The 72089-nt window shown below is 31.2% G+C and overlaps 10 protein-coding genes across 10 annotated transcripts; 4 read left to right on the top strand and 6 right to left on the bottom strand.

Moving 5' to 3' along the window:
- Positions 1 to 254: 254 nt before the first annotated feature.
- HELRODRAFT_126538 (hypothetical protein) lies at positions 255 to 533 on the top strand (the record flags this gene model as incomplete). Its single annotated transcript, XM_009026606.1, has 1 exon — positions 255 to 533. A coding segment is annotated over one exon (279 nt), but the record flags the coding sequence as incomplete, so codon positions are not given.
- Positions 534 to 17153: 16620 nt separating this feature from the next.
- Positions 17154 to 21213, bottom strand: HELRODRAFT_178519 (hypothetical protein; the record flags this gene model as incomplete). Its single annotated transcript, XM_009026605.1, has 5 exons — positions 17154 to 17392; positions 18313 to 18343; positions 19382 to 19554; positions 21009 to 21058; positions 21194 to 21213. 5 exons carry the CDS (start codon positions 21211 to 21213, stop codon positions 17154 to 17156), a joined length of 513 nt encoding a protein of 170 aa, XP_009024853.1.
- A 4340-nt stretch (positions 21214 to 25553) lies between these two features.
- Positions 25554 to 25706, bottom strand: HELRODRAFT_85837 (hypothetical protein; the record flags this gene model as incomplete). The annotated part of the gene is made up of 1 exon (XM_009026522.1): positions 25554 to 25706. A coding segment is annotated over one exon (153 nt), but the record flags the coding sequence as incomplete, so codon positions are not given.
- Positions 25707 to 32374: 6668 nt separating this feature from the next.
- HELRODRAFT_178517 (hypothetical protein) lies at positions 32375 to 34058 on the bottom strand (the record flags this gene model as incomplete). The annotated part of the gene is made up of 4 exons (XM_009026604.1): positions 32375 to 32643; positions 33454 to 33539; positions 33711 to 33879; positions 33959 to 34058. 4 exons carry the CDS (start codon positions 34056 to 34058, stop codon positions 32375 to 32377), a joined length of 624 nt encoding a protein of 207 aa, XP_009024852.1.
- Positions 34059 to 41417: 7359 nt separating this feature from the next.
- HELRODRAFT_178516 (hypothetical protein) lies at positions 41418 to 43306 on the top strand (the record flags this gene model as incomplete). Its single annotated transcript, XM_009026603.1, has 5 exons — positions 41418 to 41651; positions 41896 to 42031; positions 42102 to 42278; positions 42433 to 42510; positions 43263 to 43306. The coding sequence occupies 5 exons, from the start codon at positions 41418 to 41420 to the stop codon at positions 43304 to 43306; spliced, it is 669 nt and encodes a 222-aa protein (XP_009024851.1).
- Positions 43307 to 47185: 3879 nt separating this feature from the next.
- Positions 47186 to 48714, top strand: HELRODRAFT_178515 (hypothetical protein; the record flags this gene model as incomplete). The annotated part of the gene is made up of 3 exons (XM_009026602.1): positions 47186 to 47217; positions 48145 to 48227; positions 48488 to 48714. The coding sequence occupies 3 exons, from the start codon at positions 47186 to 47188 to the stop codon at positions 48712 to 48714; spliced, it is 342 nt and encodes a 113-aa protein (XP_009024850.1).
- A 3462-nt stretch (positions 48715 to 52176) lies between these two features.
- HELRODRAFT_193356 (hypothetical protein) lies at positions 52177 to 54889 on the bottom strand (the record flags this gene model as incomplete). Its single annotated transcript, XM_009026601.1, has 7 exons — positions 52177 to 52318; positions 52533 to 52658; positions 52796 to 52921; positions 53056 to 53193; positions 53459 to 53558; positions 54542 to 54663; positions 54772 to 54889. The coding sequence occupies 7 exons, from the start codon at positions 54887 to 54889 to the stop codon at positions 52263 to 52265; spliced, it is 786 nt and encodes a 261-aa protein (XP_009024849.1). The 3' UTR covers positions 52177 to 52262.
- Positions 54890 to 61564: 6675 nt separating this feature from the next.
- HELRODRAFT_193355 (hypothetical protein) lies at positions 61565 to 64646 on the bottom strand (the record flags this gene model as incomplete). Its single annotated transcript, XM_009026600.1, has 7 exons — positions 63824 to 64646; positions 63593 to 63723; positions 63174 to 63297; positions 62612 to 62751; positions 62268 to 62388; positions 61920 to 62051; positions 61565 to 61693 (listed from the first exon to the last, which is right to left on the bottom strand). Coding segments are annotated over exons 1-7 (858 nt in total), but the record flags the coding sequence as incomplete, so codon positions are not given.
- Positions 64647 to 64918: 272 nt separating this feature from the next.
- Positions 64919 to 65098, top strand: HELRODRAFT_128555 (hypothetical protein; the record flags this gene model as incomplete). Its single annotated transcript, XM_009026599.1, has 1 exon — positions 64919 to 65098. A coding segment is annotated over one exon (180 nt), but the record flags the coding sequence as incomplete, so codon positions are not given.
- A 2481-nt stretch (positions 65099 to 67579) lies between these two features.
- HELRODRAFT_143641 (hypothetical protein) lies at positions 67580 to 68302 on the bottom strand (the record flags this gene model as incomplete). Its single annotated transcript, XM_009026598.1, has 1 exon — positions 67580 to 68302. A coding segment is annotated over one exon (723 nt), but the record flags the coding sequence as incomplete, so codon positions are not given.
- Positions 68303 to 72089: the final 3787 nt, after the last annotated feature.

The following is a 72089-nucleotide window of genomic DNA, read 5'->3' as shown; positions in this document are numbered from 1 at the left end:
ATATTGTACAAAAAAATAAAATTTTAATTACCATTCTAATCCCAATTTTTACTATTTTGCTCGTTGCGATATTAATTTACATTCTGATAAAAAAATTCAAAGTCGAGTTGAACACGCATTTGAACATTCACATTCTCGATAGAGATGAGTGCGTAGGCGAGAACATGTTGTACGATGTTTTCATCAGCTGTGCCAATGCAGACCCCGACCGGTCAAAAGGACTTGCACTCTTGAGTTTACTGGAACTTGAAGGTTACAAAGTTTGCCATCCCGACAAAGACTTCATTGTTGGTCGTTTGGTTGAGGAGAACATTGTCGACGCAATCTGTTTCAGTAAGCGTGTTGTTTGTTTCTTAACGCAAAACTTTCTAAATAGTCCCTTCTGCATGTTTGAATTTGAAAAATCTCTGCAAAGAAATATGGAAAAAAACAAAGAAAGATTAATCGTTTTGTTAAACAAATCGTTTGAAGTGGACAAGAAAAAACTGCCGAGACACATGTTTAACTTCCTGAAGACGCATACGTACATCGAACTATCAAACAAAAACTGGGTCAATCAATTGTACTACAGTCTGCCTATCAACAAGTTTTGTGAAGGACAACAACCAATTTTTAGACAACTATCACAACAACAACACCAGCAACGCCAGCATCAACTACTACTTCAACTACAACAACCACCACCCCCACCACAAATGGCATCACCAAGAACAACTGCAACATCACAACCAGCAACCACAAATTCATCAACAACTCCTACTATATCACCACAAACAACCACAGCAACTAAATATCAACAAACAACAACATTACCACCAACCCCAACTACTACAACCACAACTACACCACCACCGGCAGCAACTACAGTAGCAGCATCAACGACAACAACATCAACCGCAACTGCATACCGGACTGACGTTGAAACTTCAAACGTATAATAATTTATATCAATGCATACCAGGTGCGATTGTTTCACCTTCGTCGTACATAAAATAATGTATAAATAACTAAACAATGCATTTAATAAATGCACATTTTTTTCTTATTTTGATTAAAACAGTTTATTCAATTAATTCAATCAGTTAATTTCTAAACGTGATATCATGTTACATGTTATCTGTCAGATCCTGATTTTTAAAGAATAACAAAATAAAAAAAAAAATCTGTGATGTTTCAGTTTCGTTTCAGTAAGATAAATGATAATATAAGACTTCATGAGGTTGTATTTGCTCTAAGAGGTGGAAATATTTAAAAAACACAACACAAACATACGAACTTCAATCAATAGTTCAATCGTTAAATCTATCAATATGTATTTTGATTTGGAAAAAATTTCTGTTTTCACTATCTGCTTTAATTCTACTAGACCAAAAATGCTCATGCGCAATTTAATATCCCGATCCTATGGTTAAAATTTTATTTACATTTATTTACTTTCAAACATTTTTTCTTAATCCATTTCAATATTTACATTTAAAACCAACACTTTTGTTTTTAATTCTGTCTGTTTGCTTAAGTTAACTTCCTCGTTCAACCAGTGATTAATCAAAGGTTTTTACGTATGCATTTATATAAATATATAGTATATCTATGCAATGAATACGTATTTTACACATGTGTAATACTGTTCCATTTTTAGCATGTAATTGCAGGGTACAAACAAACGTTATAACATGTTTATTCCTATTCAGAAAACTACCTCAAGTTCATTCACAGTGAAACTATCTGAGATTCATTTTATACTTATTAGAAAATATATCCTTCACCAACCTCCATCAAATTCAAACTTATTCAGATAAAGTGAATCATTAAACGCATGTGCCATCGCTGCAACTCAACACAAATAAACAAACACGTCTTTTCAAACTGCGGCTCAGCCTCAGCGTTAACCGATGGCAACAAAATTCTTTCGCTGATTGTTCGCCACATCAGAGCATGTGCGACCATGTGTTCACAACTACGCAGAGTTGATTTGCCCAGCATCCTGTCTGTTCAGATCGTGGAGACCTGGCTTTGCTATCATTAACAAAAGTTAACTAATTAACGTTCTCAAAATCTCCTTCTGCCACGAAGCAAACTCTATGAAATTTAGACGGTACAAAACGAAAAAATAACTAAAAAATTTGAAAAATAATCTTGTAGATGATGTGAAATATTTAATTGCTTCAAATCATTTTTTGGTAATAGACCATAATTTTTACAATACTCTATAAATTCTACCGAATGTTTGGCGTTAATATGTTTGTTAATAATTTGAAAAAACGAACTACAAATATATTAACGCCTAACATTTGGTAGAATTTATAGAAAAATGTAAAAAATAATTTTTTCTAAATATTTCATATAGGCTTTTATAATCCTTTTAATTTATTCCTAATCAATTTAAAGATGAAGCAACCGACGTTTCTGAACTTTTTTTATCAATGGCGTAGCGAGGTGGTTTAAGGTATTACATTAGCAACTGGGCGCCGCTCATTAAGGGTGCATTAAAACTGCCTTCTAGATTATCTTTTTTTTTTGAAAATTTTGATTGCCAACAAAATACTGCTGAAAATAAACTCATTGGTTACTCCGCAATAAAAAAAAATGGAACTTATAATGCAAAAACAACGTTTTGCTATGATAATGTTGACTTATAAAGCGCTCTGGCAAGAGACTGAGGCGCTCTCGAAACAAAAAACATTCTTTGTTAGACGTTTGAAAACGCTCAATCAAAATAAAAAGTTTTTAATGACGACTTAAATGACTGTGTAGAGCTGCAGTTCCTAATCTTTGGCGGAAACGAATTTCAAACGTTAGGAGCAGCATGTCGGAATGCACGACCAACAATATTGTTTGCTGTTTTATGCTGATGAAAACGTAAAACGATGGCAGAGCGCAGTTAACTATTGTTTGTATTTCTATGTAGAAGATCACTGAGATACGACGATGAATGCCATATTGAATGTTTGAAGACAGCTATTTTAAATAAAACATCAAAATTAAATGGAAACCACTGGATTGGAGGTTCATTAGATTTGATGAGGTCGTTGATGACAGACGATGTAACGGTGTACTGAATTGAGTTCTACTCTAGCGTCTCTATTCATTATTCTTTGGAGACGAAATTCTTGACTTTTAGATAATCCATTTAACACAGAATTGCAGTAGTCCAATTTGGACAGTATCAAACACTGTGCCAGATAACTAGCCAATGCTGTAAAAAGAAACTGTCTAATATGTCGTATTAAATGATTATACTCTTAAATGATTATTACAGGATTTAGCTATAGACGTAATGTGAATCAGGTGAGTCAACGTTTGGGAATGCTCCAATAAACCGTCGACCTTCGGATAGAACCATTTTTGAATATTGATATTGATGAAGTTATTTGGTGTAGAAAATTGTTAAGTCTATTTTTTGTTGGAGTTGAAAATGTTTTGTAGTCGGTTGGTTGAAACGTTATAGGATGAAAATTAGCCGGGTCATTGAGATTCCTTTTTTGTAGATTAAAATTGTTAAAGCTTTTCTCCAACAATTTGGTATCATAGATGAGGCCCAGCATTTTAACAATAACTTATAGAATAAGGTTCTATGAATTGGACATTTTTTGAAAACTAATATCGATATCTGATCCAATGGACACGGAGAGGCGCGAGATTTACTTCCACGAACTGTTGTAGGACTGGCATCACCGCTGAATGGGGGCAACGGGCAATGTTGTAATTAAATTTGTCATCGGCTTTAATTGCGCTGTAGAAGAAATTGCTCCCTTTTTCAAAATCGAATGATGGAGGTGTTATTGTGGTGGGCGAGAAAATTTTTTGCATGCTTTCCAAAAGTTCTTTGATAGTTGAATTGAAACGTCGGATTGATCGGCCAATTTTCCTGGACGCCTCAAGTGATGAAGCTTGGACCTAATCATTTTACTGACGGCAATTATGTAATTGTTAAATGAATTGATGTTCCGTCGGTGGATTTTCAAATTTCTCAATTCCTTCATGAGTTGTTTAATAATTAAATTTTGATTTGTTGTTTTTTGGTTTAACTTTTCCAAAAGTATTGAAAAAGTAGCTGTAGATTGTGTTTTAGAAAATTGAGGTGAAATTGTTAAATTTCCTAACATCACATAATTAGAATATAATTGTTAACAAAATTGCACTGAGTTCAAATGTCATAAAGTGCAAAAAATTTTTAAATGAATTTTTTAAATGATAAAATTTTAATGACTAAATTAAATATTTTCTTATGGTGAATTTTTTCCCGCAAAAGTCAAACGTCATTTATTATTTTATTATGACAAATTTTTGAAATTCAGGATTCTGTTCAAAAAAATATTTTGAAAGCACATATCAAAATAAATGTTTGCACATGACATGTATTGTTGTTTGTGTGTGTGGTGTGGTTAGCTATGTGGTAGTTATACAGTATCAATCTATGTGAGATTCTGCATATTGCTCTTGTTCAAATTATTAAACTGTTTACGACGTTGGTGCATGTTAGAAATAGTGATGCTTCAAACATATTCAATTTTCAAATCTTAATTTTAATTAGCTTTAGCAATGTCACACATCCATAACGTGGAGCACGCATAAACGTACATGATATGAAAATCCCCATGATATGTAAAATGCCCAGCACACACACAACGCATTCGTTTCTACACACATACACCACACACACACGTATCAACATATGCTTCAAACCATAATGTCAACAAGTACACATGTCAACAAAAAAATTATTTATGCATTATTTAGTATTTTATTTGCGTTTAAATTTAGCTAGAACTTCTTTAAAAATACAATTTATAAACTATTTAATAATTCACGTAGTTTAAACTTTCAAAAGCAACTTTTTCCTAGCATATTTGTGCACGTTCGATGTTCAGACTCACCTTGAAATCACGTAGAATTCTCCATTTAATTACATGCATCAGATAAAACTAATTTTGCTTCTAGACAAGCAAACAAACATACACACACTACACACACAAACATCAAAAATACACACATACACAAACAACACACACACAAACAAGCACACACAGAAACACTCACACACGCGCGCACACATACAAAACGACGTACATCTTTATTTGTATTAAACACTAACACCACACATACACATTTGTAGGTAACAGCCACACCAAACGATGATTTTGTGAACAGTACCTGTTGTAATGTACCAATGGCAAGAATAATAAAGTTCTCTACTTTTTAATTTACCCTTGTCTGAAATTCGGAACTGAACAAAAACTAAATAAAATTAATTCATTTGACTTGACATATTTATCAACAAAAATTAAAGAAAAAAAATGAAGCCACGTCTTAAATAATTTTTTAAAAATCTTTAATAATCTTAAACCGAATAAGTTACATCATAGAATTGTTCTCATTGCGATATTTGCACGCGTTGTCTTTGGGCTTGACGCGTTGGATCCGAACAAAATAAACGTTTTTTTAATGTATGTGGGTTATTGTCTCGTGATAGTGTATGCATTAAGATTAGTTTGAAATAGTTGTAGCATGATTGATATTATAATATGTTTGTTTGTATCCTCTCGTACCGTTTTGTATTGTATTAATAATTAGTAATATTAAAAACCCTTTGGTAGCGTACTTATTAATAAGTAATGTTAAGAACCTTTTTGTAGTAAATTGCTGACCTATTAATATCGAACTGAACCGTGAATATTGAAGATTTATCCTAATTTGAATATCAAACTCTTGATTTGATTTCTTTAATGCTTTTCGGTTATTGAAAGGAAATATCTAAACGAGCTAGAGTTGACTTATGTTAGAACAATAATTATTTTCAAAAGTTAGTTATATATATGTGTTTTTAATCAAAATATTGATGAAAATCACAGCATGTTTGGCTTTAGATAACTTCCAATGTAACTTTTCGATTTTTCTAATGGTTGATCGTAAATCATTTTCAAGTTTCTTTAGTTCAAAACCAAAATTTTTGTTTATTTTATGCATGGTTGTTGTGTTTTAACTTAAATTTATCTTAAAACTCTTTATTTCTGAAATTAGCTTTTAGAATTGTAATCAACAACAAATTTGTATTAATCTTTATTTCTATTACGAAATAAAACTTCTTCAATTTATGTTTTATTATTAAAAGAAAATATTTTAACTAAAGTTATGTCTAACAGTCATTCAAATTTCAATTGTTGCCACACGTTCCAATTTTCACATTCGGTTTTTCCATTCTCTCCATGTCCTTGCATACACACAAGTGTTAATTCATTACCAGTATATGCATACACAGTTGTACTTCATTCTCACCTGAGCGCATGCATACACATGTGTTAATTCGTTCACAGTTATACTTTATCATTCAATACACTACACCCCTTCCTCTTTAATTCTCAACTCTTCTACCATCCATACCACTGCGGTGGAACTCCTTTGGTAGTTCGGGTTGAACATCGCAAAGCTGGTTCTTCAACTTGGTCTTTGATCACAGCTGGTTGCTGCTCAAAAATCTCTGACCGTCGTGGATCCACTACCCTTGGTTGTTGAACTGTCTCACTCGGCATCATAGGATCAACAGTACCGTTGGTAAAACAATTATTTCTCTTTTCTGTTGAGATCTGCAGTCTTTGTCGCGACTCAATAGATGATCTACGTGTCGTTTCCATGGTTTTTCATACTCATCAACTTGAACCATGTAGGTTAAATTTGCTAACTTATGTAGAACGATTCCCAGGTACCCATGCTGTTTTATTCAACCGAAATTTTCTAACCCAGACACTGTCTCCGGGGTAAAAATTTCGATTACAGCATTACCGTGTTGTGTCGTTGAATCGTCAAAAAGGTATAATCATGAAAACATCAACTCTAGTGTACAAGTCAATAAATTGTGTTGCACTATTTTATTTGTAATTGAAATTTGCAAAAAAGTTTCCAGCTTTTATGGAACGCATCTGAGGTTCCACGATCTAAACGTTGATGTTAGTTCCAGTGACGTGCCTTCATACGGGTTCTAGTAACATCGCAGTGTCAGAACCATCTGTTTGGAACCATTTGCCTGCCATTTTGAGAGATCCGGAGTTAGACCAGCCTGATTTAAAAAAACTGAAAACTTTTTTGTTTTAATTCATTGATTTTTTCTTGTTCATAGTACCGCGTTTAATTATGTAAAAATTGAAAAATCATTTATTCTAGTTGTAATGGATTGAGTTCTCTTTTCATGTTCTTTGTGCCATGTTTAATTCAATCAATTAGCTTGTAAAGCGCTATTTCCGCGATGTTCAACAGCGCTCCTCAATGAATTTTGAAAACAGATGGGTTTTGAGATCCGCTCTGAACTTTGTAAGTGATGGAGAAGTAGTCAGAGAAGTAGGTAGAGAGTTCCAAAAAAAGGGCCAGAAAAAGCAAAAGCAGATTTGGCAAAAGAGTGTTTAACACGAGTTAAGAACAAGCGAGAAGAAGAAGACGATCTTAAATGTTTAGGTTTACATAATATATCAGATAAGTACTTAGGAAATAATTTAGATTGAAAATTATACATAAACGTGCAAATTTTAAAATTTATTCTATATTTTATAGGTAGCCAGTGCAAGAGAACGAGATATGGAGATATATGAGAAAAGAAAGGGGCACGAGCAACTAGACGTGCAGCCGATTTAAAAGCTTTACTTAAAGGATAGAGTATAAAATCAGGAAAACCATAGTAGTGCGAGTTACAATAATCAATCCTAGATAAGACTAACGAAGTAACAAGAAGGAGAAAAGTAGGATCGTCAAGAAAAGGCAAAAGTTTTTTTATTCTACGTAGATGAAAGTAAGAGCTTCTAGCAACACTATTAATCTGAGAAGAGAGAGACATAGTAGAATCAAAGATAAAACCTAAACTTATGAGAGACATCAAGAGTTTTAGAATCAGGTAAGATAATAGGAGAAATAGTAATAGAGTGTTTAGATTTATTAAAACAAATTAATTCAAATTTAGATGGATTAAGTTTAAAGTACATAGAGTCAGACCAAGCGATAACTGAAGAAAGATATAGAGATAGTTTATGAAGAACACTATTGAGATTAGATGGAGGAAAAGAAGTATAAATGTAAGAATCATCAGCATATAGTTGATTAGAGAAAGAAAAGTTATTAATAATACGAGGTAGTTCAAAGGTATAGAGTATAAATAGAAGAGGGCTAAGGATAAAACCCTGAAGTACCCAGAAAGTAAGAGTAGATGAGTTAGAAGTAGAATTATTAAGAACATCAGAAGAAAAACGATTACGGAGATAAGAAGAAAACAAAGATAGACAAGAATCAGTAATATTAAAAACAGATGTAGCAGCCTCAAGAGAATGGTATGATCAACAGTAATAATGAAAAAAATAAAATCTTTTTCCAATTTTTTTTCGTTGTCTTGCACTGATTTTCTCTTTTATTCTTGCTGATTATGCCCTGTTCAGTTGATATCATTTGGATAGCGCTTTTGAGATCATTTGAAATGGCGCTATATAAATTTTTCATTAATAATAATAATGATAACAGAATGATTTCACATAACTGTGCTTCGGCTAATGTGGAATGAACTTGATTTAAAGCTGAGCAACTATTTTGAAAATAATTAAAAACAGAAATTTTCGATCATAATTTGTTTGTAAGAAAGTTATCTTTATATAATTCTTCTTCTTCTTCTTCTTCTTCTTCTTCTTCTGCAGTTTTACGGCGTTTTAGCTCTGATAGGCTATCTTTACGCCCTTGGTCTTTGTTGATTCTATTTTCTTTTGTGGATCTTCATTGACCCGTGAGGCAATTAAATGTTGTTGAACATGTTTATTTCTTTAATGAATGATAACAGGTTTTGTAATTTTTCATCTTTGAAAATTGATCGGATATCATTTGGTATTTGATGTTTTTTCCTGATTTCATTGTAATTTTGACATTCTATCAATATATGTTGGATTGTTAATTTTGTATCACAGTTCTCGCAAATTGGAGGGTTTGTTTTGTTGAGAATCCATGAATGAGTTATTTTAGAATGACCGAGTTTTAATCTATTTATGATGTTTAAATTGTTTCTACTAAGTTCGTTGATTTTGGTGTTTTGTGAACTATTTAGTTCTGGCATAACTATTTTGAGGAAGTTAGTTATTTTATCCCATTCTTTTTGCCATTTGGAACATATGAGGTCGTTTGTCATCACTCTTATGTCGTAATATGGAATTGGAATGTTTGATGGGGGATCGAAGTGCGCTTGTGCTGCCAATTGATCTACCCTTTCATTTCCTTCAATACCAATGTGGCTAGGAATCCAGATTAATGAAATATGATTTTTATTGCTTATTATATCATGTATTTTGTTTTGGATCTGAAGAATTAATTGATGGCGGGGATAGTACTGTTTCAATGCTAGGAGAGTTGACAACGAATCTGTGAATATCTGATAGTTTTTTCCTGTTGAATTGTATATGGAGGATAATGCCATGTCTATCGCTGTTATTTCCGCTGTGTATATTGAGGTGTAGTTTGGAAGATGCTGAGTACGACTGTTGGTAAAAATTGATATTGCTGCTGGAAGATGATTGCTGCTGTTGTTGAATTTTCTTTCTTCGAGCCATCTGTATATATTTTAATATTATTTTCATTATTGCTTAGTTTTTCTTTATACATAGTTTTTGCCAGCTCTTGGTCTTTGTTTGCACTTGTTATGGATGTGTCAATTTCGGGGTAAGACATTAGCCATGGAGGGGTTTTGTGGGTTATCTCCTCTAAAATCTTTGTTTTATCTATTTCTTTGATATATTCTTTTAATCTTGTTGCAATTGTGGGAATGGATTTAATTTTTGTTGGTCGATTTTTACTCATTATGTATTTATAAGCAGGATTATCTATTTGAGTTCTTATTTTGATGTAGTAATTTATTGATAGTTTTTGGTGTCTAAGACATAGTGGCATCTCTCCTGCTAATATATGAAGGCTACTTGATGGAGATGTTTTGAATGCACCCAAACATCTTCTTAAAGCTTCGTTTACTATTGGCTCAAGGCTTTTCATATAGGATTTCCTGGTGCCACCATATACTGGGCCGCCATAATCTAATATTGGTCTTACTGTTGATCTGTAGATTGTTGTCAAATGCTTTTGATGTGCGCCCCATGTGTATTGAGATAATGCTTTAATTAAATTGAGAGCCTTCAGGCATTTCTTCTTTATCTGTTGTATATGGGGTATGAAATTTAACTTTGAATCAAATATTATTCCTAAGTATTTATATTGAGGAGTGAATTCTATGAGATTGTTTTGAAAAATCAGTTTGGGATACGTTTTATTGCGTTTTCTTGAAAATAATATTGCTTTTGATTTAGATTTTGAGAATTGTATTCCATTTTCATTCGACCATTTCTCTATATCCTTCAAGGTTTTATTTATTTCTGTCTGCATTTTATTGGTGTCTTTGTCTTGGAAAGAAATGGTTATGTCGTCCATATAGAGAGCTATCATTGTGTTTCTAGGGATTATTTTTGTTATATTATTGATGCTTAGACAGAACAAGTTTGGAGACAAAATACTTCCTTGCGGAATGCCTAATTCTGGAGACATTATTTCTGATAGGGAGTTGTTGACCTTTACAACGAATGTACGGTTTGTTAAAAAGGCTTGAATGAATTCTGGCAGACGTCCTCTTACTCCTGCTTCATATAGATTCTTTAGAATTCCATAATTCCAAGCAGTGTCGTATGCTTTTTCTATGTCAAGAAATATTGTTACTACTTGCTTTCCCTGATTCAAAGCTTGTCTTATGGAAGTTTCTAGTGACACCAAGTGGTCCAATGTTGATCTTCCTTTGATGCCTCCACATTGTACGTCAGATATGATTTTATTTTTTAAGGTACCAAATTAATCTATTGTTGATTATCTTCTCCATTATTTTGCATGTGCAACAGGTCAGAGATATTGGTCTGTAGCTGTCTGGTTGTGATTTTGATTTGTTTGGCTTACTTATAGGGATTACTATTGCCTGGAGCCATAATTTTGGTAGTCTTCCATTCGACCATATATAGTTGTAAATTTTGAGTAGTATTGTTTGTGACTTTTGAGAAAGGTTTTTAAGCATTTTATATGATATTTGATCTGGACCAGGCGATGAATCTCTGCTATTGTCAATTTCATGTAACATTTCTCTGATGGTTATTGGGGTATTATAAAATTCTTGATGTTCAGTTTTGAAATCTATCTGTTTATTTTCTTCTTTGGTTTTGATGGCTTCAAATATATTGTTTTGATTTTTGGTGTATTGCTAAAATTTATGAGCCAACACATTTGCTATTTCTTCATCTGTTTCATATATTTTTTTATTGATGATGATGTGATTTGTTTTATTGTCAGAATTTTTATTTTTCATTTTTCTAATCATTTGCCACACTTTTTTAACGGGAGTATCTCCTTTAATGCTATTGACGTATGAGTCCCAACAAGTTTTCTTTTCATTTCTCACAACTCTCCGAGCTACAGCTTTCAATTTTTTGTAATTTATCAGATTCATTTGTGTTGGATTGTCTCTGAATGTTTTGAATACTCTTTGTTTTCCTTTAATTGCACTTTTGCAATTTTTATTGAACCATGGATTTAGTATTTTATCTTTCTTATTTTGCGTAGTCGGCGTTATCTGTTTTATGATTGTTGTTATTATGTCCATCCATTTGTCCATTGAGTTTTCATCAATTTCTTCAATATCCTTCATCATTTCATTTGTCATTACTTTAAATTTGTTCCAATCTATTTTATTGTAGTTCAATCTGTTACATTCATAATTTGTTGCTTTAATTTTCATTGTTAAAATTATTGGGAAATGATCACTGCCGTGAAGATCCTCTTCAGCTTCCCATTCAATATCTTCAAACATTGTTGGGGATGTCATAACTAGGTCAATTATGGATGATGTATTTGTGTGCTCATGGAACATTGTTGGAGCTGTTGGTTTGATGAGGCAAATGTTATTTTCTATAATGGTTTTTTTGTAATTCTTTGCCTTGGGTATTTGAGTTTTGGGATCCCCATAACTGGTTGTGAGCATTAAAATCGCCGACGAGGAGAAACGGTTTAGGGATTTGTTGAATTAACTGTTTTAATTCTTCCGATTTCATTATATTATTAGGTTTGATATATCCATTGCATATGGTAAATGATTTGTTGCATGTGACTCTTGAAGCTATGAAGTGATGGTCAGTTTTTAGTTGATGAGAAGATTGTGTGATCTTATGATGTATATATATTGCTGTTCCAGCTGATGGATTTGTCTTAGTTGGAGTGGCTGCTTTATAGTATGATGAATAATTTTTTAAGATTATTTGTTTGTCATCAGTTGTTTTTGTTTCTTGGAGACGGATGATGTGAGGTTTGTATTTTGCTATTAATATTTGTAATTCAGGTAAATTGTTTCTCATTCCTCTTATGTTCCATTGTAATATTATTATATTATTATTGTCATTTCTGTTTGGGAAGTCTTCATATGGATATATACTATTTTTATTTATGCTGCTCTGGTTGAATTTTGTTTTATTTTCTATTTTGTTTGTTGTGTTTTTTGTATCACGATCCGTGTTTACTTCTGCTGGGCTTTTTAATTGTTGTTGATTTGTAATTAGTACATCTTTCATCATCACTATCATCATTGAAGCAGTCATCATGCATGTCTTCATCAGAAAGAAACATATATGGGTCATTACTTTCATTCATATTTTCTTTTGGATTTGAGGGTTTGTTATTTGTTTGTTTTATTTTTTGACTTGATTCTGATTTTTTGGTTTGTGTTTGATTTTGAGCATCTGTATTTGTTTTTTTTTAAATGACTCTATGCAAGGATTTATTGGTGTTTTTATTAGTTCACATTGAACAGCTTTGTCTGACATTGAAATGTTCTTTTTTGCTATTTGAGAATATAACGGTTTATTTTCTTGGCAGATTTGATTTTTGGCTTGACTGTAGGATATGTTATTGTCAATTTTTTTCTTTATTATTTCTTTTTCTATTTTAAATTTTTGGCATATTTCTGGCATCGTGTGCATCGCATAGGAGGTGGAATGTATCTATCTATTTTTAAAGTTTGGTAACACACTTTTATTTCTGTTGGAGGCTGTGGGTTTTGAAAAGTTAATATGTAAGTGTTGGTGCTTAACTTCTGATTATTTTTTGAAATTTTAATGTTATATATATCACAAACTCCTTGTTTTTCCAAATCTTCTTTTATTTCTTCCTCTGTGCAATATTTAAATAGTGTTGTTTTGATAACTCCTTTACTTGTATTGAGTGATTTATGAGGATAGCATTTGACTTTTGTATCTATCATATAGTCGATTTTTAAAGCTTTTTCTATTTGGGTTTTTTCTTTTATCTTGAAGATAATTCTGTTTGGTTGTATTTTTATGAATTGCAGTTCTCCAATGTTCATTTGAAAAAATTTTTGTATTTTAAATACCGATATTTTTCCAAAATCATGACTGACGCCAGAATTTTGCGGTTCAATAACATAATACATCGTTCCTTCAAGTGCCGGTGTCTGTGTTACTATGGATGACAACACCCTCGTCCTCTTCTTTTGTGGCGCCAGTTTCACCGACTGGCCCACCCGGTAGAGTAAGCAATATGAATTACCGCAACTACAAGAATTTACTTTTTTATTAATTTACACTATTAAAAATTAACTTTTTGTAAACAATTCTCAAAAAATTTGAAATTGTAATTCCGAAAAACGATTTTTAAGCAAAATTTGTAGCTACGAGATAATACTCCCTATATCGCTCACCCCAGAATGGGTCAAATTTTCTTATATAATTCATCATGATCGTAACGCATACAATTCACAACGAGGGAATTACAAATTAATTTGCTTATATGTTCTTACAATTTGTAAATAATATTATTAAACCACTTTAATTTATTTAGTACGGAAATTGTAAATAAAATTGCACTGAGTCCAAATGTCATAAAATGCAACCATTTTTTAAATGAAAAAATTTTACTAACTAAATTAAATATTTACTTATGGTGATGTTTTCTCCCACAAAAGTCAAACGTCATTTATTAACGTTTAGCCAGGTATAGAGAGCAGTTCTCATAGATGTTTTTGTAAACATCATTAGGCAGATCGTCAAAATCGTAACATAAAACATTGTATGTACCACTAAAAGCTGAACTCATAATCATTAATTGAAAAACAAAACATGGTTTGCTCGATGTCTTACAACTGTAAATGCAAAAGTAAAAAAATTTCACTGTGTGTGTTATACTCACTTTTTGCAGTGCATTAACACTCAATAATATACATGAAAAAAATTTCTATTAACTATTTCTTAAGTGCCCATAACAACTTCTCAAAGTTTATCCTGATCGAAAGTTGCATGCCATAAAGGATAACGGTCAAGTAGGCATAAAAACGCTGACATTCTTATGAATATATATATTGTAAAGCTGGATGCGGACCATAATTAATGCAATATTTGATAAAATCTACCAAATTTTTAGCATTTGAAAATTTACGGTTGAGCTTTTCAATATTTTTAAATTATAGAATTACTGTCAAAATTATTGAAAAGCTCAACCGTAAACTTTCAAAAGCTAAAAATTATTAATTCTATTAATTTTTACTAAACCTTTACTATATTATGAAGATTTTTCAGCATTGAATGAGAAAACAAAAATATTGAAACTGAAAATTTGAGAAGAATTCGATGGAGAGAAATTCACATGTGTGCGCAAAAAAGCCGCCAATTTTCAACTCCAGGCAATTATGAACCTGAACAAATGTTTAGAGTATCTTTATACAACCAGATGTTAGACATATCAATTCAAGAAGTAAATGGTAGATTTATTCAATTTTATTAGAACATGAGTTAGTTATTTGGGTTTCCGAACAATATAAACGACATGAATTTAAAACATGACGAATTATTAAAGCGACAAAGTCGCTTGTTGCCTATGCACAAAAGAGCTCTAGATTCAGGCTTGAGTGTATAAAGACGCGCAATATATTGAAAAGCAATTATTTGATATTAGAAAGCGATATTTGATATTAACACTGCGTTGTATTTTTATTGTATTTGCGATGCACGTTAGTGAATTGTGATTCGGAAATCGATAGTTTCTGAACGTTAATTTTCATAATTGATTAACATTGATTATTGATTTGTAAAAAAATAAAATGATAATTTAAAAGTTATATTGTCTTTATCTTCCAATGGGATTAAACGAACCCGTCGTCGTTATAACATAGCGGAAATATTTCAATTGATTTTGATCGTCCTCCACTTTCGTGGCTAAAAAAATGTAGGCATCTGAGGTTGGACTCGGAAGTGGACAAATTTCATTTCATTGTGTGTTTAGAAAAAAAATTGTGGTGTTTTGGTTCATGCTTGAAAAATATTTAAATTTTAATGAATTTTTTAAAAATGTTAATTCTAAAAAATAATTTTTAGGTTCAAAAATCAAATTATTATTTAATGAAACTTAATACAAGTAAAAAAAAATCTTAAATTAGTAAACGAAATTTTAAGAAAATTCAATTTTTTACTGCGCGAATGAACACGTTTTAATTTTCTTTGGCGAATAGAATTTTAAAATTTGGTATTTACAAACATTTTCTTTAATACGCAATAACTTTAAAACCAAAAATATTTGTAACACTCTAACGATTAATTAACAAAACGTGGTTGTATAAAGTGTCCTGAAGAATATTTTATTTGTTAGCATTACCAGTTTTTTATTTTTCGTTTTTTGATTAAGATTTCAAAAAATCTTTCATTTTTTTATAACTTATTTTATATTTCATGCATATCTCCGTTCATCTAATTTGTCTTAATATATTTTAATTTTATCAGAAACATCAAATGTTGAATCTGCATATTGAAAAACCACGCTAAAATCCTCGAAATATTATCGTAACCAGGCTGTTGTATTACTGCCTATTGTATTACTTACCAAAAACATAAAAAAGTCTGCGGGAAACGTTAAATAAATTTTTAAATAAATGTTCCTTCAATTTAAAAATTAGAATTTATTTTTTCAAGAACATTTAAATTTCATTATTCAAAATTCAAAAATCTGATTAATTTCAATCTTATAAAAAAAATTTTTTTAAATGATGTCAAATGTTGTGAATATGGTCATGGAGGTATAGCTAGGTTGTGCAGAACTCGTTGGCGAAAATTTGAAATACTGTCCTACGAAACCAGTAAGATTACATCGCAAAGACAAATTATAACTTTAATGGGAGTGTAACATTGATTCAGATGGATCGTGTAATCAATTAAATAATTGACACTGTTTAATACGAATAAATAAAAGGGCAATCGTTTTTTTTAATTAATCTAAATTACTGATTGAAATAAAATATCATTTTCAAAAAAATTACACAGTATTTATATTTTTTGCTTCATTATATCAAATTGACTATTTTCTCTAGTTCAACGAAAAAGCTTTTAATAAAATAACCCATCAGAGCACTTAACGTTCAAAATGACATCCACCTTTATTTTTGTTACATCGACACCACCTTTCTAAACTCATAAGCTATTAAGAGCTTGACATAAAAAACAACGATGAAATTAATTCATTCACTCAATTCTTGATTGGTCATTGTTAAAATTAATTTGCTGCCTGCAAATAATCAAATAAGAAAATTAAAAATAAGATAACATTTTCTAGAATACCGACGGCAAACCGTGGTGGAAAGAGAGTCACCTACGTGCCGGTGCACAGGCAGCGCCAAAACTCGAATGGTGACTTTTTTTAACACTTTGTTATTACATTATTTCAAAAAATTTTTCACAACAATTCATTTAATAGATTTTTGCATAACTGAAAGCGTGTCAGCTCGAAAAATGAGATTGCTCTGGGAAGATACTATGCTTATAAATCAGGGCCAAATAGGTTCGATTTATAAATTTGCTTGAACAACTAAATTACAATTTTGAAATTTTTTGTAGAAGATGCTGGAAATAAAACACAAGTTACATTAAATAAGCACTAAAATGATTTTTATTGATTATTGAAATATTCTATTGATGTTCACTAAATCATATAGATAGAGAGTTAGAAAGCCTAACAATGTCAACTAATATAATGTTCAAAGGTTCATATCAAAATTAACAAGAGCTGTTTGTTTACTTTTTCTTATTAGTCATGTTGCACGGAAAACAAAATTCAAAATTTCATTCGTAGAACAACTGCCAATAATCCCAGCCAACAAAAATACTCGTCACCTTCCCAGTGTAGTAACCAAATGGGTGCTGGAACAGTTCGCAGCTGCTTGACTTTTTGTTGTAGTTGACTGAATCGCAGTTGAGTTGCATGCAGTTCAACAGACAAGGGTTGATCGAGCTTGTGTTCAATGAGAATGTTATTAGTTTTGTCAATCTCTTGTTTGAAAATTTGTTCCAGACCTTGCTACCTAAATAGGCATTCGTAAAGAAGTGAAAGATTCGTAAAATAAAAAATCTTTTACGTCGTAATTTATTATTTTTCAAAAGAAACAAACAAAAATTATCAAAATAACAGTCATCAACTTTAGAAATTTGATTGAAATTCAACTCCAACCGCTAAATTCGGGATCTGCCACTGAAAAGAAAGCATTATTTTAAAAACACTTTAAAAGACTTTCAATTATTCTTTTCTGCAAGAATAGAAATCCTATCAATGAAGAACAATTTTTCTAAATCGACCATCAACCAGTTGGTCTTAGGTCCCAAGGTACTGTAACTTAAAAAACATCCACAGTTAGCGGGGGTCCAATATTCCGTCAGTTGCTTTTGAGAGTTTATAACAAGAGCCAGTTAATGAAAATGGCGATGTTACTTTCTTCAACAGAGCCAGATTCTTATCTTATTTTAAAATGTAATTTTATGTAATACTTTCGATCAATAACATTCATTTTCATAATTTTAATGCAAAAACCTGCAATCGCAATTTGAGAAAACGTGAAAAGTAGGATTATCTTTTCCATTATTTAGTTTTTGAAAACCTATCAGTTCTTTCAAATTTTACCGAACTTATTCCCAACAGAACATGTTGATTGATGACAGTCTGTTTCACATTTACACGTACATGCCATCTGAAACTCCTGTTATCTTTTGCCACGTAGAAATAAACAAATAAAAAAAATGTTATGTTGAATTTTGTTCAGAACAACAATTCATTCCAGGAAACAGAAAATAATTTGAATGCAACTAGCCATCAATCAATAATTTCCTGCCTCACATAATTAATAAATAGATGAATTATTTTGAAACAAATTTCATTATAAATAATTTCAGACTCAGTTAAAATAATTGTTTTCTAAAACGAGGGAAATGAACAAAATAATTTTCACACCTGAGAAACTTTTCTTCAATTCCATAAAAGCCTGAAATGGAAGACTTGAATCATTGTTATAAATTGTGATGCTTTTAACGTGTCTTCATGCATTTATTATTTTATCGTTTTCGCATTTGTTTTACAATTTTATGTGTTGATACATATATTGCTAAAATAATTGCTGAAACTGAAGCAATTGAATTTATAATATTTTGTGTTTATCATGTTGTATGATTGTTGGTTGTCAGTTGTCTACCAGTGCCAACCTTAGCAAACTGAAGGTGCAACTTTGAAAGACCCTTGAAAAATCAAAAACCTAGGCCTCCGATTATTGGAAATCTTCCACAAACCAAATGTGAAATTGATGTTCACGGGGTGATGATGTTTATGGAGATGGTGATGTTCATGGGAAATATGACGAGGATGAAAAAGATAATAAGAATAAACATGATGATGATGATGATGATGATGATGGCGATGATGACGTAGTAATGACGTAATGATGATGACTGGTGTCAGTACTAGATGTTAACAACTGCTCGGAACTTATTGAATAAAATCTCATCGTCTCATTCTTCATCATCTCATCTTCCGCATCATCACCACGAACGATGCAGGCATCATCGTCAACGTCGAACGCAGTATTTTTATCACCTTCATAATCAACATCATTGTAAAGATGGCTCAATGGTTAAAGGCGCCTGATCTTGCTGCTGCAGTGACTGGGATCGAATACAAAAAAATCCCCGCCTATCATATGCAATGTGTATGATGCGTGGTTTACACGCGTATTCATATGCACTGTGTGTGTTTGTCGTTGAAACCTCTGAAGCAAGCGCAAAAAAGAGAGTAACCTTCAACCTTTTATTAATTATAATAATAAGAATCATCATCATCATCACAATAACCATCTTTATCATCATCATCATCACCATCATTATCATCATCACCATAACCATCTTTATCATCATCATCATCACCATAACCATCCTTATCATCATCATCACCATAACCATTCTAATCATCATTATCATCTCTTTCTTTTTCATCATCTCCCTCATCCTCACCGTCGCGGCAACCATCCGACCCTATCGGGACAGAAGGTGTGGCAGAAGGAGCAGGTGCAGTTGGGTAGTTTAGCATCGGACTTGTAAAAGACGGGTTGATGGCAGGTCATGCCAGTCCTGGAGAAGCAAGCAGGACAATCTGGATCGTAGAAGGATGATAGGGATGATGGAGATGCTGATGATGATGATGTTGCTGTTGAGTGATGTTGATGATGATGATGTTGAATGACGTTGTTGATGATAATGTTGTTGAGTGATGTTGATGATGATGATGTTGAATAAAGTTGATGATGATGATGTTGTTGAGTGATGATGTTGTTGAGTGATGTTGATGATGATGATGTTGAATGATGTTGATAATGATGATGATGATGTTGTTGAGTGATGTTGATACGCACACGCTCACACACAAACGCTCACACACAAACGCCCACACATACACATACACAATAACATTCGTAAAAACGCGTTAAAACAGCGCATTACACAAAATACGCCGTTTTATTGATCAAAACCATTTCTTAAATATTTTTATTATTATTATTATTTCTATATTGAATATAATCAGATAACTGCTAGGTGTAGGAAGAAGTGATAATAGTAGTAGTAGTAGTAGTAGTAGTAGTAGTAGTAGTAGTAGTAGTAGTAGAAGTAGTAGTAGTAGTGGTAGTAGTAGTAGTAGTAGTAGTAGTAGTAGTAGTAGTAGTAGTAGTAGTAGATGTAGTAGTAGTAGTAGTAGTTTTAGTAGTAGTAGTAGTAGTAGTAGTAATAGTAGCAGTGATAGTTATAATGGTAGTTTTAGTCCTATATTATTATTTCTAGTATTATTATTATTATTATTATCATTATTAGTAGTAGTAGTACTTGTTATTATTATTATCATTATTATTGTTATTATTATTGTTTTTATTACTCACTCTACCCTCACCATCACCATGGTTTAAACTTCGAAATTTGAAATCCTTCTTAATAATAAATGTTTCTTAACAACATTGTGCCATAAGAAAGTCAATGAAAATTATACAACAATCACGCTTATGCGCACACGCGCGCACGCACACGCAAGCACATTCACACAACACACACACACTCACACACACACAAACACATTCACACACAAACACTTTCACACACTAACACACTCAAATAAACATGTTTCATGGTAGATCGCATTTTATATTAACAAGCATCTCAAACTTCGATGCATTTTTTTTCAACATATTATCGTCGATCATATTTTATTAGGATTTTTATTTTTAATGCAGTTGCTAGAGCCAGTCCGGGTAGTAAGTATTCCAGCAGGATTCAATTCTATCAGCATGTAATGTATAGATTAAATTACCTTATCATTAAATTAGGTGATTATTGCGTACAGTAATATGATGGAGTCGTGATTTCGTCGAGTTATAGTTTTGTTTTATTGATTTATTATTTTCAAATTGATTAAAGTTTTAAGATTTGTGAATAGATGACATTTTATGAAAAGAAGTCCCGCTGTAAATCAGCAATGACGTGAGAAGTGAAATATTGAAACAAATTTTTTCTTTTTTAAAAAATCCATAATATATTCAAAGATTCAATCATTGAACTGAGGTTGAGTTGAAACAGGCAATTGTCCTGAGGAGGATGAGTTGGTCGGGCTCTTACTTGGAGGTCTCGGGGAGATGAGCGGAGATTTGTAAGCATTTTGGCTCACCCTAGAAAAATAAAAAATTGAATCGACAATAAAATATGTTTCAACATGAAAAACTTAAATTTCAACTGCACATTTACAGACATATATTACGCATTGGTCAGTATGATTCCGTCATGCCTCGTTCGTTAGAAGTCACGTTGCGTTGCTGTTGGTCATTGTATCATATTTCTTCATAAATTGCTGGACACTTTCTGACAGATAAATTTAGCGTAATTCAATTAATCCATCAAACCAATCAATAAGTTTATAAAACGCAATTTTCGCGATGTTCAAAAGCGCTCCTCTCAATGAATTTAGCAAACAGATAGGTCTTGAGATCCGCTCTGAACTTCGTAAGTGATGGAAAATTAGTCAGAAAAGGAGGTAAAAAATTTAAGAGATAAGGACTAAAAAAAGAAAAATGCAGATTTTGCAAAAGGGTGTTTAACACGAGTTAAGAAAATGTGAAAACAAGAAAACGATCGTAGCATTTAAATACTTTGGAAATAATTTAGATTGAGACTTATATATCAATGCGCAAATTTTAAAAATTATTCTATATTTCATAGGTAATCAGTGCAAGAAAACAAGGGATACGAGCAATTAGACGAGCAGCTGAGTTAAAAGCTTCATTTAAAGGATAGAGTGTGCAATCAGGAAGACCATATTAGACCGAGTGACAATAATCAACCTTAGATAAAATTAAAAAGTAACAAGAAGGAGAAGATAAGGCTAAAGTTTTTTTTTATTCTAAGTGTAAGAAAGTAAGAATTTCTATTATCAATATTATTCTGAGAAGAAATAGCCATGTTAGAATCAAAAATAAAGCCTGGACTACGAAACTTGTGAGAAACACCAGGAGTTGTAGAATCATGTAAGATAATAGAAGGAATAGTAATAGAGCGTTTATATTTATCAATACAAATTAATTCAAACTTAGAAGAAAAAAATCTAACACACACTGTGTCACGGAATTGTTCTCAGCGCGAAATTTGCACGCATTGTACGATTGTTGAATTGTTCATGTTTTGTACGCGTTGTATGCTGGTGCAGCTGGTTTTTGGGATTGGCTCGTCGGTTTCGAATGACGTTTCATTAGTATGTATGTAGGTTATTGTCTCGTGGTAGAGTATGTATTACGATTAGTTTGGAGTAGTGGTATCGTAATTGATGTTATAATAGATATTTTTTTGTATTTTATTATTAATTAGTAATATTAGGAACCGTTTAGTAGTGTAATAGTAATTAGATATATTAAGAACCGTTTGTAAAGCTGTTCGTGTTTGTAGCGTAATAATGGTAGTCTTGAGAACCGTTTAGTAGTGTAATATTAATTGGTAATGTTAAAAACCTTTTTGTAGCATAATATTAATTAGTAATATTAAGAACCATTTTGTAGCATAATATTAATTAGTAATGCTAAGAACCATTTTGTAGCATAATATTAATTGGTAATATTAAGAACCGTTTTGTAGCATAATATTAATTATTGCTATGCGCCCTTTTGTCGGTGAGCTAAAATGTGCTAAATAGTAATCAAAGTTGTGCATACTATTGCAGTGATAATTAAAAACTTTTTTATAAAATTAGTGATAACGCTTGTGGTGTAATACTTAAACAATAAATTGTTAAAATAATGAATGAATATTTGAAAGAAGTAATTCGATTCAACGCGCCAAACGACGCTCAAAATTTAGAAAACGAAGAAATCGAAAATAATTGTGCAATTTTTACCTAACAACCAACTTAAATCGTTCATTTTGATGACACGAGACAACATAATAACAATTTGTTCGTCAGATTGAATTGCTATTTAACACAAAAATTATTTCTATGTTAATTTTTAGTATTGAAATTATTAGAATAATTAATTGAATTTTAAAATTTGACTAATAAAACACCGCGACAAAATATCACAGCAGTGCAAATGGGAGGAATTTTTTTTAATAATTTTATTTTATTTCAAACAAAACATTGCAAAATGAAAAAAGGTTCCAATTAATACGAGTACTATTTGCAATTGGTCCTACTTGTATCAAATCATAATATATCAAAAATATCAAAAGAAAAAAAAGAGCAGACCATAAAATTAAATGTTAAATTTTCAATAATTAGAAAAAATAAGAAAAAAAGAAAAAATTTACAAAATTCACTTATCATCTTTGAAGTTATATGACTTTCTATCATTAATTCTTTATTCAGCCTGATAGAAGCAGCATGTTTTGTCTGAATCATTTTTTGAATTTCAGGGTGTATTTCAAAACTTTTTTAATTTTTTCAAAATTAAAATCCTTGAATTAAAACTATTTATTATTATGAAAATAAAAAACATAAGCGAAAACAAAATGTCCATATGCCCGCAACACAAAATTAACTATAACATTTTAACACATAAACAATGTACATGAATATATGTTATGTTCTGTTCATACATAAAGATCAAGCAAAAATAAAAATATAAACAAAAATATAAGAGAATAATTTCTATTATTAAGTCAACTACTTATACTTTATATATATGCATACAAACATTTCTTCATAAAAATTTCAATTTCAACTAATCATATATATTGTCCTCTCTTTAAGACAATCATGTCAAAACAAACATTTATACCATCATCCATAATCTATGAACAACATTCACGAATAGCCAGCCATCCTTTAACTCCGCTCTCCAATCGTATTTAAATTTAGCATTCATAAGAAAATCATCCAACTTTTTTTTGAACTCATTCAAAACACTGCAATTAACAACATCATCATTCAAATTATCCAAATATTAATAAAATATTTTTTCTTAAGTTCGTATGGAATGTCAGTGCAGTTAGCCTCATTTCATGTCCTCTTGTTCGTCTGGTGGCTCTCAATATTTCAGGCAAGCTTTGTTGGTCCTTTTCATTCAACATGTTAAACATCGTTATCAAATCACCTCTTATTCGTCTGTATTTTAGTCTTGGCAGTTGTAAAAATCTTAATCGGTCCTCATGTTTCATTCCCTCACAGTCCTTGATCATCTTTGTTGCCCTCTTCTGAACGTTTTCGATCGCTTCAGTTTCACGTATTGTCCATGGTGACTACACACTTGCTGCGTACTCCAGCTGAGATCTAACTAAAGATTTATATAATAACATAAAAACATTTTTATCAATAACTTTAAAATTTTTGTTTATTAAACCCAACAATTAAAATGCCTTCTTAACATTGCAATGTATATTCTCATTAAATTTTAAAGATGAATCAAAAATAACACTCAAGTCTTCAATTTTATCAACAAACACTAATGGGTGCGAGCTTGTTTTATAATCATAATTATTATCTGATACAGAACAACCAAACTTTATCACAACACATTTTTATCACAAAATATTTCACATCATTCTGCATAAACACCACTCATTGAAATTCATATTTAGTTCAAAAATATTTAATAAGTTATGATTTAGGAAAATATCTTTATTCGAATTATGATTATAATAATCCAATGAAAATAACGTTTTTACACATCTTTTTTGAGAGGTGTATAATTTTTGGATAGTCGTTTTATTAGTATGTCCCTAAATTAGGTAACAATATTGAAGATACGGGAAAACTAATGCAAAGTACAGCAGTTTTTTGTGTTATTTATTAAAAATGTTCTAATTCTAAAAAATATTCCCATAAAAATAGATAATTTGCTGATAATTTGTTCCATGTGGAGTTTAAAGTTCAATTTCTCATCAACGATCTCTCCAAATAATTTAAAGCTTTCAGTTTTTTCCAATTCATTATTATTTATTTATAGGATATTTTGGGATGGGTCTTCTAAAATTTTTCTTTGCCTCCTACCACTATAGAATTCCATATATTTTGTCTTTGATAAATTAATATTTATTTCACTTGAGGTGGATCACTTATGTAAATCAATCATCAGTGAATATTGTTTTATTACTTTCACTAGTGTAAAAGGTGCAGTCATCTGCAAACATAATTAATTTTGAATCTTCACAAATGTTTACAATAACATTGATGAACAAAATGAAAAGCAGGATAATGTAAGAGTCATTCGAATTAACCGGGCAGTAGAATACTGGGACAAACAGAACGGTGGTCTGGAAGGAAAGCCCACCAGTGGACATCTGGGGGGTTGACTTCTGTGATTGCCTGTCTAAACAAACATTGGTAGTTCGAGTTGACGATTTCTGGACCGAAGGAATATTTGTTAACTTAAAAAATGGGTAAGTGGATTTTTGGTTTTTGGAATGATTCACTGATTTGTATTATCAAAGTTTAGAGTGGTTTCTTGCCTGCCTGGCTGGCTGGTTGGTTGGTCAGTCAATTGTTTGGTCAATTGGATAGTTATTAAAGTCAGTTGGTTAGTTGAATTACTATTGGCTGAGATCATTTGCACCTAATGATAAAGATGGTGGGCAGTCTTTTAAAAGACCTGAGACAAATTCACCGAGTTGGTATGGTTGACTGTCCAGTAAAAAAACTTACCTATACCGGTATTTTTATCCTTTTCCACCTTCATAAAACATTTACAGATTAAGTCGCACAGAATTCTTCCAGCCCTTACGTGTTTGATTGTAAAATGGAATATTCGTCTCTACCCACTTGTAAATCTTTTTTACTAACAACTGTTTGTTAGGCGAGCGTTCTTTTCCCATTAAAAAAAGAATGGTGGCTTGATACTGAAGGGGCTTTTGGTCTTGTTTAGTTTTGACAATGCTAGTATTCGATCGTAGTCTTCAATTGGTTTTTGCTTGTCAGTGTTGCAGTGCGTCTGATGATTCACTACAGGTAAGGCAGAATTCGTTGCAGTTGTTGGGGTGGCAATTCTTTAGGGATTCGATAAAAATTTTGGTGACCCGCATAAATTAAGTAACAAGTTTTGATTATTTAACCAGTCTAAACTCGGCAAACTCCATGGATTATTTTTGTCATCTTTTTCTTCTTCGTCGTCATCTTCGTCCTGATTGCTGTCACTACTTCTGTTGGTATGGACGGAGTCGTTGTTGGCATCATCCCTGATGTTTTCCTCGGCTGCTGTTGTGATTAACAAATTTATGAAAACTCTGGCCTCCCGGCCACCCCATCTAAGATCTGACGCTAACCTAAAATGATAAGAATTTAATTATTATTACTAAGTTAATAACCGTCATGCATTTATCACCCTAAATTCGCTCAATGTAAAACTCAACGTGTAAACGCGTACACGTGTAAAAAATAATTACTTTATTATGATCAATTATTTACTTTATTATGATCATTCAATTGAATAATTAATTAACTAATTAAATGTTACTAAATATTATTTAAAAATAGGTACCGCAATTATTTATTAGTCGGACACATGGACAGATTGTTTAAATTAAAAAAAATTACTTTGTTCAGCCCTATAACATTTATTTTCCATGAAATTTTTGTTGCAAAAAATGTTGTTTTGTATAAACATAAGCAAATATGCGTATGTTATGTAATTTACACAACAAGATCATTAATTAAAAATTGAGATTATGGTGGCGACGGAACTGTGGAATGGGAAATATTCTTGTATGTAGAAAAAAATCATAAACTTCAATAAAAAACATTATATAAAAACAGATACATAAAACAAAATATTAATAAAATAAATACATGTACTAGTCCACACATTAAATAAAAAAATTTAATACTATTAAATTAAATAAAATCAACCATTAAATTACAAACATACAAGACGGAGAGATATCAAGCATACCTATAAACAAAATAAACTGCGACAGATATTTTACATGCATACGTGCAATTAAAATAAAATGCATTCCTACTAATATCCACCTCTAAAAAAACAAACATAAAAACAGAAAGTAATAAGTTCTAAACTAAAACACCAACATTCTTTTGCTGGTTATATCAATATTTATATGATAATATCTGAGAGAACGAAATTTCTCAAGGTTGTCTGATATTACCTGAGACAACAAAATTTTTCTAGTTGTGCCTCAATTTGTGAGCTCATGCACTCGAATATCGGCCAAACACTAATTATTTTCTGTATGTTGCTAAAATCTTCTTTAAAAGAACAGGTCAAGGAGACGTCTTAAGTTGCTGAAGTGAGATGCCTGATGATTCCCGTCGCAATTTCTCTGGACGGGTCTGTCAAGGTTTTTTTTCTTACAGTTAACACAACTAAAGTAAAAAACATTTCGTCTCTCCCGTCTAGGCATCTGATGAAGTCGTAATTATAATTAATTGCTATCTCAAAACCTTTCTTCCTTTTCTCCTGGCTAACGGCAATAGAATCGACGACCATTCTTTTTGGTTGCATGTTGCGCCTTGTTCCTCCAATCAGTTGCTAAACAGAATTCAACGACGTCTACAATGTTTTTTTTTTATAATTTTCTGACAGGTTTTTTGCATTGAATAAAATTTTTTTGGAACTAGTGCTAGTCTCATACTGAACTTTCCCGGCCGACAAATTGTTAATTTAAAACAAAGCCATTTTCTGTTTTTTTATGATCTTTCTTCGTTTCCGACCATTAGCACTATCTTCAAAAATCACCGTCCTGTCGGAGATTATGTCACGCCCACTGCTACATTATTGTCACTGCTACATTATTGTTACTTTTGAATTAAATGTTGAACTCGATTTTGTCTCCGATGTTTAGTTTGCTGATCTCTTCCTTGAAATCGCTGAAATGAAAAAAAATATTTTTTGCAACATCAACTGTCTTTTTGTGATTCCTTAATCATTTTTTATCCAACGTACTATATCTTGATAGTAAACAGAAGGTCTGGAAGCACGTTCTGCTCTGGCGTCTAAATTGAAATTTTGTTGATTACGAAAGTTCAAGTTTTTCTTGCCTTGAATGCACCATTTTTAAAATTACATACTCATCTTTGATCTTCGTTTGTTCCACAAATATCATATCGATATAAAAATTACTCAAATAGAGGTTTGCTATGGTTGAGGCATATGTCTTGCCCATAGCAACACCCCTGATTTGTAAAAATTATTTATCATTATACACAAAATCATTGTTAAACAAGGTGTATTCCAGAAGGTCTAGAACAAGTTGATTCGGGCGGCCCTTCTTTTTTGATCTTGACAGCACCTGTCTCCCCACTGCCATAGATCTTCTCAAGTCAATGTTGGTGTAGAGAGAGCTGATGTCGCCCGTTATCAAAATGTCATCAATTCTCACAGGTTTGTATTTAATATTGTTCACTAATTGAAGTGAATTTTTTAAACATTGCGTCATGTTGTTGTTCAATAAATGATGCAATTTTTGATGTGTCAGTGCGAACTTCTGATATGATTGGTCTCCCTTGTGGGCGTTTTGGATTATTCCATTTCGACATCGGCTCATGTATTTTCGGTAATACATCGAAGAAGCTAGCAAAAAATCCAAAATTTTTTTGAGATTTGGGCGACCAGTCAGAAGCAGGTCAAGCAAAACGATCCCAAATCAGCTTGGCTATATAAAACCAGAAAAAGATACTAAATAGGCATAAATATTGAGCAAATGCATGAAATAAATCAATTAAAAAATAATCAAAATAGGTTAAATTTTTAAAAAATATATAAACTTTGGTTAATAAACTATAAAAATGTTTAAAAATTGTAAAAATTTATGAGTTTGATGAATAATTTTTCATGGAAACTAAAAAATGAGACTAGACTCTAAAGCGCACTGAAAATATGCGCTGGTGGTTTGAGGGCCCTTATAGGTTTTTTAAGTAGATATGGGTGACGACGTATCTTCTATTTTTACTATCATTACGGCCACCGAGTTGCTTATTTTTACTGTCTACTGAGTTAAAAAAAACTCTACTAAGTTACCAACAGCCAGATCAGCGATATGTCCTCAATATTTACTGTATATCCAATCGCTTAACGAAAATTGTCGGTCAATGTATTTTCATTATCCTCGTATTATAATTTTCATCACTAGATCATCGTCTTTATTATCGTCTTCATTATTGTATCATTAATTAAATACATGTGTAATGTGCGTATTTGGTATTGGTGATTGGAAAACTCACCACTGATGAAGACAATGAAATTCAGGACTGATGCATTGATATTGCGATCGATATTGAAAAATAAAATCTACCGGTATACCGGTATATATATATCAATATATACCGATGCATCGGTTTCGCTAAATATCACCTCGATGGTGACCCGTCAAAATTGAGCACGACAAATTAGCGCCAACAAAATTGCTTTGACAAAATGGCGCCAACAAAATAGCGTAAATCAGCGCAAAAATTTCTTGACAAAAAAACGTAAAGCAAAAAGAAATCGCAAATTTCTCTCAACAAAATGGCGGACGACAAAATATCACTAAAATATTCAGAAATTATCACCTATTCAATTTAAATTTTACTGAAATTGTAAAATTTAAATAAGCCGACACAAAACTATTAGAATAATTGTTGTAAATCATTTTTTTAAATTTTCAAACAAAATAGTAAAAATAACATGTCAGAAACCGCACTAACTTGATATTTTTATTACGACAATTTTCGATTGAAATAGTAAAAATGACAAGCGTTGACATGAAATTATTATAATTGGTAGAGTATTTAAATTTTTTAATTTTAGATCGCTGTTGTAAAAATGGTATACCGAATAAAGCTTGTTCCGATGTTGTTGAAAGGAACATGAGTTTACCGAAAACAAAATATTCCAGTACAATGTAGGGGAGCAAAACAAAGCTGTCAGCAAATACAAATATCTCAAACTGAACAAACGTTTACTGACGTTCCTTTATCCTTCCGATCAACCGAGCGCAATTTATTTTTTATCCCGACCACAAAGTTGGTGACGGGTTCCCGCAACTTTGCGGTTCTTGGCCCGATTGTTTGGAATGGTTTACCTCCATACTTACGTGACCCTAACCTATCATATTTACAATTTCGAAGTCAACTTAAAACTTATTTATTTGCACACTGAATGTCCGTCTTATTTGTCTCTGATTTAGTAGCGCTTTTGAGATTCAACAATAAAAAAGCGCTGTATATAAATTTCCGTAATAATAATAATAATAATGATGATATGTTGCAATGATGAAATTTCTCTTATGTTGGGATGTCAGGGAATCGTTGGCAACACATGTTTTTGATCACACAATATGTTGATGAAAATGTTAATTTATGTCAACTATGATTGATTTTAGTAGGGTGAAAACAATTTTGTGAATATTATCATCTACAATTAAATGCCATTAACTTAATTATAATCGCAATAACGTAATGCGTGTTTTTATTACAATATCTTCTTCTTTATTTTTGTAGCTATTAGGATATTTGATGTTATTGTTATTAATGTTGCTGTTTATACTTTTATTATTATTTACTAAATTGTTTATCAATAACTGAGTGACTGATTTACAGACCTGCAGCTACATTGATTGAAAATGGATCGATTTTCTTTTTAAGCTATCAAACATTCATGATAAATTCTAATCAGCTTTGAAAAATTTGTTCGTTTCTGTAGTGACTTAACACTAAACACACACAGATTGAGAAGAAAATTTGATTTAGCAAATATGTCAGTTTATTGTATGCTGGTGGTGTTTTCGCTGCACAGGCTTCAATGCTTTGGAATGATACATGGTTATTTTGTGCTGTTATTTGACAGATTTTTAGTAACGGAGATTCGAATTACAAACGGACATGGGGTGCTGAAATGTAAAATTCAACATTGCTGAAAAAAATGATGCCTTTTTTCTGACTTTATAAAATAATATCGTGCGTGGTCCAAAATATGTTCCTGAATGTCTAGAATTCAAATGATGTTTTAAACAGTCAATCAACAATTAATCAACGTATTACCAAAAAAGCTTTCTTCACAATTTCTAACTTTAGTGAACTTTACAAATAGATGAGTCTGGAGATCGCATCTGGAATTTGTAAATGAGGGAAAAATAGTTATGAAAAGAGAAAGAAATGCACTTGCAGATAAAGAGTAAAAGGATTTGACAGGAATTAAGAAAAAGAGAGAACACGAGGAAACTGGGCACATAGACTCAATTGAATTATCGGATAAATATCTCAAAAATGATTTAGATTGAAACTTATACATTAATATGCAAATTCTAAAAAAGTTTCTACTTTCTAAAGACAGCCAGTGCAAGAGAACAAGATACTGAGATGTATGGGAAAACATAGTAGAGTTACAAATGTTAGTACATTTAATTTTCACGGACAAAATACACACTTTGTGTGGATGAAAAAATAACTTACATTTTTTGCTCTCAAACGCGCCCTTATTTTATTATTCATGAACTAAAAATTTTTAAATAATATTTTCACATTAAAAAATGTGTTAGACAAATTTATTGAAATAATAATAATATATTAATTTATAATGGGTTCAGACTAAAAAGTCAATATGCCCATATTTCAAACATAAACCAAATTCAACTCTAGATTTATATGAAATAGCCTAGCCTAATAAAATACTGCGGTTTCATTCTAGTGCACATTTGAAATTTTCAGTTGTAGTTGGTTTAAGCATTAATAATTTTTTAAATTATTGGAATAAACTTAATGAACAAAACCACGGTGTTGGTTTTATCTTTCTTGCGTTAATTATGTGTAAAATTTATAACTGGTAACAAATTGATTGCAATTTATACTGTTTAAAAAATATTTTTACTTATGTGACTGACGGATTGTTGCTTGAAGATGAAAACCCAATCGAGCTGCTTCTATAATCAGTTATCATTTATTGAGATGAAAATTTCAAAGTTGTGCAAAACGTACTAAAATGTGCAATCAATAGTTATAATAAATTTGCTGGAAACAGCTATTGTTAAAATTGTCACATCAACGCTATTAGAATACTATTTTTAAAAAATATAACACAAAATTTTCACATTAAAAATCATTCTCTCCTACTTATTCGTTAGACATATCCTTAACAATATACAACATACGTGAATAGGCGTGAAATAACGAATCACACGCATTGCATACGTAAAGTGGGAATATCATTGCAATCAAGTCCAGTAACCGTTAGGCCATCATGTCACCTATAAATATAAATTAATAGATAATTTTTTTTAGAAAAATTAATGTTTAAACTACAGTAGTTACTATGAAATATACGATTACTTAGATAGTTTTTAATCCATAATATTGTTGTAAACTTTAACGCACGTTTCTACCAACTCCAATGTTATAACTTCAATGATCACCGATCGTCAAATTATCGTTATTCCATAGGTTCAAGATTTCCGATAGATGAACACAATTCAAACGCAAACTTGACTGAACGTTTATTCAAATGCCAACAGTAATAAAAGCACTAAACTAATCCAAATAACTACATAAGTCACAACTACAACTTCTCTTCAAATCTCACTTAGTTTTTTCTCGTTTTAGTTCTTCCATTCTCTTTCCAATGCTTCATTGCAGTCCTTACCTTCAAAACCCTTTTATTAAAATCCCCAACATATCTATACGACCTCATATCCAGACATGAACATACTAGATCACTCCGCAGCAGCTCAACAGGTTTCCTAAACATTCCCGTTGCCGGATCCCGCCTGGCTGGCCGCGGTTTTTCGTCACGCTGCTCCGTATGTCTGGAATGCGTTACCTCCTGAGTTAAGACAATGTTCTTCGTTGAGTCTTTTCAAAAAGGGATTAAAGACTCATTTTTTTAACACGGGTTCCGGGCGCCTCTGAAGCATCTGTGCAAATGGGCGCTTCATAAATGTTTATATTATTATTATTACTTGTAATCTCGCTATTTTCAACCCCTTATATAGCCTCTACAGTAGATTTTTACAATCCTCTATGGTATGAAAGGATTCCATGGTTCACAGTCAATGACAAATAGCGAGGATAATAAGTATAACAAAATAACATTCACATTTCGGCAATTTTCCAATAAACTGAGAAGTAATAATTCAAGATAAATGCCTATTTGTAAATTAATCTATAATAACTAGTGAAAATTGTGGAAATTTTGTTTTCATTACAAAATAAATTAGAACATAAATTAAAATAAAGTTTGAAATGTTTGCATTGGAGGTTATTTTAGTTATGGCCACCGAGTTCGCTAAGTCGGTAGAAGAGCCGTTTCTCGCACTGCTATTACTCGATGGCATGGTACAAATGTCCGAAACTGAAAGAGCATCATAGGCGTACGATGCTGAGCGTACCTAATGTGTGTGTGCGTTGTGTGGTGTGGATAATACAGTTAATTATAAGTGAAAAATAACATTCAAGCAGCTTTACGGGCAGCATTATAAAAAATATGTAAAAGTGAACAGCAACCACTAATTTTAACTGCCTTAACATCTAAGTTAAAAGCATTTGCAGATTTGGTGACTGAGGTTTCAAAGGAAAGTCATGTTAATTAGTTGAAAAATAAATATTTTCACTGTTAATGACATCTGGATATTTTTTATAGCACTGAGATTATATCTACCCTACCTGGGTAGGGCTTCCAGTTGAAAAACGAAGTTTCGTTGATGTTCGTGATGTTTGCTCCAAACCAGCTGTCTAAAAGATCGAAAGCGCTGTGAAAGGAAATTTAAAATTATGATTTCTCCTTTTCACTCTTATTTCTTTTTTTCATATAAGCTGCATTCAAAAAAATCTAATTTTCAAGGGGCTCTCGGAAGAATATTTTTTGAACAATTAAAATTATTCATTTTACAAAAATGGAAGTCTAAATTTTTATGTATAACTTGATAATATGAAAAGAGGTCAAAATTTTCATTAAGATCATCAATGAAAACAGGGTTGAAGATGAGCAGAGCATTGCATAAGTTCCTGGAGTCGCTCCAATTGTTTCTGATGGTAAACAGTTATAACTTTTGTTGTTTTCCACTACATAGTCGAATTCTGGAGGACAATCTTGAAATATTTTTAGAATGAAAAATTTCAAACTTTTACAACAGCAATCTATAACATGAGTCACATAAGCTAGACATACCCCCGGTCAAATCAGAAGTTACATTGTACAAGACGTTCATTTTTGGAACACATGAGCAAGATACCACTGATATCGTGAAGTTGATGCCTCTCAGATCCATCTTGGCTTCCAGCTAGTTAGTACTTTCCTATTTACTTGACAACACATTTTAGAAAAAGTGTAAACATTTTAAAGCAAAAAATTATCAGCTTACCAAGCATTCAAGAATGCATTTACGAGCAGAACTGGTTTCCAACTTTTTGATCACATCCATGGTCTCATCAAAACAAAAGAGTCCTGGTATTATTAAAAACATAATAGCTGTAAGCTCTCGTATATAACACTTGAATCCTTTTTTCAGCGTAACTTGAGTGTTGGAAATAAATAAAAAATAAAAAAAATTGTCGGCGATATGCGTTCATCATCGACGATTTTAAGATTTTTGATGGGTTTTATAACAAATTTGTTATTTTATTTCACAAAATCAAGCGCAATGTTTCTCAACACGATCCAAAATAATTACGCCTTAATAATATCCAACATATATCACATAATTCATCTAGTGGATTCAAGCGTGTTGTCAAAGCTGAAACCAAAATGTTCCGGCAGATATATTAACATCTTCATTTATGTTTCAAGTCCCATGTGTAATATAAAATAGTTTGTAAGGAAGTTGAGTGAATGATATGTATAAATTATGAGCTTTTAAGAAGTTTTTTTAAAAAATTGTACTTTGCTACTTTGTGTTTAGACAGGTTGTTAATGCATCTAGTCATTTAAAATTGCCATTCTAATGAGCGAGTACCATCCGGTTTTGCACTTTTGATAGATTTCAGTGAACAAAAGCGTTTACAATGTTGAAAAGCTACAAAACGCATTATCTTAAGTGCACATTTTTGTTAACGTTTTCTAGTTTACTTGAGTTGATTGCACACTTTTTCGTAAAATTTTCTGAGTTTGAAATTTACCATGCTATCCCAAGCGTTGATTATAAATTGTAAAAATTTTACTTCAACTAATGTTCTGCCCTGTGCTTTATTTAATGTTTGTCCTTGGATGTCAGTAACTGAAGGTAACAAGGGTTTCTTGTTAATCCAAAACATATGCTTTATTTTAAAAAATACGCTAACCATAATTTTTAACCATGTGGAATTTTTGAATATTTTTTTTAATTTAATACAGTCGCATGCAGAAGTACATTGCGGCGAACACACTATTTCTACGTTCTACCTCATTTATATTATCGATCAATCATTAAAATTATCAACTAGAGACCCTTAAATCAAATATTCAATTAATTATACAACAACAACAACAACAACAACTACTACTACTACTACTACTACTACTACTACTACTACTACTACTACTACTACTACTACTACTACTACTATTACTACTACTACAACTATTGTTATTATTATTAATACTGAATCTACAGCAGAAGCTACAAATGTTACGACTACCACTGCTGCTGCTACTTCTACTACTCCTACTACTACATCATTTACTAAATTTTTTTGCTAAGTGAGTTGTAGGTATTAGAAATATTTTAAACTGAAAAAATAGTTGCAAGAATTAATTTATGACATGTTGGTGATTTATGAAAGTGGTAAATGACATTAAAATAGATCAAATTACTATTACATGCCTGCTGAATAAGTTTGATCGGCAAAACAGCTTAGAACATTCAGCGACTGTGAAAACTAGACAAGAATATTTTAGAGAAACTAACAGGCAAAAAGTATCAAATGCAACATCATTGTTACGTTTTTACAAGACTGTACGCGTTTTTGCATATCTCAAACTCAAAAAATTTAACCTGAAGGTGTATAATTAAGTAAATATTTCTTTTGAAATTTTAAACGTCTTTAATCACATGAATTTAACAAAAATGCAAAAACAAATGATAGACAGGCCACTAGACCAGCAATTTTGAATGCCTACTTGCAACGACGCATATAAACGGCATAATAACACAGGCACCCGTAAAAAATATATTTAAGTTGACACCGCAAACATTTTGCTATTTCTGAAAGCTCAGGGTTTAATTACAAATTGCCATTCATATTTTTTCCACTTTATAATTCGTAGTCAGTCCGCATTTAATGTTGGTTTAACGTTAACAAACAATTAATTTGTTATACTTGAATATTTTAAATTTAATTTCCGAAATGACAAAAACCGGCGTTAAGAAATGTTTCCAGATCATCACTACGATGTTGTTTTTGGTTTCCCTGGTTTGTTATTCTATCAGGAGCCAACGAGCAAATCAGGCGTTGTTCACCAGAGCAGAGGAGACCCTAGTGGGGTGCGGGGCCTAGAGCGAGTTAGGGGGTGCGGGGGCTAGTAGTACAAGTTGGGAGTGCGAAGCAAGCCATAACATACAAATGAGGAAAAAAATAATTTACATAAAATTAATGGGGTGTAACGAAATAAAAATAAATTATTTAATTTTATCAAAACAGGTTTATTTCTGGAAAATTGGTAATATACAAAGGTAGAAAAAATTTATTTAAAAGATTTGACTTGTTCAAATAAATTATATACATATATGAAATTTAGCTACATAATGTTCATGAGATAATCACAGCCGAAAACCCACTTTCCTTGCCTTTTTGTTGGCAAATTCTTGAATCAATTTTTTCTTCTATGGACAACATAGCTAAACCACAAAATCTTTCCTGATGCATTGTAAATCGGAGATAATTTTTTATCAATTTGAGTTTTGAAAAACTTTGCTCAGCTGTAGCTACAGTGACTAGTACTGTTAAGAGAATTCTGTAAGCTAAAGCAGCATTTGGGAAAAAATCTGCTAGATGTGCCAAAGATTCCAGACAACCTAAACCACTATTTGTTTCTTTAAGAATCAATTCTCTTAACACTTTCAGTTCGTCAAATAAATCCGAGCCATCCAAATCTCTAGAATCATCAACGTTTGTCAAAACCGATTCTAGACACATGCATTGTTTTTTCAAATTTTCTACAGTCATTTCACAAAGAAGTTGAATGTTAAACAAAAATACAAAGTTGGTAAAATATTCTCCTAGCTGATAGAAACATTTTTTTAGAGATTCTAAAGCTTCATCAACAATCTATAAAAAGTATTCCGTTTTGAAAGCGTTTTCAGGAGTGTTTTGGATTTCATCGTCTACAGATTCGTAGTCCGGCAGATTTTTTTATAATAATTCGCTTCTTTTTTAATATTGGTTCAATATTCATAATTGATGAAAATCCAGATTCTTTGTAATTGGTAAAAAACCCAATCAGCCCTTTAATTTGTTTTATGGCTTGGTCAAGCTGCATGTTTGAAACTTGAAAACATTTGCTGACAGTGTTGACCGCAAATAACACGTCATACCATACTACCATTGCAACCAGAAACTCAAAATTTTCTAATTCGTGGTTGGCAATGGATTCGGCTTCACTTTCCACCTCGGGGTCCTTTGCCGTTTCAAAAACTTTTATGGCGTCGCTAAACTCCAGTGTTTGATGGCGTACAGCTTCCATCGTTTCAATTTGACGCTCCCATCTGGTTTGTGATATTGGTTTTGGTGTTAAGTAGGGGACCATTTCTTTGAAAATCTTCCATCTATGAGTTCATCCAGAAAATACACAATATATTTGGTGCATCACGCCAAAAAATGTTATGACACGAGAGTTGCATTTTGCCATATCTCCCAAGACAAGATTAAGATTATGACAAGGGCAGTTGACAGTTATGACAGTTGCTAATAATTTTCTTTCTGACTTCTGATGCAATCAGTTCAATCAACTCATTCTGGACGTTGTATCCTAGGTAGTGATCCATAACATTTCCAGCATTTATTCTGCGGATATGTTTTTCCATTGTTGGATCAAACTTTGAAAACGTTTCCATCAACCCTAGAAAAGAGCTATTTTTAGGTTTTCCAATTTTTTTCAGATTTTCCTCGAAATGCTAGGTTGTTTTTTGCTAGGTATTCAACACCTGCCAAGATGCGCTGTAGAACAGCACGCCACTGTTGTTTCTCTTTTTCTATTCCGTCTAAGATTTTTTAATCTAAAGTGTTTCTGGTGGTAAGCCGCAGCTCCGCCTCTAACCAAAATTTTAGATTATTGACATGTTCTTTAGAAATTTTATGGGCTTTTAATAAATCTGCCATTTTATTCCAATTACGATGGCATTTCCTTGTAAGCTTACTTTCTTGTGTATGAGGACGCCCATATAACTTGCAATAGAAAGAAAAGACGGCGTCTTTAGTTTTGAAATACAATAACCATCTTCTGTCGACATATTCCTCATTGAGTAGTTTTCGAAAATAAAGATTTTTTGAAAAATGCCTCCTATCGGCATCTATTGGAAATTTATATTCATTTGATATCCTTACAGGACCTTTTTCTACTAACATATCTATCATGTTATTACTTAAAGAAGTCCAATGTCCTGGATCAAATATATCTTTTTTTACTGGTGGAACAATGCTAAATGCAGAATGTAAGGGTTCGTTCTTTAATTTCTATTATTATTTCAACCTCACAACAAAAACAAGTACGTTGCAACAATTTCTCTATTACAAAGTAAAAGAACTGTTTATAATGTCAGACAAGTAACAATACTTACAAACTGACGTTAAGAGTCAATACCTCCAATTAATTAATTAAACAACGTTATAAGTAAATATCGTAATATAATTAAATATATAAATCTCTATATTTCACAAATCACCAGTTCACGAATCTACCACTTCAACTTCCGAGACTCCACGATAATTCTAGCGACGACAACAATTCCTGAACTGAATTTCTGAGCCTGTTGACGGGACCTTCCCAGCGCTTTTATAGCCGTTTGGCCGCTATCACTCCCATGTTCAGAAATTGCGACAAGTTATTAATAACTCACGCAAACTGAGTTATTAATAATTATTTGTCCTTGAAGAGCAGTTCAATATTTTTTAACCAACCTTTTTTTAAACGTTTTTTACCTTGAAATCACCACGGCCACGAGATATTAATTCCTTGTTTACTGGTTATCCATTTAAATCGTATAGCGCTACACTGAACCCTGACAGCAGAAATCTCGTTTTAGATTTTTTCTCCATGACTATTCAACTTTTTTGCTTGCATTAACGAATAATTTTTTGTTAATGTCGCTTCCATTGATATCACAGTTTCTATCAATATCATTATCAATGCCTGCAGAACAGAATTTATGTCATTCATTTATTTGATTTTCCGAGAACCTTTCATCATCATCATCGTCGTCGTCTTCATCATCATCTCATCATCATCATCATCATCATCATGTTCTACAACAACACCATGCGAGCCTTTGTCTTTCTTTTCATTTTGATGCGATTCAAAATTCAATCCAATTTTCTTTTCGTTTTGAGTAGACGACGAAGGTGTTCAGAACTTAAAAAAACCACTTTGATTTTTCTCCAACTTTTCTCTTTTTTGTTTTTTTTTGTTTTTCAAAACCTGAATCATATTTTCTAAATGTGTCTCTTTTCCTGCTTGCATTGCTAGACATGTATGAATTTGTATGGGACAACAAAAGTCTAATCTACCTGTAAACAAAATTTTGAAAAGTAATGTGGAAAAACGTAAATAATTTAATGAATAAAAGTGCAAGGTAAAAATAAGAAACGCAGCACCCTAGTTTAAATTTTGATATTAAAAGTATATCTAGTTATAAAAGAAAAAACAAGCCCATTCACCCTTTTATCGAAATCACAAAATGTTTTTAATCAATACTGATAAAAAATAAAATTAAACAAGAGCTTCTAATATTTAAAAAAATGATATTTAAAATTTTAAAAAAGTTTAATAACAATAATTTTTAGCTAATATTAAGTAAAAGACTAGCCTGCTACAGAAAGTAAATATAATGGGCTTAAACGTATGTTATATATGCCCATATCAAAATAGCACTAAAAGACAACAAAAAACAAACAACAATGTCAATTTTATGATCATAGGGAAAATCTTTGTTGCCTTTGTTAATAATTGCCTTTGGAGGTTTTTATCGAATTTATTAATACAAATTTATCAAAAAAATTTGGATATTCAAAAAATAATTTTGAAAGCGCGGGGCCTCCAAAAGCGCGGGACCTGGAGCGGCCGTCTCGAGTCGCCCCCCTAAAGCCGCCTCCAACCAGAGCCTACAGTTATTTGGCGAGTTTTCAAAAACATGTGAAAGTTTGTTTCGATGACCACATGCCGATTCTTAAGAAACTGAAAAGTGACTCCGTTGCTGACTGCAAACAGAATTGTTTTGTGAGGTGTACGTAATATTTTAATTCATAAATGTAGTTGTGAAATTAAAACAAAGCAGAAACTAAAATGTACCAGCAGATAAATTAACATCTTTAATTATGATTCAAGTTTATATGTTATAAGAAAAAATTTGTATAAATTATAAAATATAATAATGTGAATGTGAATTTTGCAGCGCGACGGAAACCGTTCATTGCTTGTGCACCAACAAGCACCGCCGTCAGCCTGGCCGGGACTCGCTACCTCACGAATGCTTATCTCCGGGTCAGAAAACACGGGCTGGGCGGAAGAGCTTTTGCGCCCTGCTTGCCAGTCAATTAAACCTGCCCAACTAACCGCTGACAATTCTTTTTCTAACATGTTTTAGACTTTAGATATGACGAACAAAAACTGATTAAAATGAATGTATTGAAATAAACTAAAAAAAATTAATTTTTTAAACTTACTAATATACTCAATTACTCACGCAATACCATACCAACATACACACAAAAACTATTCACACAACATTCTACCAGCACGCACATATGACCGGTTTCATACAGCATACGTGCCAAGCACACCAGCATACGCACATGAGCCATTCATTTAAACTGCCCACCAAAAAAATTTACAAAATTATGACCTTTCAAAAAGTTCAAAAAAATATTTTATCCATTCTATTTTGCATTTAGATAGGTTGCTAATGCATCTAGCTATTTAAAATTGCTATTCTATTGAGCGAGTATTCGGTTTTGCACTTTAGGTAGGTTTCAGTGAACAAAAGCTTTTACAATGTTGCAAAGCAACAAGACGCATTATCTTAATTGCTCATTTTTGTTAAAGTTTCCGAGTTTACATGAGTTAATTGCACACATTCACGTAAATTATCTAGTTTGAAATTTACCATGCTATCTCAAGCGCAGATTTTAAATTGTTAAAATCATTTTCTGTCCTGTGAATTATATTTTGTTGGTCCTTGGATGTCAAAACATAATTATGTAGATACCGCAAACATTTATGTAGCTCAGGGTTTAATTACAAACTTCCATTCATACTTCTCTTAAAATATATGAGAATAATTTTTATAACATAAAAACTTGTTCATGTATTCCCATATATTACTTTCGACCAAACCTTTTTACCATTTTATAATTCGTAGTCAGTTTGCATTCAAAGTTGGTTTAATATAAACAAACAAATAATTTGATATATTTAAATATTTTAAAATTTAATCTCCGAAATGGCAAAAACATGCGTTAAGAAAAGATTCCAGATCTTCACTACGATGTTGTTCTTGGTTTCCCTGGTGTGTTATTCCATCAGGAGCCAACGAGCAAATCAGGCGTTGTTCACCAGAGCCTGCAGTTATTTCGCGAATTTTCGACAACATGTGAAAGTTTGTTTCGATGACTACATGCCGATTCTTAAGAAACTGAAAAGTGACTCCGTTGCCGACTGCATACAGAAGTGTTTTGTGAGTTGAACGTAATCTTTCGATTCATAAATGTAGTTATAAAATGAATTTTTTCTCGTTCAAAAAAAATGTTATTAAAATGTTTTCTTATGTAGAAAAGAGAATATACTTTTTGAAGTTTGGTTTCCAATGTTTGAAAACAAATTTAACTTACTAGATGTTGATATTTGCTGAAATAAATTTAACTTATTATCAATAGTTATTAAATATTTCGCTTGATTTAAAATTGTTGAACGTTCATTAGGTGGCCACCAGCATGAACTTAAGAGGCGTCAACTACCTGACATCAGTGCAATCTTGTTCATGTGTTCCAAAAATGAACGTTTTGTTGAACGTAACTCCCCAGCTGACTGGTGGATGTTTGGCTTTTGTGACCCACGGTTAGATGTTAATAATCCAATTAAATCGTTGTATGGTAAATGGAACCTTTTATTCCAAACATTTCAATAGATTGTCCGCCGGAATTTGACTACGTAGTGGAGAACAACAAGTGCTACAACTATCAACAACCCCAAAATACTTGGAACATCTCCAGGGATATTTGCAATTCTCTGCTCAACGCCCACCCCGTAGTTATTGATGACCCTTATGAAAATTCTGCCCTCTTATCGTATTTTAAAGAAAAATGTAATTTGTTTTTTGTATCAGAATTATGAAAAATTGTATTAACGATAATGAAAATATTTACAATTAATATGTTGAATAATATAATTGATTATTGAGCTTAAGTTTTGAAAAAATTATGAAATTAGCACTAACTACCGATAATTTACTTTCACAGGGTTTTCATACTCGTGGACAGCTGGCCTTCGAATGTTTGCCAATGGAACTTGGTTCTTCGGCTGGGAACCCTACCCAGGTGTGTTTTGCGTTGAGAAAAACATTTAAATATTATCAATTTAAGCTTTTTGTGAAGATGAAATTTATGAAATATTGGTCGACTTTTCACAGAATTCTTTTCACATGGACACAAATATTTTATTTGTAGTAATTAATTATTAGTTGTTAATTAAAAGATTCCATTCAACAAAAAACATAATTAAGTATTATCAATTCATATTTTCAGATAAAAATATTTATAGACTGGTTTTATTGAATAATTACCTAATCATTTGAATTTCGAATTTAAAATTTTTCAACTATTAACTTGAAACAAGGGAAAATGATTCCGATCAAGTACTATTTCTGGTATAATGATGGTTCATATTTAACATATCTTAATATGAACTGCATTCAATACGCTAGAAGAACTGATGGAATGTTTAATTTTCATTGCAATAGTAATGTCTCTGTTCTATGCGAGATTGATGTTGAGTGACACTGATTCACCTGACGAAATATTATCAAATCAAAAATATTTGGTGATAATTGCGAGAAATCCTAAAATAATGAAACAATTTTAAACTCTGTAGCTATTATACGTTAATGGATTTTTAATGGATTAATAATTCCTCTACTAATGTAAGATAATTTTTTATTTAATGTTATCACTGATGGCAACATTATGACATTTTTAATATCAATTCCTTTTATATGTAGATTGATAAACTTTGAATTTCACTTTTCAATAACTTTGCACAATTTCGAACCTTTTGACATCATTTTTTTCAGATATCTACTTAAATATAAAATCTGAGTTTGTATCCGTCATATAAACTGAAAAAACCATAGTTTTCTAAAAAAGTGAAACCTCAACCTAAGTACTTAAGAAAATTGATTACAATCAATCTTCACTGGCTTTAAAAGAAGAGACTTGGCAAAGGAAGGAGCTTTAAAACTGAAACACCCCACAGTTGATTTTTGTTATGGCTGAGATTAAATTTAACAAAGTGTCTATGTAAATTTGATGAATTATATTATATAATTGTAGCAGCTTCTTACAAAAAATTATGTAAAATTCGAATGAAAAATGCAAGTTTGAATATGGAAATCTTTGAAAATATGTAGAAGAAACTTTAAGAAATGTCGTCAAGAAAAAAATGTTAGCCTCTCCCACAAAATTTTCTGGCTTCGACAATGAGTGAGTGTAAAAAATTACACGAATGTAAATCTAAAAATTTTAATGTCATATGGTTGGCGTGTTTCCTCACGGTTTTCCAACAAGTGAAATTACTAAAAATGGTAAGCCAAGCGTTGACAATGAAATTTCATATGACTGGTGTTTGAGGTGTCCCTTTTCCTTGGGATTTGTACAACAGAGAAGATTCAAATATTTGGTTCATATCTTGGAAAGTTTTCATAAATTTAAAGTAGAATCTGCAATATTACACTTGAAAAAATTAATCCATTTTTTATTTCTCATATGTTTCGGTTTAATTTTCAAAGATAAGTTTTTTTTACTTCAGGACTGTTTTTTTTTGTATTTTGTCATTATAAAAATCAAAATGATAAAAAATATAACATATTTTATAAATACATGTGGATATAACAGAAAGTACTTTAGTCTATTCGTCTCAAATCGAAGTTGATAAATTTTTTATCTGGGCGTTCATGATTATTTAAATTAAAAAAACTCTAGACATCACGTTGAATTAAAATAATTTATTTTGTTTACAAGTACCCTGCTTTAAAATTTAAAACTAAAAAAATGAATTTTTATTAAATGTCAAAATTTTTTCACTCATCAAATTCTTGAATAGATTGAACAGTTTCAGTCTGATCGTCGACATGCAGGTTCTTGAATATTTCTCAGTTGAAACTAATATTTGTACTGTAAAAATTAGAAAAAATTAGAAAATACAAATTAGAAAAAACAAAATATATTATTATTATTACAAATCCATTTATACAGCGCCAATTACAAAAAGTTGAACAAAAACAGCAATGAATCAAAAACATTGTTCCGCAAAAAGAAGTTAGTCTTTAACTACTTTTTAGACAAAATCTAAGATAGATCTTGCCCTTATAAAAAAACCGGTAAACTGTTCCAAACCACAGGTCCAGCAACAGCAATACTTTGTGATCCTATCAGCAAATTTGTTGCTGGTACAACCAGGAATTCATATCATCTGATCTTAAGTGAGAACCCGACACAGAATTTGTTTTGATGAACTTGCATGCCAAATACTATGGTGCCTAGCTATGTAATGACCGAAACATTAACACAGCAATTCCGAATATTAACCTCTTCTCAATATTTATCCAATGTATCTCATTTAAGATTGGAATCCCATGATCAATCTTCAGATATTTTGTGAAAAGTTTTACAGCTCAATTTTGAATTGACTAAGTGCAGCTATTGACTTGTCGGGTAATTTAAAGTACAAACTGCTAGATGTAACAAAAGCATGTACCAAAGTTTCCATGGCAGATCTGTTCAAACAGAGTCGAATCCTGTATAATCTTCTGAAATGTATCATACTTGCGATTTATAGCGATTCAAAATGATCTTTTATAGAGAGCCTGCTATCCAACCAAACACCCAAATTTTGGGCTGTAGAAACAAATGACACCAAAACGTCACCCACCTCAACCGAGTTATTATCAAGCTTCGACAACTGCTACCATGTATCAACAGGATGCATCTGAGTTTCACCCCGATTTAACCTCAAGGAATTGCTCAACATCCAACGTTCAATCTCCTTCAAACATCTGACATGTCTAGTCTATCAATGACAGGCTGAAATGTCTCCGAATAACTTGTAAAATTATCTCTATATCATCTGCGTACGTGTTATTTAACAGATAATACTATAGATATTGTTATATTATATCCATGGGCCAGGTCTTCCTTTGTTTTACACATCACATGCAAGCGATGTATATGATGTGTGTACTTAATCATATTTGCATGAGCTGTGAATATTTTCATTTTTAAAAATACCTCATAATTATTATTACATACTATAATATTATTCAATTCCGTGAATGATTTATAAGAATAAAATTGAAAATAATATCAATTTGTTGTATCAATTTTTTTATAACACAATTTCTAAAATAAAGTGTATATTAGTTATGAAAGATTTATCTGTTGTGAAAAATGTAATGATTGAATTCAACGCACCACGTAGCCATCGCATACAACGTAATCGACGTCGTTAAGCATCGTTCGCACGCATAATTTAGGACATTTTTTGAATTTGTAAATTTTATTTTTTTACAATTTGTGAAAACTTCATAAAATTAAGTTTAAAATAAAATTACACTCTATTATTTGAATCAGAAAGTTGTATTTGGATTCGTTTACCCAGAGAAGATATGTGGAAAGTGGTATAGCGTGCACACTCATTATTTATTACCTATCATTGTCAACATCGTCGTCTTCATAATTATTCAAATAATTATCGCCATCATCTTCATCATCATCTTCAAAAATATTTTTAGCACAATCATAGTTCTAATTATCTATATTTTAATAATCGCACATCAAACTCAATGCAAATAATAAATATTTATGATCGTAAATAGATTAAAAACATCTGTTTCAAACTAATAAACTAGTTCAGGTTTATTTAATTTTAAAAAAATAAAAAAGATCGTTAATAAGCATAATGTTTTTTGTCGATGTTTTTTAAAGTTAATATTTGAGAAGCAAATTATGTGCAATTAACATTTTTATAATTTGCAATGTTATGGGGATTTATAAAATTAAAAACTAAACAAGCTATTACATAAAATTAAAAATAAGAATATGTGGTACATTAGTTAATAAAATCACACTGATTTTTTTTATTCGAGATGAATCACAATAAAAATAGAAGTAAAATCCATTAATAACAAAAGGTGAAAAAATTTGATAACACAGACAAAATTAACAATAATAATTCAAAAATAAACTTTGTTAATCAGAAATTGACAGACGCTTTCATTCGTAGCAGAACCATTTCTACTGCGTTCAAAAGCTTTTTCTCAGTGAAACTCACAAAAAGTTGTGATTAATAGCCAGAAAAGAATATAAAAAGTTACAAAGATTGGAAAATGTAAAAACAAACTATAAATTATGTTAATAAGATAATCTTTTATATGCAAGTTTAAATAAATTTAAACAATTCATTGCACTGTCATGAAAAAAAATGTACAAATCCAGTAGATTACGTTGGTGAAATTTTGTAGAAGAACGAACGTAGTTTGAATTGAGAAAATTTTGCTGAATTGTTTTTATTGCTAATAATAAAATGATTTTAAGATGACGACGATAATGGGGATGAGAATGATGAACTTTGAAATGATGAATTTATTATTACAGAGAGGATTTTGAAATAAAATGATATGATTATGTTGGTGCTGGAAACCATGTTGAAATAGATGACAAGCATGAGAATTTTGAATTTTTTCTGTTTCATCTTCATCATCATTATTGTCATCTTTGTGAACATTTTATCATTCTCATCATTTCCACATAATCATCATCGTCGTCGTCATCTTCATCTTCAAAATAAATGTTAACATACTCAGATCTCTCGTCTTAAATATTTCAATTGCACGTTCAAATTGATATAATTAATCTATATTTTCAATAATAAATAATTCTAAAACGTCGATTTCCAATTTTTAAACTTTCAAATTAAAATTTTTTTATTTAAAAAACTCAAATGACCTTTATTAAACTACATTTGAGTTTGAAGTAAGATCATGGTGTGATGATATATTAATTTTTTATTTTTTCACTAAAAACTTTAAACAATCATATTTTATAAAAACAGCAGAAAACACTCTCTTCTGAATTCATTCGACATTTTTTTTTAAATCTTTCAACGAATGTACTTTTTGAAATGTAAATTTCGCCTTTTCAACAGGAAACTAACGCAATGTTCTATATTAACGTAAATTTCTACAGACAGTGTTTGTTATATTGTATAATTTTCATTCTCTATTGTTTATTCTTGCTATATTGGCAAGGGTCAATTGCCTGCTTTAATAATAAAAAAATGTTGTCCATCGAACTAGATTATTCACATATAATATGTTAAAATGTATATGTATCAGCATCTGCCTATTACCATGATTTACTAAAATAGCAATTATAAAAAAAGGTTAATGCATTTCATAATCAATATTAATAATACAACGCACTTATTTAAAAATTATTTGTAAATTTTTTAATTCGACTATGTATTGTAAGCTATCTATAGGTATATCTATAAGCTAAAATCTTATTTAAGATGAGTGATGTTTCTATCTCGCTACTGCTGCCTTGTCGCAAAATAAACTTGATCGTCATCCTCAACTTGTGACAAGTTGGTCAAATTTGTTACCGTAATCTTAGTAAGTCCTTATTTCAATTAATGTTAGTTTTTGCTATTGGTGCAAATTTTATTTATTTTTTGCACTATTTGTCTTAAATACAGTTTTAGTTAATCTCTGTTAAATTATTACGCTTCAAGTTAATTTCTATTATTTTGGTTTATTAATTTACTATTTTTAACTTTTTAACATTTAGTTAAAAATTAATAATACTATTTTTTAATAGAACAATAAGTTTCTCTAGTTTTGAAAGTTATATCCATTTTTTAGATTTTTATAAATTAAAAATTAATTCGATGAAAAACAGACCGGCGGAACAGAACGCTTCTAGAATGTTCATCCTCACCATAGCTTTCCTGCTTCTATTGGTAGTGGACAATTCAGATCAAAGTTTGATTTGAATATTTTTTTTTAGAATTATAATTATTATTGTATATAGATTGTGATATTTGAGCCAGGTTAACGAGTTTAAACAGATTTAATGACTGCTTAACAAGTAACAGAAAAAGGAACAAAACAGCAATCAGTATTTGTAGCAAGGAATTGCAGAAACATATCTCAGTATTTAGTCCATTTCTAATAAGCAAACAATTAAATTTAAAAAAATTGATATAATATAAAGCCATATTAAATATAAAATTGTTTATCAGGAATTTGTCGTTGGATTGCTTACCAAAAAAAGTTCAGACAAGGTGGAATGGAAGTACCGCGCATTCGCTCGTTGGACGGTTGTAAAGATGCATGCTTGGCATCTACAACATGTAAGGCTATAGCATGGGGCGATCCGATGCACACTCCGCGTCCGAGGTGTCTCATATTCAGAACTAGTGCACTCCCAAACGAAAGACATGATGGGTATACGTATTACCGCTGCTGAGTCTGAAATTATAAACAGATGAACATGTATACGATCAAACTTTTGATGAGAAACTTAAATATCTGTTTAACTTCATTGATCTGCTTATAAATTATGTAATAAATGGTTGATCTGTTTTTCATGTTTTCAATCGAAATCGACTACAAAAAATTAGAAAATTTAAAAATTAGGAAAACATCTTTTAACATTTTCACAGGTTTTCTACATTATTTGATAAAAATATCATAAAAAAGTTAGTTTTCTAACATTTATTCTTTTCATGATTCCTATCGGTAGGAGAGTGGTAAACATTTAAGAGTTTATTAATTTATTAAACCATAATTTATTAAAATTTTTCACTTGAAAATTTTTAGAAAAAATAATAAGAATCCCAATGCAAATTTAAAGTATACCATGATAAAATTGCCATTGCCATTAATATTTGAACTGTTTGTAGATAACAACAAGTGAATCAATTACATTATAACGAAAAATATAACCATCGAAATTCCTTATCAAGCAGCATTTCATGGTAAGATCTGTTTTGGGTTTTTGTAAAATACTCGTGAGTGCTTAATAAAATTTTCTGTCGTTTATTTAATTTAGATAGGGCGTTGGTTTCTTCTAGTGCCATCGAATTTATCTTACTGATTTAAAAAAATGCTCACTGATTATTACATGATTCAAAATTTTGATAATTTATTTGTTCTTGACAGTAAGATTTTACGTTACGTACGTTGTATACTTGTACTTAAGTATGTGAAAAAATTGTACTTACGTACTTGAACTTTTTTCAGTACTTTTAAATAATACATTTTTCTTATTTTTATTGACTAAAATAATTGATCAGGTTCTGAGTTTTATCAGAATCTTAGACATCGCTCGGAACCATTTTAATTTTTAATTACCATGCTATCATTTTTTTATCCATGCTCATTAGTTTCCGTTTTTCGTTTACATTCTGAATTCTGATAAAGATGGCGCGTGATGTAGAAAACTTGAGGATTTTGCCTTTAGTTGTTAGGAATTAGTTTTTCGAAGTCGTTGAAGATAATTGTGACGTTATTGTTGCAGCTTGTAGTTTGTGCAAGCCAAAGAGACAACTTATTCGTGGAAAGCGCCATCTAATTTTAACAAACACGTGAAGGTTTTGTTGAGGGAATGTTCGATTTAATATTATTTAATATATTATAAGAGGCGGAGCCATTCAAATGGAAAAATGTTTGTTTATTGAGTTGAGTTTGATTTTTCCACTCTTCTTTGAAGATGTGGTTGTTGGTACCGATATCGCTGGGGTTGAACTTGTTTCTCTAATGATGTTGCTTTTGGCGCTGATAATGTGGTTGATGGTTCTGCTGTGACTGACATTTATCTTGTTTCTTGAGATGTTGATGGTGTTGTTGGCGATCACGTTGTTGCTGAAAACGCAGTTGCCGTTTTGGTTGTTGGTTCAAATTTTGTTCTGGCCTCTCATGCAACCATTTGTCCAGCTGTAAACAATTTTTAGAATGAGATGTGTGTGAGGAGGATAAACTATGCTCAGCTTTTTTCTTTCTGTGATGATCTTGATGCTGCTGCTGTTGAACAGGAGAAGGAAGAGAGAGAACTAGAAGGAGAGAATCGTTCATGTGTGAATTTGCTGATGGGATGGTAGTATTCTGCTCAGCATTTTGCTGTTGTGATTGTTGGATGTCATTTTTTATCTTCGTTCTTGCTCAGGACAACTTTTATTTTATTGGATTCTTCTGGTGGCTGCCTCTCTTCAATTTTGTTTACATTTATCAGATTCAAATTTATTTTAAGATTCTTTTTCTTGGAATTGCTCTGGTTTGGTTTGTTTGAACGTTAATAATAACTCTGCTTTTAGAGCGTCGTAATCTGTTCCCCTTTGCACTTTTAACGACAAATTTGAGACTATCCAACGGCAGGGAAATTATTACGTGATAGAATCTTGTTGTTTTACACATCACGTTTCGCAATTGAAATTGCATTTCGGAATTCTCGAACCAATCTGTTGACGCTGTTTTCTTGAAAAGAGGTAATATGGCGATCGGGTCAACATTTGGTTGGAACATTTTGTTTTCGTTTTTATCTAACCACGTGGATCTTCGTATTTCTTTTAACGTCGGATTTTCGTTGTTCAAATCATGTCGGAATTAACCAATTTGTTGAAGGAATGTTCGATTTAATATTATTTCGCTTTTGTTGTCGGATTATAAATCGGACAAATTAAAACAAATAATGTTATTTTATTAACCAAACAATCCTAACGATCTCGTACTAACGTAAAAAGGGAAGATGAAAAGTAAAGCAAAGAATAGTAGTAATAATAAATTAAATTAAAACATAGATATTAATATTAATAATAAAACTAATTAAAATTGTTAAATGTTTAAAATAACTGCATATATCTAATTCCCTACAGTATGTTGTTAAAGTTAATCTTATTCTTATTTTAAATGTTAATCATATCGACTAATCGCTATAATTTTATTAATGTTATTTTTGAATGAAATCTATAATACCTTTTGTTTTTTTTTTATTTTTATGTACAGAAGATTCATGGAGAGAAACATCTCAAAATGATGAATGAAAATAAAAATAAATTGAAGATTGTGAAGCGAGGTGCAAATGAAGATGGCACAATCTCAACTGCAATATCTTAATGACTCTTCACATGATATGGAGCAACTAAAGAGGTAAGTGCGGTTAATTTATCAACTAATCTCAATGTAATGTATTAGCAGTAATAAAAGCAGTTTAGTTAAATATATATATATATATATATATATATATATATATATATATATATATATATATATATATATATATATATATATATATATATATATATATATTACATTTCAATTTTGAATTAGTGAATAAAACTTGTGCCTTTATTATATTCCACATAACAATAGTTAAAAACTTTAATTAGCGTTATTCGGGTATCCAAGTGTTGCGAGATTATTTCTAAAATAAAACACGAGTGTGCCATCATTGGCTCCCGTTGAACGTTTGTTCAGTCAAGCTGAACTGATTCTCACACCAAAAAGAAATAGACTGTGTGATGATTCATTTGAGACTCTGTTGTTGCTAAAAAAAACAAACTGAACTGTGTGTGACTGTTAACAAATAAACCTTTTGAAAATAAAGTGTCTGAATTGTATCTCAAATAAATAAATAACATTTTGATTTAATTTTGACATGTACTTAGTTCTTGTACTTAATTGTCTACAGTACTTAATACTTATACATTTTTTACTGAGTACTTGATACTTATACTTAGGTACATTTTTTGAGTACTTACGTCTACACTGTGCCAAACACACTTTAGAGTGAAAATCAAATTTTTAAATAATTTTTCAATAAATTGAAAATCTTGCTCAATTTTTTTTCAATTTTCTGACAATATTTCCACATTGTTATTTTTTAAATTACGCACATTTCAGAATAAAACAGATTCAACAAAAACACGGAAAATTGGTTTGAAACATTTGAAAATTATCAAAAATATATTTAAATGATCTTATGCCGTTGTTAAGACTATTTGACATCTTTTTTCATCATCAAACATTGGTACTTGTGGACTGCTCCATCTGTTTCTCTTTATTCTTTATCCCTGCTGCATATTAAAAACCTCCCGTTAATAATTAATTATAGAATCATTAGCTTAGACAAAATATTTTTATTCAGAAAAATTTTTTTTGAGTACTAAACAAATTTTCAATTTTAAATAATCAATTTTCGTTGAATTTTAAAAATTGTAACTACCGTAGTTAAAAATATAAAGAATTAATATATGACTTCCATCAAATTCTAACGAATACAGTTGTTACTTTTTTTTGTTTTCGACCAAACTATCAATCCAAATATGACGGGCAGGACGAAAATGAAGGGCACTGAAGAAAATGTCAGGACGTTCGCCAAACCACTGTTCAAAATGTCACTGACTAATGATGATTCTGGAAAAAATGTTTAAATTTTTTCCGGTTTAATGTCACAAAATAAACAAAAATCCCAGTTTATCTGTTAACTGAATTAATGGTGTCGTCGTACTGGACATTCAAGTTTGTAATTGCATAAATCTTAAGTGACGCACTGAAGCACACTTCATCTGACAAAAACATCCCATCCTTGCACGAGCACTGATCAGACAGGTAGCCATTGATTTCATGAGTTTTGCAGGCAAGTTTGGATCCGCAAGCTCCGTTGGCTACACGACAATCTAATGTGTTGATTTTTTTTTTATTGAATTAAACTACTTATATCATATTACACTAAATTAAGAGCTAAAATAAAAAAATTTTGATTCAAACATCCATTTGAATGTTTTTACTTGGAAAATAAATAAAAAATTGCCTCTGATGTCACATAATTTCCCTCTCCATCCGGGCTCACACACGCCCGCCAAGCAGTATGGCTTTTTCCATTCAACTTTGTCGTTCATGCAGAGGTAGTGAAACTTGTAACCGTCTATAAAATCTAGTCTTGCTATGACTATGGGTGGGTTGGTTTGAGAGAGTACATTGAAAACTAAAATTGATGTACCACTGCAAAATTTGATTTTGAATTATATTTGTTTTAATAATTCTAGAAACCAGAGTATTATAAGGCTCTTTATTATTCAAAATATTTAAGAACACATACATTAAAAATGTTTTTTAAATTAAAATCTTTACAATAATTAATATAGTAAAATTCACACCTTCGTAAAAAAATTTAATGTGTGCTTAATTTATAAGGAAAGCAATCTCTCTACAACCTCTGTACACCTGCACGTATTTCAAGGATTTATCAAAACAGTCCTGCCTGGGTTTCTGCGAGTAAGTGACCACATAATTCAAACAGAAGCACGAACCACCCTGGAATGGATTCAATGAAAAAATCAAATAAATTTAAAATAGTAACCATTTTGCGATTGAAACAATTTGAAATAACGTTCCACAATTTTTAAAATTGCGACAACTGTTACAATGGACAGTGATGGGCATAGTTTAAACTAATATAAATAGTTGCAAACTATAAGTTAAACTATTTTTCAGTTTTGTGCATAATTTAACTAAAAAAAGTTTAGTTAAAATGATAGTTTAACTAAAATATTTCAGCCAACAGCTATATAGTTTAACCCTCAATGGGTCCATGCTAAATGGTTACGTTCCCGGACCTTGGGGTGCAATTTGCACCCCAGTCAATAATCGTATGTAAAACAATTGTAACATGCTCAAATTATTTTTTTAATAAAGATAAAATACGTTTTATAATTAAAATATGCATATTATATTCTCTCAAACAATCCACTAAAATGATGGTAGTAGGGGGAAACTCCCACAAACTTCATACAAATGAAATTTTAATTATAATGTCATTTTAAATTGTTAAAAATCAAATGCAAATGATGTTCTTTTTTCAAATTTAAGTCATAAACAATTTAAAAGATTCTTATGAATTTCTTGACTTTCTGAGCCGAACGGAATTGTCCAAATGTTTTCTAATTAGTGTTTCAACAAGAGAATTCTCGAGACTTATGATGAATTGGCGACGACGTATAGCCAATTATTCCAATCATGGTTGTTGCACATCCAGATCACGAAACTAGCAATGGTAGCTGTGTCAAGCATGTTAAAAAACCAAACGGTCCAGTCAAACTCTTTCCAGCGCTTTTGTAAGTAGAGTTCCATTTGGCATACCATCGTTCTGCTTCTATGTTTGTTTTTCTGATGACTGCAGACTGAATATCTTGAGTTAAATACAATTGAAACACTTTTTTTATTGAATTTTTACGTCTATCAAAAGTGACGCTGGGTTGTTGCCTGCCTGTTCTATCCACAATTGTATTAAAACTAACAACTGACTGACCTACAGCTGTTGGTTGAGCTGAATCGGATCTACCGTGCGCGTCCTTTCCACGACATAATCTACCTCTACCTCCTCTTTCTCCACTTGCAGTACCTTTACCTCTTTTAGTCACTGTTGTGGAAGGTTAATGTACCTGCTCTTCATCAGATGTAGTGGCATCTTTCGATTCATCAGATTCCTCAGACACGTGATTTTCAGTATCAAAATCAGCACTTTAACCTAGCAAATAATCTCTATCTTTACTATTGGCATCATTTTCAGTAACATTGTCTTTATCACTTTCTGTATTTTCCTGCATAATCAGTCTAAGAGCTTCAGCTGTTGAATAACTAGCCATGTCACGTAGTGTTAGATGAAATGCAAATAAAACAAAATGACTGGCATTCAAAAAAAGGTGCAACTGATAGCCAAATGTTACTAAAATATTATTTCATCATAATTGACAAAATTTATTAGCAATAATAAATTTTTTTTATTATATTGAAATGTTAAGTAACGTTTATTAAGGATGCGAAATGCACCCCAAATAAAAATATTTCGGTAAAAATCAGCGTAAAAATCTTTTCATAATTTAAGGCATGAAATGATAGAAAAATGATATCTTAACAATTTCCTAGAGCATGATTGCTGTAGTAATGTATTAACAATAGAAATTGCCTTGGGGTGCAGATTGCACCCCACAGACCCATTGAGGGTTAAATAAAATATTTTAATTAACTTATATTTTTTCGCCAAATCAGGTCGTAACTTAAATTTTCCATATTTTTACTGCCAAGAACATTTAATGTTTTTGGTTTTATTCATGTTCCTAATTGTTTGATTTCCTGTCCTTTTTGTATAATACGATGACACGATTGGTTAGTGTTTTTCAACCTTTTTCATTCTATAATGGTTGCGTTGTTTAATTCAAAAAATGTTTTTATTTTAAATGACGTTATAAAGTGCTCGCAAGAAAAGTCTGATATTGGCACACCTATTGCTTTACGTTGTTAACATTACGATTTTCATCATTTTTAATTTTAAAATATAAAACATTCAATTTTTTGCCCACACTCTTTGATTTGTAGTAAAATTTGTTATTTATATTATTTACTGCATGATTGCTTCTAAATTTAAAAAAATGTCATGACTGATTTTATTAGTAATAAATATCAATCCCAACAGAAATGAACAGCCTCTTAATTAAAAGTTGTTACCAGGACGCACAGCTGAAGAGTAGAGGCGGACAAAATATTAGTGAGTTGTGCCGTTTTTGCCTTCCTAAGCACCGCCGAGTTTGTGGCAATGTAAACTCGACCTCAAATTTTCTTAAATAAATCATATAAAGGTGAACAAGTTTTGATTTAGTGTAACAAAATTTTAATTGGAAAATGATCGTTAAGAATATCAAAAAGGGGTAAGTAATTCCAGCACCATTGTCATGTCTAATTTTTCACTAAATACACAGAAGTAGACAAACAATGTGGAAAAAAACCAATTTTATTCAAAGGACAGACGATTGAAATTTAACATTCATTTTTTAGGAACATCATGACAGCGGTACCAAAAGTACAAAGCAACTAAGAACACAACATCATCGATCAAAAAGCGAAAGCTGAGCAACGACGCAACATATACTCGCACCTGTGAAACTGAATCTAAATGGCATTCTACTTGTCAAGTCACTGTATCTGAATTGTTAAACAAATACACAACAGTAGTTTGAATTTGAACAAAGTCCTTACTCGCTTCTAAAGTTTTTTTTTACAAAAGGCGCTATACTGTTTAGCGTGTTTTGTTATAATTATAAATTTCAGTTTCCAATTAACTTTTAATACCAAGAAGCTTGATTATATAAATTACTTGTATTCTACAACTGACGGGAATATGGATTCGATGATTGTGTTGTAGCTGGAGTTGCTGGGAATGGCGCTGTCTTAGGGGGTTGAACTCGGGTTGGTTTGCCGATCTTACTGGTCTGTGACTTTCTCTTTGTGCATTTCACCAACATAAATAGGGAAATATTAATCATCCTGTGTGGTGTGTCGGGTTTTTTACTGTGGACATGCCTTGTATTGATGGCTCAGATATGACAAAAAAAAGATACACATTTCTCCGAAAGTATGTGGAGAATCTGCTGTGGATAGCCACTTCGGTAGAGACTCGGATACTGTAAGGGGTTTAATCATTTCTCTTGATTGAGGCTAAAAAATCCCTCGAGGTGTGTCGAGAATCTATTATGGCTAAATAACATGATGGAGGCTCAAACGCCATTGATGGAATTTTTTACATCTGTACGGTTCGTTCGGGATGTGTTGAGAATCTGCTCAGGCTAAATACCATAGTGGAAACTCTAATATCTTTGAGAGGATTTATGCAGTTTTGCATTTCTCTCGAGGTGCATCGAGAATCTACTGTGGCTAAATACCATGGTGGAGGCTCGTGTGCCGCTAAGAGAGAATCTTTATAATCTTTTCAATTTTGTGTCGAATGCCGTCTGTGGGTGGCTTCCATAGTGAAAATCAAGCGACATACCAGGAACGTTATCAAATCAAAACGTTATTGAAGTAGAGTGAATGCACTGGAGTGGGAGTCATTGGTTTGTGGGACTGGCGAACGGTAGGTGGGTTTTCTCTCTTCGTGCTGACGCCAACTTCTGGTCTATGGTGTGGTTATTGAATCTGTTACCCGTCAACTTAAAAAGACTGGAATAAACTATTATAACCTTACCTCTTAAAATATACTTAAGTCAAAGATTACCATTTATTTTTCTGGATTGATGTGTTGATATATTTTGATCGGATTCTTTCTTTTCGACTGTGATTGCTTTTGAAGATGTAATAATAATAACTGCATAATTAAAATAAAATAAAAATTAAGAAAAAAAAATATTAAAATTACTGGCACATTATAGCACCATCTTGGGAGCTGCAGTGCCTTTAAAATTTTCAAAAAAAAAATTTCATTTTAACAAATGTTTTTGTTTTGTTATTTTTTAAAGTTTTTTAAACTAAGCTTTTAAAAACTTTACTATTAAGAAGACTTTTATTTTCGTCTTTTACTTTGTATTTAAATTTATTTATTTGAGTTATTTTGAAGAAATGACAGTAAATAGCATGGCTTGTTGTGTTAGAGCGTTAAATGCTGCATCAGAATTCTACCTGTCAAAAAGTGAGTAGAAAATAGTTACAAAATAGTTCGGAAAAGTTTAAATACTTTTTTTTAGTTTTTTTAACTACATATTTTCAAAAATAAGATTACAGTTTATATTTAAATTTTTTATCTTTAGATGAAAAATAGTTATAGTCTAACCACAAATATTTAGTTAGTTGTCCATCACTGACAATGAATGCAATGCTCTTGCAAAATCAGTGATTTATTTGAAAACATTCGAGGCAAAATTGAAATGACTGTAACTAATGATTCTAGCATATTTCTCAATATTATGAAACTTATTTTAAATCAAATTTATTTTTTTGCGATAAAAATCTTGAAAAATTATTATTGCAACAGAAAAAAAACAGAACATCTTTTTATGAATTTTTTTACATTTCGGATATGAGCATGTAAATTTTTTAATATATGCTGATATTTTCATGTTAAATTTTATTGTTTAGAACAATGGAATTAATTTCGGAAAGGTTGGATAGTTTAGCAAAAAAATTGATGGTAAGTAAAAGTTGAGGATTCTTAGCAAATCAAAAAGCAATGGAAAAATGATGCAAGTTTGTGAATCCCAAGTTATTGTGAAAAATATTTAGCCCAGAATCTGACCTTAAGTGCCAGAAAAAAAAATCTTTTCTCGCTACAGAAACTGCGGCACCCACTGGCGGATATGTTTTTGATCGGATGGTCAACGCCGTCACTATCCCGCTCGACATTAGCGAAACAGCCAACGTAAGAAACCTCTTTCACGGGCTCTAGAATGAAACAAATTAATTTTTAATGTTTACGGCACTTTATTAAACATTAAAATTTATTTCCTATTTAAACCAGATATTTTCAAAATTTTGAAGTTAAATTATAAATAATTTATTCAGTGAGAAAGAATCTTTACTCATCTTCTTTTTGATATCAGTAATGAAAATAACTGTAGTATTTGAATAATTAAAGTTTAAATGTTTCCACTATTTTTAGAATTAATTTATATATCGTATTATAAGGAGATTCACTGGCATAGATGGAGTAGTAGTAGTTGGATCCACCACAGCCATGTTTGTCGTCGCACGTTGTATCGCAGAACTCTTCGTTGACCTTTTTGTCAACGGCGAGGAAACATCGGCATCTTGAGCCTTCCTGTTTGTGCGAAAGTTTCTTCAGTTATTTGAATGGGTAAAATTTTTGTACAATAAATTTCTTTTCAAATTCAGTCTTTATTGAACAAATAGGATGTCGTTTTAATTGTCGTTACATTGAAATTGTTAATTGAAATTTTACCATTAAATTATGTAAAAAAAAAAATAATTTTTTTCATTTTCATTGAAGTTTTTGTCATCTATGAAGTTGGATAAAAATATATTACCGGCCATTAAGCAAATTAGCATCATTGGTAGTTTTTAAACAATTTTAATTGTCGCCGTTTCAACAAAGTAAATTTGTCTACTTATGAGACAATGCAGAACTGACATGGGTCAATGGATTATGAGTCAGATGGGTCACTGGATCATGGGTCAGAACCTTTGACTCACTTTCTCTTCAACAAAATTTTCTTTTATTGTTATATATTTATATAAATATAAAAAAAAATTAATGAAAGGAGAATTTTGCACTTACTGAAAATATTGGAACAGTCTGTCAATGTTGAATTTCACTGCAACATTTCTGGACCCTTGCTTACAACCGTTTCACAATGTGAGAAATGATAAAGATCGGGAAGGTTTACTAAAGCAAGTCAATGAATGTCTTTATACTTTAGCTACAGAAGGTGAAAGACGCTTAAACATACAAAATAAACCAGATGATAACATGCAATTGGAGTACTTGAACTTGAACACAGCCGTTGCCAAATAAGGAAAAAGCAATTCGGAATCTCTACCTTCTGGAAACACAACACATGTTGCAGATGTCTCTAAACAGCCAAGTAAAAAAGCAAAATCTCTTTTGCATGGTTTCAAATTCCAAATATAGATGTCAACAAAGTAAAATCCGAGACAAAATCTGTTGTTTTAAAACCTCTGAAGCAAAGAACAAATGATGAAATTAAGAGATGTAATGCGAAATGCACCTATTTCACATTAGATTCAGAGAAGAACAATGTATTCAATCCATTATCATGGTGGAAGAAAGATGCAACAGATTTTCCAATATTATTTGGCATTGCACGGATTGTCTAACTCTTGAAACAATTTTTTCCATGTTTTAAGTAAAATTAGACAACATCTCAGGTCATGATACTGTTACAGAATAATAGACAATTTTTTAAGTGAATGTGTGTTCAAATTTTGAATTGACTGTCATCAAAGTTCTTCTACTTTGTCATTGTAATCATTGGGTTTTTTGGCTGCTTGCAGCTTATGTTTGCAGTTATCAAAAATGATGTGAAAAGTAGCACCATCAGTCATTTGTATTTTTATATTTTACAAGTATAGAATGGGTCATGAGTCAAACATTGATAGGTCACTTGGGTCATGGGTCAAAACAGTTGACTTATGGTCAGAAACAGACGATGAATATAAACAAATTCCCGAAACATTTTAGAATTCAAAATCAATTAACCATCATTCCATAGAACGGTGTCTTGCAATGCATTTCGCAGGCCACAATTGAATTAACAGCCTCAGTTTCGTTCTCGTCCTCGATAAAGAAGCATCCGTAATACTCTTCATTCACATCTACAAAATAATTGTTTGAAATATCACAATAGAAAACGGTTTACTTTTTTAACATTAAATTTTTAAATGTCAGACCGAAACGCGTTGTTGATCATCAAAAATGTTTTTGCATACATTTTCATTTCAACTTTGCTTCGGTTAATCATTTGAAGTAATTCAATTTTTTATGTACAAAAATGTTTAGCGATTGTGATCAAGAAAATGAAAGTTATTTCACGGCTTGTTGGCATGGAAAAGACCAGCTTGTTGTTTGTGACAGGTGGCACCGTTGTTGCTGCATGGAAAAGTTTATTTTTTTATTAGCTTTGAATTTGTATGTTATGCTTTTCTGCTGATAGTAAACTTTAAATTTTGATGTTATTTATTGAAATTAATAAAATTACTAGCAAAAATTATTAACTAACGTGTGAATGATTTATTAAAATTAAGTTATTCAATGTTTAACGAATGTTTTAAAATGACATTGTTGGCTGAAATATACTTATCACAACGCAAGAAACGTTCGGAGGAAAACCAATCAGTTCAACCTTCTGCTCAACACACTGGTCGGATCCACAGTAGCCGTTGTTCAATTTGCAGTCTGATAAAGTTTAAAACTTAAATAATCAATTTAGTATCGAATAAAAATTGAACTATACCAAATTCACCTACCTATAGCGTAAACTTCCAACTCCAGGATGACACTAGCTGAAACATTAGCGACGACGATCGATTGAGACAATGCAGCATTGCAGTTTGCATGCACCGGTTGAGCAAAAATTATATTTGTCGCCTCAGGAATGCTACAGTTTTTTTGGCCAACAATGATCTGCATATCTTCAACTTTTTATCAATATTAAATTCAGATAAGTTGAAATTAAATTTTTAAAAACGTTTGACGGTTAGATTGAAAAATTACTAACTATCAGTTTTTGTCGAAAAGTATATAGAACAGAAAGCAATTTTAAACTTTTTTTGGAGCACAACTTCAAAATAAGTAACTTTGGCATGAACAGCTGATGGATTGAGTACCTCTCCATCTGTCAGGTATTTCAATGAATCGTTATACTTTCCTGACACTCTTATCAGTTTCTCATAGGCAATGTTCATTCTAAAATCTTTGAAATTTTCAAAACGTTATTTGATGAAATTTATTAAAAATAGCATTTATAAATAAGTTATTGTAGAGTAATAACGAAAGGAAAATAATTAATTGCACTAACCTTCACATTTATGATGATTGTTTCTTACTTTTCCGTTCCCACACAAGCACTCAGAAACAGATTTGCCGTTTACAATGTTGACTTCACACACAAATTCTTCTCCGCAGTTTCCATTGTTGTTGCTACAATCTGGTTTTATGTCATTTACAATTTCTAAATGCCGTTTAAATTTTTCAATTAATTGATCAGTAGGTACATATCATGTGAAAAAAAACCTCAATGTTTATCTTACTATGCTTCATACTTTAATACAAAAGTATTTTCTAATTTTCTACCAAAACAATTTCACATTTCATATTTAATTGGGAAATTTGTAAAATTTAATGAATACAAAAAAACTCTTGAACACACAGACCCCTCTCCATGCAGTCGTGTCCTTTCCATCCACTGAGGCACACCGCCCTGCACCGATCCTTCAAGCCATCAGCTGCTGAAGCGCAGTGCTTCGTGCTCGATAAACCTGACGGATACTCCAAACTAAATCGGACTGGTTAGGTAGGAAAGGGCTATTAGATAACTAAATTTTATCAAACTACTGTTACTAAACATTGAAAATATTAATAATTTTTGGGTAATTAATTAAATAATTAATAAAAATTCAGTTCAAGTTGTCACAACTTATCATATTTGAATGTGAAATAAAAATGTTTTCTGTACAAAATTTTTTTTTCAGTTTTATCAAATTTTTAACTAAAAAAAGGACCTAAAAAGATTGGCTGACGGCCTCCGAACTCGACCGACTTATCGCACTTACCACAAGCTGTTGGTTCGCTCACGATCTTCGGTGATATTTCGCTAACCTCACATTTGCAAGCATTGTCTGTCTGTCAGGTATTTAGTTTGAAAAGTTTATCGCATTCAATTTCATAAGGTGTGAGACGCAATTGATTGTAATTATTCTTACAAGATCAGATTTCTATAAACCGAAATTTGAATACCAAATGACAAGTTAATGTTTTCAATTTTTTTGATTTGAAAAAAAACTTAAAAGAAGCATTGCCTAAAACATGAAAATATAAAATCAAAGTGAGAGATCAATAAACAGACAATAAGAAACATCGTGAAGTTGCGTTCGTAGCAGTGACGTTGGCAGTCGCGTAGAAGTGAATTGGAGTACGTGCGAGTGTCGCTGGCCCCTTGTGGTGACGAGCCGACAATCGAATAGCAGCAAGTATCGGCTGCACGTCCTAAGAAGTTGAATTGAATGACATGATCATTTAAATAAAATTGTCATTTTAAGTGGAAAGGTTTCAATCGAACTGTTTTCAAAAGCTAAACAACACTTTTATATTTGTAAATATAAAAAAATTAAACTTTTCAAACGTCTAATGATATGATGGAGAAGATAATAATTGAATAAATTCAGCCAACAAACCTTTTGTAATTAATTTGATCTTGTTTTAAAAATATATGTAAATATAGTCACTTATTCATTTGATTATACATTTATTTGCTCATATTTGGCTCAGTCATTTCAAATTCGATTGTTCAACCAGTTATTTACGTATTTTTCAATTGCAAATGTTAATTTGAGATTTGATTAATAAAGAAACATGATCATGCAGATGAAACGGTCTAAATCATTTTCAGAGCTTTCAAATGAGACCACCGTGGTAGACAGAGGAGGCATCGGGAGCTCCACACGCCCTACCATCAGCTGGACAGACCATGTCGCAGTGGGATGAGGAGACGGCTGCACTGACGCGGGTGGCACAACTGCATTCACTTCCGTTCTTATTTGTTTTCAAAAGTAATTTTAAATTTACAAGTTGAGGTAATTTTTCAAATTTAGATTTTTTTTTTAAAAATATGAATAAAAAGTTTAATTAAATTAAAAAATTAATGATATTTGGATCAAAATAGTTGTTCTATTAGACAAATATTTTTTAATCAAAACAATTTTGATGGGTGGCTTAAATTCACATGGTGAGATTTGCAACAAATTTTAACAGCTATATAGTATATAAAACAAATCGAAAAAATTCACAATGGCAAAATGTTAGCAATCTTTTAATAAGTGAAATATACTTTCAGAGCAATCATGCCAGCTCTCTCACTCGACGGCCGACAAAGCTCTCTGCATGATTTGACTGAATCAACTTTCCCTGGTGTTCCATGTTTATCTGCTGCCACGAATTTGTAGCAACCCACATACAGTTCTACAAATTTGTTGTTTGATAATATTTTTCAATTTAGAACATTTTGAAATTTCTAATTTTAGATACTCTTTTAATGAATGATATTCATATGAGAATATACCATGCGACTGAGTAGAGGTAACAAGTAGAAAAAGAAATAATTCAATATTTAGGACATATACATCAAATTTTGGTAGAAACATTTTACGTTAAAATTAAGCATTGTTTACATATTTGAACTTTGAAAACATTACATCATCATTGAAAAGTAAAAAAATCAAAAAATCATTTCTTTGGCATTTTTTGAACGAACAAAAAATACATCCACACACATACATTCATTCATCAACTCAGAATGGAGGTGTTTTTCTCGTTGTGTGTTTGTGCGATTGTGTGCCTCCGTATTGACCATGCACGTGTCTGAATGGGTCTAATGCGTGCGTGTATATTGTATTGAAAATAAATTTTTGTTTTCAATTTTCATATATGTTTAAGTTGTTACATCGTGGCATATGAAACTTGTGGTTTGTACACAACTATTTTTAAAGTTCCATTACAGACAAGTACGTGTCTAATGTTATTTATTTCACGAACCATGTGCACAAACTTTCTGTATAGTGTTCCAATGTGCTGTTGTACGCACTCCTGTTTTTATTATTTCCACTAATTTCCACTTTTTTTATTTGCGTCCTTTTTTTATCGTAATTTTAATTTAAATGACCTTCTTAACTTGTTTGCGATTTTATAATTTTAAATATTTTAGAATCAAATTTTAATTATAATTATATAATTTAATTTAATTATAATTTATTAAAATTATATAATATTTTATTTTAACGGCTTCTTTTAATATTTTATGTGTTTATATTCCGATATTTTCAACGGTAATAAAATTTTATATTATTTTTGAATTTTAAAGCTAAAGAAAGAACTATAATATTCTTATTACCTCATGTTATTACAAAATTAACCTGCCACATTGACAGACTATCAGTTTGTGTATTTTGTAAATAAAAAAATTTCTTTCTGGCAATTTATATAAACTGAAATTAAATTTGCAGCATTCTTTATTGCCTGAATGGATGATTCATCGTTTTCGAGCGAGCAATTTGTTAGAATGGAGATTCTTCCAGTGGACACCTGCATAAAAATGAACACGGAGGTCAGGAAAAAGTGTTCACTGGAAGGTTGTACTTTCTCCGCTCGCAATAACTCGCACCTGAAATATCACAAGCTCGTGAAACATGGAGTTGGTAAGAAATTGAAGTGTCCCTCGTGTGAATACACCTGCCTCAACAGGTCAATGCTCAACAGTCACTTGAAGAGGCACTCGCTGGAAAAGCCGTTTTCGTGTGAAACCTGCGGAAGCTGCTATAAATTTTCAAACTTGTTAAAAAAAAATTTCAGCAAAAATCCATCACACGACCAACAAATTGTAAAATTAGATAAAAACGATGATATTTTCGCCTTAATAAAAATTTTTGAAGGACTTAAGAAAAAAAATAAGACAGAAAAGAATAAAAAACAAATTAAAAATAGTGACTTTTTTGAATTAAATCACTTTAATGTTCGACCATTTATCGAGGAAGGATGTTTTGATGAAAATGAACTAAAGTATAAATCAGCTGACTTCTCTGATTGTGAAATGTGGATGAAGGAGATGAAGATAATTGGAGAGGTCGATGACGACTGCATGGAGATTGACGAACCACAGCTTTTTGATAACTATTCTATATTTGATGATGACGAAAATTTTCAATTTGATTGAGCTAACATAATCATTTTTTTTTCATTATATCATTTTAGCAACCATTCACAAAATTTTCGATCGATTTTTAAATATGATTCACAATTTTTATTGAAAAACTTTTTTCTCACAAATATAAATTATGTAATGAAAAAGTTTCAAAATTTTTGACAATTTGTGGTACTATTTGTCATGTTTGTTTTGATTGTGATATTTCAGGTTATGATTATGCAGAAATTTTTTGAAAACGTTTTTGATAAAATACACGACTTTAAAAAATATTTTAATTGTGTATAAGAACGTTCAACAACTGTACATTTTCAAAATAGAAGTTAAAAAATATATTCGTGAAATATCTTTAAAAGTTTGTCTTTCATGTTAAATAAAATGAACACGGTAGTACTAGATCAAGTTTTTGATGTATAATAAGGATTTCTTAAATTGTTCACTGCTGCTAAGTAGATGAAAATAAATAATTAAAAAGTTTTTGAGCGCTTAATGATTCTGGTTTAGTTGGAATAAAAAAATTCTAAAAACATCTATATCACCTTGTTCATGTTTATATGATAGAAAAATTAATAAGTGTAACCTTTCACAATAGCCGATTCAATGAACACGTTCTACATAATTTGTTAATTATTTTTTTAAAAGTTTTCTATATTTGTTTGGAATTTTGATACCTGTCCTTAACAGTCGAAAAGCGAATCAACTGTTAGACCGAATTTTTCGTTGATTACATTCTACCTGTGTAGTTAAAATCTGTGTGTACTTTATGAGATGCAATGATATCATCGATGATAACTGACGCGGGGAGACTTCGAAATGAGGGATCGTTTACAGCCTAAAAATTCAGTAAAATGACGTAATTGCTTCAAGGTCAAAGTTCAGTTCGAACGCTTCGTTACACTTTTTTTTATGTAATTCATGGGTGAGCATTGAGCAGGTTTGAAACCCTTTTGAAGGGTAGGGTACAGTGGCGGATTTAGACAACTTTGACGGGAGGGCAAAATTTTTACGGGCAGAGCAAAAATCTGTGGTAGTGTGGCAGACGACCTAATTTTGATGGATTTTTGGCATAAAATCGTTCTTTTTCTGACTTTTATTAAAAAATTGCTAAAAACTTGTGACTTCTTAGGCCCTACCCCAGGTCCGCCACTGGCGATGGAGATAGCAAAATGGTAGAGTTAAATTTTTAAATGAGAAATTAATTGGGTAGTAAAAACAAAACGTTTTTTATTTTGAAGATGAAACAAACATTAATGACAGGTCTGCAGCAAGATAGAAAGGGATATATAGATGAGTATTAAAGAATAGGCATTATAAAAATATATCAAATGTACAGAATAGTAAAATTTAAAAAGAAAAGTATTTTTAAAGTAATGATTTAATCAACAAACAAGTTTTAAACGTTTGAAGAGAGAAAGGTAACTGTAAGATTTTTAATGGAAATATTTTAGATAAAACAGGTCACCAATTTGATATTGGATGCAAATATTATAGGTATCATAAAAAAAATTTTGAAAATGTTTTGTCAAAATATTCAGACATTCCACGATGTATTGTGAGCTTAGTTTTAATTATTTTTAATAATATTATTAAAGCTAGTAGGTACCAATGTCATTGAAGCAGGCAGTTTGTGAAACGAATTCCATTTTCAGAGTAACGAAATTAACTAAAGTTTTGTCAACGAATCCTTATAATTTATAAAATTAATAAATAATAGTCAACTAAAGCTATTCGCTTCAAAAATTTTATTTCCAGAATCTTATAGTTTAACAATTATATAAACCGCAAACCTCAATGTAAATAATAAAATGCAACAAAATTAAAATACTTACTTGAAGAATCAAAGCGTGTCACAAAGTTATTAAAAAAAAATTTACAATCAAATGAATGAAAATGATATAAAAAAGATTTTATTGATTTAAAAATTGATAATACAGCATCCAAAAGAATTATTTCTTGAATATTAGTTCACAACTTTTATGAATGGTTTTTCAAAATATTGAAACACATAAAAGGATATGTAATGTTACTGTTTTCTTCTCAAGTTAGGAAACTTTTTAGCGACCACTTTAACTCTTTCTGGAGTTTGTTTCGTCACTATATCATCGGCAAGAAATATTCAAAAGGCAGATCTTCCAATTTATTGATGGCATCCTGTGATAATGGAATTCCCCAGAATGCAGCTAGTGGTGCTAAATTGAATTTACATTCCTCGGAAAAAATAATAAACCATTTGTCTATTTCTTCTTGGTTATTATTGGGTTTTTCTTTTCTAGACATATTCTGATAACGACGAAAAACTTGTTTATATATCGCCCAACCAAATGTATCGGCCAATTGGGCATACGTGTGTAAAGCAACCCCAGCATCGTTTTTCCAAATTTCAAAATCTGAGCCATTATTGAGATATCCAACTCCTTTCCATATTTGTTTATTCAACCAAGGAACAGTCCAACAGTCAAGATTTCCAATCTTTTTCATACCGTACAGATTGAAAACATTACTCGTTACCTCCAAAGTTCCTTCAAATGTCCATTCACTCTGTTGCATATTGTGGCCAATTTCATGAAAAATTCCCCAATACTTAGATGTATTTAATTTTAAAGCATTTTCATTGAGCAAAAATTTTTCACCTTCTGGATCCGCAACATCCAAATGAGTTACAATTGGATATCCAGCATGCATGGCACCGTATGAAGGTTGCTTGTCAGTCACCACCCACATCTTCCTAGAAGTTTTAACATCTGTGCCTCTCAAATCGTGATAATGTTCAATTAGAGTATCGTATATATCTATCACCGAACCTGGGTTTTTCAAATTTCTTATGCTGGATGAAGGTAGTGTGATTGTTATGTATTTTCCTGAAATATCTGCCCAAAGTCCTGGTAAATTTTTGTTTTCTTCCCAATTTTTTTGTGAAGAAACATCAGCAGAATTAAATTGTGGAGACGGGACAACATTTATAAGTTTTGCCGCTATACTGGATTTTTCTTTTGGGCTTTGAAACACAACACTACCCCCAATATAAAAAGATAAGTCATATTTACCAACAACTTGTATTTCAATCCTTTTAATCATTTTAGGCCAACGTTTTAAAGTAATTGCTGATACATAATCTGTATGTACTCCAACATAAATTATCCAAGTTCCACTCAATGCGGTAATTTCTAAACTTGCCTTTGATCCAGCGGCTACGTAGGTTCCTGAAAAAAAAAATTCTTCTTTTTCTGATGAAAACTCTAATGATTTGTCAAAAAAGTAAGGCAAATTTTTAAAATCTCCTGGAAAGTCACTAATGTACAATGCCTTGAACTGTTGATTCGATTTGAATTCTGCCAACAACTGCCAAAATTCAACCACCTGACGTTGGTGTAAATTTTTGCAATTAATCATACCTTTAGGGAACAATTTTTTCAAATTTGTGCTAGCTTGCTCCCAAAAAGAAATAATTTTTAATTTAAACTCAGCACTGTATTCAAGTGGAAGTTCTGAAACTTGACTCAGCAGTGCAGTTTTGTTGTACATATTTTCAATATTAGGATTACTTTTGAAAAATTTAGCCAAATTTGCACTGCCGGCTTTGTTCAAATTAGAATAGTACCAGCCATCGTTATCATTAGCGTAATCAGAAAAGTAAGTGATTCCGGAATTCAGTAACATCTGTCCGTATGGAATATTTCGAATTATTTTTCTCGAATAAACAGCATCCCATCCTGGTAAGGAAAAAGCGTATATAAAGGCACCTCCGTTTGTAACGTATTTGTCCACAACGGAAAAGTTTACGGTTTCTTTTAAACCATACGACACCAAAACATCAAATTGTTCTTCTAGAGCTTTTAATTCAATATTCTTTTTTTGCTCATCCAACATGCAGAATCTGAACAAATTTTTGTTGGTGTTTCCGGTTAACCAATTTAATATATTTTGGTAGAATTTTGAATTCGGTAAGTCATTTTTAAGTGTAACGAGTTCTCGTCCGTAAGATGCACGTGAAAAAGCGACGATTTTACCTTTCCCATATTTAGCTGCAGCCACAATAGTGTCTTCTTCGTTTAGGCCTGTTAAGATTGATTCTGCATTTTCACCAAACACAATTAATCTACCGGGGTTGGACAGCTTCTGAACTTTTCCAACATTGAGCAAAATTTCATCTCGCCACGAATCAGATGATAAGCTGCCGTTCAATCTGTATAAATAATTAAAATTTATAAATGTTATTTAGATTCGTTGTAATATGCACCCACCCAATTCGAATGCATGTTAAAAAAAACAGTACACTATCGTTAGCCAAATTAGTAAAACAGAAAATAAAAATTTTTGTAAAAACTCACAACACTTCTAACAGGAAGAAAATTAAAAGTAGGTTTGAACAAAAAATATTTTTCCACATTTTATGGAACTATATTATAAAAATAAAATAGACAAATGCAAATCATCCTTGCAAATGACTTACTTTTATAGTAAAAATGTATCGTATTATATATATATATATATAAGTATATATATATATATATGTATATATATATGTATATATATATATATATATATATATATATTTATATTTTCAAAAAATATTTTTTTCTGTTTTAGCTGCGTGCTTTTTATAAACGTTTATTGGTTCAGTTGATCGTTCAACCGGCAAACAATTTAATTACCGTGATTTCGTGACTTTCAGTTGGACAAAATTCACCAGTAATTTTAACGATGTTTGAAATTAAAAAATCGGATTTTTGGTTTAAATTGAGTTTATGAACTTCTTTTTATTAATCTTAGTTATTTTTGATATTTATATAATTAACTTCAAAAAAGCTTTTAAAAATGAGCAGATGATATTGAAATAACTGTATATCTTTGTTTAAATTTTAAAAACATCAATTTTATTTTCAATTTTGAAGTAAGCTTCACGCGTAAAAAAGCCAGTGCTACATAAATTGTAAAATGCTTAAAACCATACACGCCTAAATTCCATAGTAGTTTCTCCAAAACCAAATATGAAAACAATGTAACAAGCCGGTTATTTATTTAAAGCATTCTAAATGTTGAAACTTTTTTATTAATTAACCTTTTTTATGAATTTACTTATGTTGGAAACAATCACATTAAGAAACGCAAACGATGTAAAAAAATTAAGTGATCAATATTTCACATCAGTTAACGTGCTTAGAATTCTGTATGTTTTAAAAATAGTATTTTACAAAATTGATCGCTTTCAAAGTTTCATTGGGTTTACGTGAGTTCGTGTTAAAATGAAATTATCAAATAATGTCATTCCTTTAGAAAACATTGTAACAATTTTCTAATTATTTCGAAAATATTTTTTAAAATAAAAATAAATATATACCTAGGTGCATAATGAACCTCCAGATTCATTCATTAGACAGCCATCCTACTACACCACAAGAGATCTACTCAACATTTTGGAAGCCAAGTACATCAACAATCATCGTCACTCTCTTTCTCGACTTCACATAAACAGCAGAAGTCTTTTAAATAAAATTTCTGACATTCTAATTTTAAATAAATTTTCATCTTATTTTTTCCAATTATTATTATATTAGAAACATAGCTGAATGATGAAACCGCTAAACTAGTTCGTATGAATGATTACAATTTTGTTTTTTGAAAATAGGTCTGATATAATAGGAGGTGAAGTCGGAATCTTCATCAGATCAGGCATTGAATTTTCTATGATAAACAATTTGCTTCTGAATGATACCATTATTGACCTTCTAGGTGTCAATTTAAAATTAAACAACACACACGTAAATATTTTAGCAGTATATAGACCCCCCAACACAGACCCTAATATCTTAATCCAAAAGCTCGAACTTATTTTATCCACATTCAAGCCACACATAAAGAGCTACTTAATTGGCGACTTCAGCCTCGACCTCAATAAACTCAACAGTGACAACGCTGTTGCTGACTTCTCTAAACTACTATCATCATACAACTTCTTACCTCTTACAACCTCCTCTACTGGCATCTCAACTTCTTCTCGCTCACTCATCGACAATATCTTTACTAACAACCTAACTCCTCACTCATCTGTAATAATACTGTCTGACATATCTGACCATTTCCCTATATTCGCCATCGCTTCCAAATCAGAAAACTCAAACCATGCCCCTATTAAGCACTTCAGAAACCTAACTAAAAAATCTATTAACAACATCAACAATTTCTTATCGAACCACGACTGGAATTCTTTTACTTCTCTAAAAAATGTCAACGACTGTTGTTCTGTTTTAAATACTATCTTAACTCACTCTCTAGACACTTTTGCCTCCCTCCGCCCAACCAAAAACAGAAAGAAAAAATGCTGATCAATGACAATATTCTAAGCCTTGCAAAAAAGAAAAACAAACTATACATCATAAGCCTTAAATATCCAACCACCCGCAACGTTGCAACTTACAAAAGCTTCAAAAACATATTTCCATCTATTAATCAAAAAACTGAACGAGACTACTTCTCTAACAAACATGAAGACGCACGTAACAATGCTGGACAAAAATAGAACTCTATCAAGGAAATTTTAAACAAGCAACCTCCAAACTCATCAATAACCAAACTAACTATCAACAACCAAGCAATTGAAAAAAAAAAACAAAAAATTTGTGACTTTCTCAAT

This window comes from Helobdella robusta (assembly GCF_000326865.2).
Source record: "Helobdella robusta unplaced genomic scaffold HELROscaffold_48, whole genome shotgun sequence".
NCBI lineage: Eukaryota > Metazoa > Annelida > Clitellata > Rhynchobdellida > Glossiphoniidae > Helobdella > Helobdella robusta.
The sequence above is the reverse complement of the archived record's forward strand: the minus strand, read 5'-3'. Positions and strand labels throughout refer to the sequence as shown.